The sequence below is a fragment of the Mytilus galloprovincialis genome, chromosome 5 (genome assembly GCF_965363235.1).
Source record: "Mytilus galloprovincialis chromosome 5, xbMytGall1.hap1.1, whole genome shotgun sequence".
In the NCBI taxonomy this organism is placed as follows: domain Eukaryota; kingdom Metazoa; phylum Mollusca; class Bivalvia; order Mytilida; family Mytilidae; genus Mytilus; species Mytilus galloprovincialis.
The window spans coordinates 6,790,808-6,847,420 of NC_134842.1; the positions used below are offsets into that span (position 1 = coordinate 6,790,808).

Consider the following 56,613-nt stretch of genomic DNA (forward strand, 5'->3'; position numbering starts at 1 on the left):
TTCCCGTCGATATGCACAACTACATAGTATGTCCTTATTAGCTGAAAAGGTTTCGTGAAATTCTGTTGTGTGGTTTGAGAGGAGTTGCGATGACTAACTGTTGCAGTAGTACATTAAAGTAAATAAGTTAAAAGGGGCGTAACTCATAGAAAAAAATTGAATTGCAATTTCCTGTCGATATGCACAACTACATAGTATGTCCTTATTACCTAAAAATGTTTCGTGAAATTCTGTTGTGTGGTTTGAGAGGAGTTGCGATGACAAACTGTTGCAGTAGTACATTTAAAGTAAATAAGTTCAAAGGGGGGTAACTCCTAGAAAAAAAATTGAATCGCAATTTCCCGTCGATATGCACAACTACATAGTATGTCCTTATTAGCTGAAAAGGTTTCGTGAAATTCTGTTGTGTGGTTTGAGAGGAGTTGCGATGACTAACTGTTGCAGTAGTACATTAAAGTAAATAAGTTAAAAGGGGCGTAACTCATAGAAAAAAATTGAATTGCAATTTCCTGTCTATATGCACAATTACATAGTATGTCCTTATTACCTAAAAATGTTTCGTGAAATTCTGTTGTGTGGTTTGAGAGGAGTTGCGATGACAAACTGTTGCAGTAGTACATTTAAAGTAAATAAGTTCAAAGGGGGGTAACTCCTAGAAAAAAAATTGAATCGCAATTTCCCGTCGATATGCACAACTACATAGTATGTCCTTATTAGCTGAAAAGGTTTCGTGAAATTCTGTTGTGTGGTTTGAGAGGAGTTGCGATGACTAACTGTTGCAGTAGTACATTAAAGTAAATAAGTTCAAAGGGGCGTATCTCCTAGAAAAACAATTGAATCGCAATTTCCCGTCGATATGCACAACTACATAGTATGTCCTTAGTATCTGAAAAGGTTTCGTGAAATTCTGTTGTGTGGTTTGAGAGGAGCTGCGATGACAAGAAACAGGACTGACGGACGGACGGACAGACAGACTGATGGACGGGTCAAAAACATTATATTCTCCGCAACTTTGTTGCGTGGGGTATAACAACAATCGTTGCTGTGGTTCCAAAGGAAAATATTGCATCATATATGGTCGAACGTAGAACTATCCTGCCAAAATGAGTAGGTCTAAACACACTCATCTCCAACAATACGAGGTAGTTGGTTCTGACTTATAATAAAGCTGATAAATTAGAAAATACTACAAGATTTGTTTACTCTAAACTAAGACTAAAGCTCCATCCCCATTGTTCAAGAAAGCACCATTACCTTTGTCTGTCATATGTCAGGAATGAACAAATATCTTTCTCGAGCCGTTATATTTGAATCGCAAATAACATGGCCATGATTTATTTTGACTTTTATAAGAAAACGACCATCTAAATTAACTCTTTTGAATTATATTAATAAGCATGCACCTGATTATCTGCTAGTGTCAATAGTTAAGGGGAAATGACACTATAAACTCAGGAGAAATTTGGTGAACCCTGATAGACTGACATGTACACCTTACAATCATAACATGCTTTATATAAAGTTGACCTGTTACAGTTTCTAAGAGACAAACTTAACCAGGAAAACTAAAGATTGACCATTATGAACCATGAAAATGAAGTCATGGTCAGATGATGATTTCCAGACAGACATACACACCTTACAATCAAGCCATACATCAAATATAGTTGACCTTCTGCTAAAAGTGTAAGGAAAACAGACAAAAAATCAATTAAAAACTAACAATGAGCAGTGCATCGTAAAGATGAGATCAAAGTAAGAAAAAAAAACTCGCCAGACTTGCATTTATATTGAACAAGAATGTGTCCCTATTACACGGATGCCCCACTCGCGTTTAGTGGAGCGTTAAATAAGGTCAAAACTAATTTGGCATTAGAATTAGAAAAATCATATCAGAGGGAACATGTGTACTAAATTTAAAGTTGATTGGACTTCAACTTCATCAAACAAAAACTACCTTGACCAAAAACTTTAACCTGAAGTTGGACAGACGAACGAACTGAGGCACAGACCGGAACACATAATGCCCCTCTACTATCGTCGGTGGGGCATACAAAATTTCATACACCAAATATAGTTGATCTATTGCATTTAGAATAAGAACAGCTCAAGACACAAAAACGTAACTTTAACTGAACCATGAAAATAAGGTCAAAATCAGCTGACATCTGCCAGATTGACATGTTCAACTTACAATCATTCCATATACAAAATATAGTAGACTTATTTATTGCTTTAAGTATCAGAGGTAAGGACTTAACCACAAAAACTGAACCTTGTTCACTGCATGCTGATCAATGAGATATGATCCAGGTCAATGAAAACTGCCAGACAGGCATGATAACCTTGCAAGATATACACATACCAAATAAAGTTATCATATTACTCTTAATTAGAGAGAACTATTTTTATGTCCCATTTATGGGCATGATGTTTTCTGGTCTGTGCATCCGTTTGTCCGTCCGTCTGTCCCGATCGATGTAGTTTTTGATGAAGTTGAAGTTCAATCAACTTGAAACTTAGTACTCATGCTCCCTATGATATTATCTTTCTTATTTAATGCCAAATTAGTGATTTTACCTTATTTTCATGGTTCACTGAACATAGAAAATGATGGTGCAGATGGGGCATCCGTGTACTAGGGAAACATTCTTGTTTATCAAGTAGTCACTTAACTATGAAAATGATGTCAAGGACAATAGACATATGACAGATGGAAACTTCGTAACATAAGGTATCTATATACAAAATTTCAATGTTGTGATGTTACACTATTGTTTCAGATAAGGGTGAAGGTTTGGTACCATTAAAACGTTTAAACCTGCTGCATTTGGTTGCAACTGTCCCAAGTCAGGAATCTGAAGTACAGTAGTTGTCCTTTGTTGATTTTATTATAAGTGTTTCTCATTTCTCCTTTTTAATATAGATTAGATCGTTGGTTTACCAGTTTGAATAGTTTTACACTAGTCATTGTTTGGGCCCTTTATAGTTTTCTGTTTGGTGCAAACCTAGATTCAATGTTGAAGACAATACCTTGACCTATTATTGTTTACTTTTATAAATTGTGACTTGGATGGAGAATTATCTCATTGGCACTCATGTCACATGTCCCTACATCTATTGGAAGATCCAGGCCTTCTACGTTCTGAAATATTAAGCTTTTTTAAAAGAAGTTAACTTAGCTAATGCCACCGACAGATCACTATCCCTATGTCAAAGGAATCAACTGTATAATGTTTCAATATATGATATTCATATGAAATGCATCTAAATCTACTTTATTTCTTTATGAACATAATATAAATGTATCAGTGGGACAAATATTTAGAGTCGTTTGATTATTATGTATCTTTATCTTTCCTAGTTCAATATTATCAAGCAATATACAAGTCTTCAGTGGTTAGTTACCATCTGATGGTTTGTTTGCTCCCTTCCTGGAACTAATTTCTATAGCTTGGTCACTTTTGGTTGGCATATTTGAAGGAACTTTAAGAGGCGGGAGCATCTCAATTTGCCCATATTTCTCATGACTGCTGTCAACGAGATATCTAGAGAATCCATAGTTTGGTTGTGTGTCCCTATCATTTTCACCATTCTTCATTAATAACGGCTTGTGGTGTGGTGCCTTTTCACCAATTGTTGAAGTCAAGGCAGAGATAGGCTCCAGTGTTTTAGTAAATCTGTCCATGGTTTTCTCAGACATCAACAAAATTCTGTCTGCATTTTTAGGGCTGTTCTTTGTCTGGCCGTCTGCTTTCTCATCAATTGATTCACCAATGCCAACATTAATTTCTCGAGCAGCACTTTGTGGGATATGATCTCTATCAATGCCAACATTAATCTCTCGAGCGGTACATAGGGATATAAGATCTTTTCCAAAGCCACCATTAATATCTTTGACAGTATGTGAGGGGACAAGGTCTTCAGTTGAACTTGCAGATGATGGTCTTATAAATCTCCCTTTCTTTTGACCAAGGACCTCACTACCAAAACTCCTGAAAATAAATTAGAATCATGAATAAACTGCAAGTGATGTATTCCTTAGAAATTAAAAATAGTCAGGTATAGAACTAGAGGCTCTAAAGAGCCTGTGTCGCTCACCTTGGTCTTATATTAAACAATGGACACGGATAAATTCATGACATAATTGTGTTTTGGTGATAGTGATGTGTTTGTAGATCCTACTTTACTGAACATTCTTGTTGCTACAATTATCTCTATCTATAAAGAACTTGGCCTAGTAATTATAGTGGAAAATATTTTCTAAAAATTTATGAAAAAAGTTTAAAATTAACTATAAAGGGCAATAACTCCTTAAGGGGTCAACTGACCATTTTGGTCATGCTGACTTATTTGTAAATCTTACTTTGCTGAACATTATTGCTGTTTACAGTTTATCGCTATCTATAATAATATTCAAGATAATAACCAAAAACGGCAAAATTTCCTTAAAATTACCAATTCAGGGGCAGCAACCCAACAACGGATTGTCAAATTCATCTGAAAACATCAGGGCAAATAGATCTTGACCTGATAAACAATTAAATCCTGTCAGATTTTCTCTTAATGCTTCGGTTTTTGAGTTATAAGCCAAAGACTGTATTTCACCCCTATGTTCTATTATTAGCCGTGGCAGCCATTTTGGTTGATTGGCCAGGTCACGCCACACATTTGTTAAAAAAGTTACCCCAATGATGATTGTGGCCAAGTTTAGTTTAATTTGGCCCAGTAGTTTCAGAGAAAAAGATTTTTGTAAAAGATTACTAAGATTTACGAAAAAATGGTTAAAAATTTACTATAAAGGGCAATAACTCCTTCAGGGGTCAACTGACCATTTTGGTCATGTTGACTTATTTGTAAATCTTACTTTGCTGAACATTATTGCTGTTTACAGTTTATCTCTATCTATAATAATATTCAAGATAATAGCCAAAAACAGCAAAAAATTCCCTAAAATTACTAGTTCAGGGGCAGCAAACCAATAACGGGTTGTATGATTCATCTGAAAATTTAAGGGCAGATAGATCTTGACCTGATAAACAATTTTACCCCTGTCAGATTTGCTCTAAATGCTTTGGTTTTTGAGTTATAAGCCAAAAACTGCATTTTACCCCTATGTTCTATTTTTAGCCATGGAGGCCATCTTGGGCTGGTTGGCCAGGTCACGCCACACTTTTTTTAAACTAGATACCCCAATGATGATTGTGGCCAAGTTTGGTTTAATTTGGCCCAGTAGTTTCAGAGGAGAATATTTTTGTAAAAGTTAACGACGACGGACGCCGGACGCCAAGTGATGGGAAAAGCTCACTTGGCCCTTTGGGCCAGGTGAGCTAAAAAAGGAGATGGCTGTGCGGCAACTAAAAGCTAAATTAAAGGATTTAAACATTGTGCATTTTTCTAGCCTATGCAATTGCTATCTTGACCTATAATTTTAATACCTCATTCTTTTAAATATTTGAATGAACTTCAACTTCGTCTGGCATATTAAATTATAATCCTGGTACCTTTGATAACAAGTTATACCATTATCTACACTTGCTTCTGAATTGAACTTTAATTGTACTTTTCTCATATCTGAATGGATAATAAAACAATATTTATACAGATGAGAGAAGGGATGTGAGGTAGACCATGTTCCAAGCAATAAACATTTTCAAAAAATTGGTTAAAGTTTAAATGACAAAAGGCCTGACTATTTAAAAAATATATGTTATCATATTTAAAAAAGAGAGGCAACAACATCAAAAACCAAAAATGTACTCCTCTTAGTAAAAGTGGTGGTTCATGATTATAATTTGAGGAATGATTAGAAATTTCCTCTCACAGCCACATTATTTTTGTCTCATGAAAATTACAATTATTATAACAGTTCTAACTCATGTGATGCCACAGTGATGGCACCTCATTTACCAGTCCCTTGGAACCTCCAGACCTAAACTCAATACCTCTTACCTACAGACTAAAACATACCATGTATTATATCCAGGATCTATTTTGTTTGGTCGTTTCTTCTTGTAGTACCGTCTGATTAACATGAAACACATCACCAGAGTCAGTAAAACTGCAAAGGTCAACAAGATTGTCTTGACAACATTCAAGTTACATTTCTGGTACCCAATCAAATCCTCACAATCATAGAATACAGAACAGGGATTAGGATCACATTCATTTATATCTGTCTGACACCACTCATCAGTATAACCACGGTCACATTTACAGGAATATTTCTCAAAACTGGAAGCTCGTTCAACTTCATTACATTCAGTCGAGGTTCTGTTCAGGCAGTTGCCATGGACGCAGGGTGCAATTAATATGTAAACCTTGACCTCTAGGTTTTTGGTTGTGAATCTGGCTTGATCATATCCTCTGGCTGTAAAAACTGTTCTCCCATAAAATGTTCTGTCAACTGAAAGACTCAGTTTTAATTTTTTTTTAAGTATGCCATGAAACTGAACAGGTTCAAAAGTAAAGTTACTGAGCAAAGTATTGTTTATTCTCATTGTGTAGTTTATTTCATTAATTGAAGGGTCAACAAAGTCAACATCTAAGAAAGTCACATGTCCCAATTCATACTTCTTTGTAACATTTCCATCCAATAAAATTTGAACTGATTTCAAACCTTTGCCAGGAATTTCTATTTCTTCAAATTTTAAAGCTGATTCAAACGGCAAAAGCACTGGAGCATCATTTATAGGAGCAATGTTAATTGTTATATTTCTGGTAGCAGACAGTGGATGGAATGGGGGCAATAGTCCTGTTTCTACTACTTTAACAATAATAAAGTCTATTCCATTATAATTACTATCTGGAAGATAATAAATTGTCCCATCTGTTGTAATATTGGCTTGTCCATGGATTGGTTGCTGAAGAACTGTGAATTCTACATCATCTGATTCACTGTCTACATACTGTATAACCCTCTGTCCATTCTTATCCTGGAGGTCATCCATGTCTTCACTCACAAATAGTTTTGGTGTAGTGATACGAGGTGGTGTGTTGGGTGCTTTCCTCGACATCACCATTAATGACCACATTCTGGGTAATGGTATACTGGTGTGGGAAGATCTTTTCTTTCTCATTGAAGGTCCAGTTGTTGTCTTTGAGAATACTTCTTTACATGCCTATATTAACAAGAAGAAAAAAAACCAGGTTGTAATGAGAAGGCTATTCTTTCAATTCATTGCACTAAGGATTTTGAGATAACTGATGGATTTCATAAATAAAGCATATATAGATATAAGAAGATGTGGCATGAGTGCCAATGAGACAACTCTCCATCCAAGTCATACTTTGTAAAAGTAAACCATTATAGGTCTTCAACACAGAGCCCTAAAATATGACCAGTGTAAAACCATTCAAACAGGAAAACCAATGGTCTATTAAATATATAATTTTTTTTTATATAAAGTCAGTATTTACTAAAGAAAGAAAATAATTTTGTGTTTGAAGGATAATGCATTGGTATGTGAAATCTAATGTGTGAGGAAATTAGTTTTCAAGATAGACAAAACAAGTGAAACTGCGAGCTGCTGCTCACTGATGATACCCCCGTCGCAAGTGGATAATATTAATAGTGTAAAAATATGCAAGTGTTCGGTAAACAGGAAGTTGTCGAGTGATGAATCTGAAAACGCATCACACGGTATAGCTGACTTATATAAATCCTGAAACCAAATTTCAGAAATCCTTATATTGTAGTTCCTGAGAAAAATGTGATGAAAATTTTCAACTTGGCTATCATTTGTAAAATCATACAAGTGTTCGGTAAACAGGAAGTTGTCGAGTGATCAATCTGAAAACGCATCACACGGTATAGCTGACTTAGATAAACCCTGAAACCAAATTTCAGAAATCCTTCTATTGTAGTTCCTGAGAAAAATGCGACGAAAAATATTCATGGGACGGACGGACTGACTGACTGACGGACTGACGGACGGACAGACAGAGGTAAAACAGTATACCCCCCCTTTTTTAAAGCGGGGGTTTAATAAAAACGCAGATCTACTAACCTGTGTAGTGAAAACTTTGTTGACGAAGTCTGTTTTATCTTCTACATCATTACAAGTGTCAGTAGGGTGCTTCCATAATTGATCATCTATCAAATATACAAAATATAAGGTCTTAAAAATGCAAATAATGTTGTATTCTCCCAAATCATATGAAACATCTTTTAAGTACATCAAAAGATCATAAAAATGGTTTGATATCCTAACTTTCATAAACATATGTACCAAGGAACAAATTTTCTATATTGAAAAAATGTACACACACGCTACTTGTTGTTGTCAGTCAATTGATTACTTTATTGTTGTTTGCTTAAAGTCTAGTGGAATTAAGTATTTCATAAAGTTCCAAACTCAAAACCATGTCAAAAATTAACAATTTATAATTGTGACTTACAGTTATCCCAATAAACAAGGACAGGAATCTCTGTGTTTGAATCGAATAAACTGCTGTCAAACTTTACATTGATACTGATTTCTGTCAAGCTTTCTACTGAAGTTGATGGTGATAAGTAAAACATCAATCCAGCATACTGCTTCAGTCTGGAATTAAAAAAGCAGATTTTATGTTAGTCAGTTTTGATTCTCATAACCAACATTCTAATGCAGATGATGTAACACCATTTGTAACATTCATTTTGAATGGATTATGTCACATATATTCATGGCATCAATTCACAACTTTCACGCCAGTGCAGACAACATATGACAGATTTTAATTGTATGATCTGTTAGTTTCATTAGACTGGAGATAACTATATTATGTTTTAAGCTCTGATTTGTTGGTCCTTAATACTAGTTACTTGTACCAAGTCAGGAAGTTCACAGTATAACATGTTTGCCTTCATTTTATGTGTTAGAGCTTTGTATTCGATAAGGTATTTTCTGTTTTGAATTTTGGAGTTTGGTATTTTTTTATTTTACTTGTAAAGTAGTATTTAGGTAAAAACAAGAATGTGTCCACAGTACACGGATTCCCCACCGTCACTATCATTTTCTATGTTCAATGGACCGTGAAAAGGGGATAAAAATCTAATTTGGCATTTAAATTAGAAAGATCATATCATAAGGAACATGTGTAATAAGTTTCAAGTTGATTGGACTTCAACTTCCTCAAAAACTACCTTGACCAAAAACTTTAACCTGAAACTTGCACTTTCATTTTCTATGTTCAGTGGACCGTGAAATTGGGGTCAAAAGTCTAATTTGGCTTTACAATCAGAAAGATCATATCATAGGGAACATGTGTACTAAGTTTCAAGTTGATTGGATTTCAACTTCATCAAAAACTAATAAACTACCTTGACCAAAAACTTTAACCTGAAACGGGACAGACGAACGGACGAACAAACAGATGGACGCACAGACCAGGAAACATAATGCCCCTCTACTATCATAGGTGGGGCATAAAAAAAACCAGATAACTAACCTATGTCTAAGAAATCTAGAGGTATCATTTTGTCTAGAAAGAGGGTCTATAAGATATCTAGTATATTTAGCTGAGGCTGCAGTTCCATAATCAGCTGTTACATCTGTTTGGTTCAATATTCCTGCCAATAGTGTCACATTTATACCTAAAAACAATATACAATTTTTTTTTCTAATTCAATAAAATAAACATCATCAATAATTGACTAAAACAAAATTATATTTATATGTTATTCAGAGGAAGTAGTGATATATGTGCCAACCAGGAAGACTTTGAAAGTCTTCAATAGTTTGATAAGTTAAGAATAAATGTTGGAATGTGCCAAATCATATTCAAATTATAGGAGAATGTATGTTACTTTTTTTTTTGGCAATGTTTAAAGTTAGTTAAACAAATATAATTCAAACAACATTTCCACCATACCTTTGATAATAATGTCAGCAGATACTTTGGTTGTAGCATCTAGTAATTTTATTTCTCCATGAAGCTTGCTACTTTTACGTTTCCTTTTGTCTGGTGTTCCCAATTCCAAATCAGAATCTTCAGTGCCTAAAAAAAGCAAATGAATTCAGATTTAACAAGTGAAACTGCGAGCTACTGCTCACTGATGATACCACGCCACAAGTGGATAATATTAATAGTGTAAAAATATGCAAGTGCTCGGTAAACAGGAAGTTGTCGAGTGATGAATCTGAAAACAAATCACACGGTATAACTGACTCATATAAACCCTGAAACCAAATTTCAGAAATCCTTGCATTGTAGTTCCTGAGAAACATGTGACAAAAATTTTCAAATTGGCTATCATGTGTAAAATCATACAAGTGTTCGGTAAACAGGAAGTTGTCGAGTGATGGATCTGAAAACACATCACATGGTATAAGTTGACTTATATAAACCCCGAATCCAAATTTCAGAAATCCTTGTATTGTAGTTCCTGAGATTAAATTAGATGAAAAATATTCATGGGATGGACAGACTGATGGAAGGATGGATGGATGGATGGACAGACAGAGGTATGACAGTATAACCCCCTCTTTTAAAGCAGGGGTATAATAAAGCAGGGGTATAATTATAGATTTATCAATGTTAATTTCAAATTTCATTAAAAAGATTTTCAAAATAATAGACAAAACTTGCATTTTACCCTTATGTTGTATTTTTAGCCATGTTAGCCAGCTTGAATTGTTTAGCAGGAGGGGTTGAACTAGATACTATATATGTCGAGATCGAGGTTATGGCGGAATGTTGTTGTTTTAGTCAGGTCAAAAAAAAATAAGTGAAAATAGTATCAAAAAGGTATCTCAAAAGAACTGTAATACTATATATTGTGAAATTATCAACCAATACACCATCCGCTTGAGATTAACGGGTAATGAAGTCACAAACAACACCACAAACCCCACATAGACGTCCAAGAGTATCTTCTTCGGGTTCAGAAACAGACACCCCCTTCGCAAGAGACAAAATATTGAGAAACTTGAAAACATGGCAAATTTAACATTAAAAGAAGTAAATCTTACAGATCTGTATTCACTTATGTTAGATATGAAAACAGCCCAAGATGAAATGAAAAAAAACCAAGAACATTTTCAAATTACGGTGCAGACTCAAATAACCGCTTTGGAATCCAAAATAGACACTAAAATGGATTCGGTACATCGCCACATCGAGAAGGAAATAAATGAGGTGAAACTGGAAATGATGCAAGAGAAAGAAAAACACGATGAACAAATGAGAAATCTACAAAGCCAAGTAAGTCGAGCAGAAACCGAGGTGAAAAAAATCCCGAAAAAAAGTTCCGATGAATACAAGTTGATATTTAAGAATATAAAACAAGAAGATATCAGTGACATAGAGGATCTAGATAGTGTGAAATTATTTATTGATAATATCATCAAAGAAATTGAAGTTGACACTGAATCAATAGTTATAGAAATATTAAACAGAAACGCCTACTCCGATAATTCCAAATCGAATGGACCCCAAAGAAGGGCAAGGTCAGTAATCTCTGTTTACTTTCCAAACGATGAAGATAGAAAACAGGTGTTGAAGAATAAGAGGAAATTGAAGAATATAGAGAAACTTTCCCATATATATATAGAGGTAGATAAAACTAGATATGAACGTCAAACAGAGGCAAACTTAAGAAAGATCATTAAAACTGTCCCAACACTTAGAATGAGAGGCGGAAAAATCATCAACGTACCTAATGAAAACAATGAACATATTTTTGAACATGGCTCCGATCCAAACGAAACTAAAGCATCATAGCAATCACAACCCACCCCTGATCAATCAGTATTAACTTTTAGTATATGGAATTTAAATGGTTGGTACAATAACAAAACTGAAAGTAAACAATTGCGAAAAGAGATAATAGAAGGTATTAATGCAGATGTTTTTGGAATTTGTGAAACACATTTAAAAGATGATGATGAAATTTATATACCGGGATATACATGGTTTGGTCACAATAGGAGTACTTTGTGTAACAGAGCAGTCAGAGGGTCAGGGGGCGTGGGCGTATTGATACGAAATGAGCTATTAAAGGAATACAATGTGATAGTATTGGATAGAAGTTTCGAGGGAATATCTGGCTTAAACTTGGGGCACAAAATGATAACTCTTATTACATAAACTTATGCGTTGCATATCTTACACCAGAAAGGTCAAGTAGAGGTAATTTGGCTCAAGAATTTTACGATATGCTTCTTTCACAGGTTTACACATACTTCGATGAGAACCCGATGTTGATTATGGGAGACCTGAATGGCAGAATTGGAGATAAACAGGATTTCAATGAACTTATAGATGTAGGTGATATACAGAAAAGATTAAGTATAGACAATGTCAGTAATAAATTTGGTGATTACTTACTTGATTTTTTGTCAGACTCTAAAACTTGTATTTTAAATGGGAGATTCAAGCAAAACAAAGATAACTTCACTTGTGTAGCACCTCGTGGCAAGTCAGTGGTAGACTATATAATTGTTCCGCACACACAATTTAAACAAATTCAAGATTTTGAAACCACTTTAGTAACAGACTGTATCAAAAATTACAATTTAAATGTGGGAACAGCAACAATACCAGACCATTCAATACTTAGTTGCAAGTTAAAAATATCAAGATATGAAACAATACAAATTGATAAAAATAAAAACACTATTTCAAGAGAGATACCAACCAATAATGTTGACTTACAAAATAGAAGATACTTAACAAATGTTATTCCAATAGACATGTTTTCAAACCAACGCACAGCTCATGCTATTGAAAACGTTATTGATAGACTACAAAATTCTCATGTCATTCAAACTGAAATTGATGAAATATACTCCGAATTTGTTGATATAGTGCAAAGTGAGATGAATGAAAAACTAAACTATAAAGTAACTAGTAAAAAATCTAGCAGGAAAAATGGTCGTCGAAAACAAAAACATTGGTGGAACAATGAACTTTCTGATCTGTGGCAACAGGTGAAAAATAATGAAAACTTGTATTTACAGTGTAAAGGCACCAAATGCAAACAAGAACAGAACAGTCTTAGGAAAAAATTTAAAGAGAGCCGAAAAGACTTTGATAAAAAAGCACGTCAAGCCGAACGACAGTACAATGCTAAACAAAGAGACAAAATAACCAGCTTAAAAACAAATGATCCAAAAACTTTTTGGGATGAAATCAATAAACTAGGACCTACTACTACCAAACAGGAAATAGACTGTGTAAACTTAGAAAATGGTAGTGTTTCATATAACCCAGATGACATCTTGAAAAAATGGAAGGAGGACTTTTCAGGGTTATTTAATGATACAGAATCAAATCAGGTTAGTGATGAATTTCTAGAAAGCACACGTAAACTAATACAGGAATGGGAAGAACAAATGGACAGTTTAAAACCAGAATCAAACAATATACAAAATGAGCAAACACGAAATGAGAGTGAACTTATACTGAATTCTGATATAACTCTTAAGGAAGTCACAGATGCATTAAAAGATGCAAAGACAAATAAAGCAACGGGTATAGAAAACATACCAAATGAAGTTTTAAAATGTGAAAAGTTGCACAAATTATTATTGAAACTATTCCAGTTGTGCTTTGATCAAAACATTTTGCCAACTAAATGGGATTACAGTATTATCCATCCTATACTTAAAAAATGAAAAGACTATAGAGTGCGCTCCTTAATCATAGGTCAATTAGTTTAATGTCAACAGTAGCAAAACTCTTTAACTCTATTCTTAGTAAAAGGATAACAGAATATCTAGACTCAAACGAGTTACTCTGTGAGGAACAAAACGGCTTCCGAAAGCTAAGATCATGCATAGATCATATATATACTTTATATTCAATCTTACGAAGAAGAAAAGATGAAAAGTTGTCAACATTTCTATGTTTCATAGATTTTGCTAAGGCATTTGACTCTGTGAATCATGAGCTACTTTTTGCAAAGATCTTGAGCATTGGTATAACTGGAAAAATATACAAAGTCATAAAAACAATGTATAAAAACCTTCACAGTTGTGTAAAAGTTGAAAATATGGCTACTTATTGGTTTGCAGTGGAAAGAGGAGTAAGGCAAGGGGACAACTTAGCACCCGTATTGTTTGCCATCTTTATCAATGACTTGGCACTTGACATTAATAATTTAAACTTGGGAATACAAATGTGTGATAACTCAAAATTAAGTGTGCTCATGTATGCTGATGATATTATTATACTTTCAGAAACAGAAAATGATATGCAGAATATGCTTGATACCTTGCACAGCTGGTCTGAAAAGTGGCAGTTGAAAATGAACATAGACAAAACAAAAATAATGCACTGTCGCAAAGCAAGTATGAAACCAACAGACAAAACGTTCAATATAGGCCATCAAACAATTGATTTGTGTAAGTCCTACAGGTATCTTGGATTTGAAATATGTGAAACAGTTGAATTTACTAAAGGAGTTAAGCTACTACATGAAGCTAGCGGTAGAGCTCTTGGTGCTATGATTTCAAAACATTTCAGTATAAAAGGACTAAGTTTTTCAGTTTACGAAAAACTATATTATAATACAGTTGTTCCGGTGGCAGATTATGCCTCAGAAATTTGGGGATTCAAAAAATATGACTTTGCTGATAAACTGCAATCTAGAGCTGCAAGGACATTTCTAGGCGTTGGTAAAAGAGCACCCATTCCATATTTAACAGGAGAAACATGCTGGATGGAAGTTCAACTCAGACACCATATGAACATGATCAGACTATGGGCAAGAATAATTAACATGTCAAGCAATAGACTACCAAAGATTGCCTATCTAAGTGAAAAAGAAAAGAACAGGAAAAATAGTTGGGCTTTAGAAATTAAAACAATATTGGGTAAATGTGATCTTCTAAACCACTACAACATGAGTAGTTTACTCGGTATGAGTAACAAAAACTTTCTTGGTCTAGTTAAACATAGATTAACAACTATAGCAGCAGAAAACTGGAAAGCGGAATGTGCAGGAATGCCTAAATTAAGAACATATGTAAAAATAAAATCTGATTATTGCCAAGAACCAACACTTCTGAAAACATTATCAACAAATAAACGTGCTGTGCTTTCAAAACTGAGAAGTGGAACTTTTCCTATAGAAATTGAGAAAGGAAGATATAGGCAAATACCAGTAGAAAGAAGGATTTGCAAACTTTGTACCAAACAAGCAATAGAAGATGAGATTCATTTTGTAATTAAATGTCCAGCGTATGACCAAGAAAGACAAACTATGTTTAACATTGCCAATCAGAAACTTACCATTGACTTACAAGAACTAAGTGACGAAGAACAATTTAAAACCCTCTTGACATCGCCAGAATCAATATGTGCAGTTGCAAACTACCTAACAGTTTCCTTGGATGTTAGATCAGCAAAATATTAACAATATTAATTTACCTACTGCTACAGTTATTTTTTTACTATCAATAGACTGTTGGTATGAACCTTTATTTCAATTATAAATATATGTACTTCACACATTATATCTCTATTTTTTTATTTTTTTTTATAAAATATGCTTTATCACTATACTATATTTTCTATATTTATTTTATTTTTTGAAGAATAAAACCCTTTACAACTTTACATGATCATGATGATATATATTTATTCGAAAAGAAACAATAATTTTTAACAGACATAAATTCATATTACATTAATAAGATAAAAATTCTTTTCCAAGTTGAAATGTTTACTAGATGAGATAATACTTGAAAACCATCATTTTGCTTTTTTTAAATATACATGCTTTGAGCTCGTAACTAAATAGAAAACTCAACTAGCATAGTTAGAAGGATAGCTTCAGAACATATGTATGTGTGTGCTCAGATAGAATGTAATACCACTATCCGTAAAATAATTCATTATTTTATCACTTGTATGATATTTTTTTTAATATTATTAGAATTTACTATTTTGCTTTTTGTCTAAACAATAGTACTTGGGACAGGGGAGATAATTAGTGTTGATTGTCTCCCCTACACATGGACAAAAACTCACTTAAGTAAATTTCATTATTATATTTAGAACAGGAAAAGTATATCTTGAAGAATAATAACTTGCTCATGCACCTAAAAGAGAAGCATATAAGGACTCGAGTATATGAATAGTGTGGTGCACAGTGTATATAACCAAAAGAAATTTTGAAAAACATAGCAAATAATATTTATTTTTACAATATATACAATGTGTTTGTTGTGCAAACATTAAAGGTAGTGAAATAGGCATAATGATGAAATCTATTAATTTATAATATACGAGCTTAGTAGAAATGTCCTGCTATATTTATATCTTTTCTATATTAAGTATCATATTACTTGGAAATATTGTAAACAGCATTTATAAGAAAAGTATTACTGTATTTATATAATATAAGTTGATTGGCATATGATATCTATACCTTTTGTATTTCGATATTTCCTGGGCTATTTTCTATATCACTAATATGATTTTAAACATTATACACAGATGATGACAGAAAAATGCAACATAACAATAAAAAAAAAAAAAAAAAAAAAGAAGACAATATACATGTTTCAAAATAACATTTCTCTGTGGCTAAGGGAAGCAACTCATATTGATATGTTACATACACTTTCATATGAAAAACATCCACTTTTTATCCTTTCATTTATGATATATTCGGAAATTGATTTGATATTGATATTCGAAACAATATGTGCAAACAGCAGCTAGTACTGAACACATACAGAAAAATGTTATGCATACTTTAATTGAATTCATCATCTAAATTATTTTTGCAATTGATTTTAAGGGAAGCAATTCCAGCTTAAAATGTTTTCAAATTATACATATTTATATTACAGATCTATTTTAAATGAGAATTTCACAATTAACATATTAAAACCACCACTTATGCAATGATGTAAAAGAACAAACACAAAAAAAAAAGAGAGAAATATTTTTATAAAAACTTAAAACAACCTCAGATCTCAGAATGAATAATCGAGTTAATATATATTCTTTGTATGTTTATAATCTTGTATGAATATTGTTAGTGCTTCATAAGCCTCTAAAGGCTGGCTGATATGGTATACTATTGCTAATGTATTGAAATGTAATTGTAATTTCATGTATATTGTATCAGGTTGCACTTTAAATAAAATAAAATCTAAATCTAAATCTATACCAATGATGACTGTGGCCAAGTTTTGTTCAATTTGTTTTAGAGGGAAATATTTTTGTAAAAGTTACCAAAAGATGATGACCACAGGCCCCAGGTGATGAGAAAAGCTCACTTGACCAGGTGAGGTAAAAAGCCAAGAAAAGTACATTTACACATGATATTCAATACTCACGTTTCACACATAATGGGTTAGAGTAAACAGAGATCTCCCTAGAGAATACAATGTCACATAGACACATGATTTTGAATACTTACGTTTAATACATAATGGGTTAGAGTAAACAGTCGATGACAGATGAGATCTCCCTACATCATACAATGTCACATAGACACATTTACCAGGCTCCAGGTTGAAGAAGGTGTTCATTTTAGCTACCTTCATAGTCTTATTATTCCAGGTTGTGTTTGCAAATTCTCCAACTGATGCATTGAGTGGCGTCTCATTAATCCACAGTTTTCCATCTCTGATGTAGGCTTTCTTAGATTGTGCGATACCAACCATAATTCTGGGGAAGACATCATCTGTACCTGGGGAAGATCCTATCTCCCATTCTGTAAAATAAAGCTTGTAGTAAATAGGTATCTAAATAATTCTGACGAAGACATCATCTGTACCTGGGGAAGATCCTATCTCCCATTCTGTAAAATAAAGCTTGTAGTAAATAGGAATCTAAATAATTCTGGGGAAAACATCATCTGTACCTGGGGAAGATCCTATCTCCCATTCTGCAAAATAAAGTAAAAATAAGTTTGAATTGTTCCTCATTTTGCCATGGTTTATTTTAATATCCATTTAGTATACCATATTTTTATAATACAGTCTTCATTTTATAATTATGCATAATATACCTCGTCTATTACCATTTATTTATCTTAAGTATAAAAGTGTGCAGTATATTCAGCCAGTATGGTAATGTGAAACTCATTATCAAACAAATTCAGTTATATGGTATTAATGAAATTGTATTATGATTTTAGCTGTCTTAAGATAACATGCTAACCTTAAGTATAAATTATCGTTCCATAAAAAACAGAAGTCAAGCAAACTTTGATGATAATTTTCCTGGTACAATGTGTAGTAAAATGTACACAATTATACTTTTATCTACACAGTATTCATAAATTCATATTCATTATTAAGGCTACTTCATGTTTAATTTTCAGTACCTCAAACTATTTATTTAACATTACTCTTCCTAGTACCAAATGATGGTAATTTATTCAATGCAATTAACAAATCTGCACTTAAAAAAAATAATATAAATCATGAATATATTCAAAACTGAAAACAAAAGAATACAAGTACTTGTATTTAATACTATTGGAAGGATTCATAATCTGTAATACACTGACTTGATTTGATGGCGGGAGAAATGGTAAGTGTTAAAATTTACTGTTTTGCATTATAAGAGAGGTGAAAGATACCAAAGGGGCATTCACACTTTTAATATTATAAACTAACAACGCCTTGGCTAAAAAAGATATAGACAAACAGACAAACTATAGTACACAACGTAGAAAACTAAAGACTAAGCAACACGAACCCCGCCAAAAAACTTGGGGTAATCTCAGGTGCTCAGGACGGTAGGTAGATCCCGCTCCAAATGTGGCACCCTCCGTGTTGCTCATGTTAGTTCAAACCAGTATTTATCTTATTCTATAGGTCACAATTGGGTCATTGATAAAATAAATATTTTCATGAAAATTTTTCATCCGTAATTTGAGCTGATTTTGGTTGTTTGTTTCAGGCACTAAAGATTCTGATCTGGAATTGGGAACACCAGACCAAAGAAAACGTAAAAGTAGCAAGCTTCATGGAGAAATACTGTTACAAGATACTACAACCAAAGTATCTGCTGATATTATTATCAAAGGTATGGTGGAAATATTTTGATTGAATTGTATCTGATGGTTTATGCCTCATCAGCACACTTGGGCTATATCACATGTACAGATATGTGAATGATCATAAATATGCAATCAAAATATTGAATCTGTGTTTTTTAATGGGAAAAGAGAACGTATGATAAGACTTATATAGCTATTAGACTGGAACTTTATAATGTTTTCAATAAATGCGAGAGTTTTGAAGGTCTGAAGCAAACTTGGCAGACAAAATTAAAGAATATAAATACTTATTTTTTATGACGCAAGAATCTTGCAATTTGATGGGTTAATCACCCAGGTATAATAACACCCCACCTTATATCACTGGGGAATACAAAATAAAAATTGAATTTAAAAAAAAGTATATAATCAATGTTAATTGTGAAAAAATAAAAACAAGATAAACAAAGAATCAAATTTTCCAAAACTCTCAAAAATTAAAAAGTTCGAAAAAAATAATATTTGACAATGCACAGCAAAGTCAGTGTTGAAAAAAATGTGTTGTGAATTTTCATAAGATTTTTTTTTTAATTGATTCCCAGGTGTAGAAATAAGTAGAAGATAGCTTCATCAAAAATAATTTGTTGTCTTGGTGCAATCCTGGGTGTAAAGAATTTTACAGCAGTATTTAAAATTCATACACCCTCTTGCCTCCTCCTCTAAAGGTGTATAAATTTTCAACACAGTGTAAAATTATGTTTACCCCTGATTACACCAAAATAACTAATATTATATCTTATTAAATAAGGTCTTGAACATAATATGTTTATGGGGCATAAGCTGTAAAGTTAATCTTTTACCAATTTGAATCAAATTCTCAAATTTAATTTACAACACACTTATGTATTTTAAATATTCTTAGCTAATGCCCATTTGAAGACTTTAATTAAGAAATTAATTACACTTCAAGTTCAAGGGGACAAAACTTATCTTCTCCTTATTACTTGCTAAACGCATTGACAATTCAATTAATTCTGAAATTAAAATAGAAAATCAGTCTTTTTGTTAAACATGTCAACGGTATCATTGCTACCTCTGTAGATAATGTGGTGCCATTGAAATGATATTTTAATGTCGTGTAGCTATATATAGCCACATAATGATTTTTTGAATTATAAAGATTTGTATATTGTTGTAGGTATAAATGTGACGAAATTGGCAGGAATATTGAACCAGACAGATGTAACAGCTGATTATGGAACTGCAGCCTCCGCTAAATATACTAGATACCTTATAGACCCCCATACTATATATATTGTATATTGTTTTAGGTATAAATGTGACAATATTGGCAGGAATATTGAACCAGACAGATGTAACAGCTGATAATGGAACTGCAGCCTCAGCTAAATATACTAGATATCTTATAGACCCTCGTACTATATATATTGTATATTGTTTTAGATATAAATGTGACGATATTGGCAGGAATATTAAACCAGACAGATGTAACAGCTGATTATGGAACTGCAGCCTCCACTAAATATACTAGATACCTTATAGACCCCCATACTATATATATTGTATATTGTTTTAGGTATAAGTGTGACAATATTGGCAGGAATATTGAACCAGACAGATGTAACAGCTGAGGCTTAAATTAAAATATTGTTTGTTTGCCCTTTACCGACTGACCCTATAATTTTGTTCCGACTGAAAATCTTTTATTTGTATTTACCAGCAATATTTTATTTTTAACTTTTTTTTGTTGCTACTGAAAATCTGATATTTGTATTTTCTGCTCAAAACTTAATTACCAGAATCCTCAGGTTCTATCTTCCCCGTATAAGGTTTAGTCCATTTGGTATCATGTGAGCATTTGTCCTGAACACTTGCATTTAGAGATTCAAAGCATTTGATTGAAATCAATGTTAAAAGTTTTAAAATCATAATATGACGAACGTTGCCCTTTGTCTTTATACTTGAAGAGCAGGGTTCATTTAAAAAAGTTCGTCCAATACAAAATCATCTACATGTGTTCAAAATATTTTGTTAACGGATGTTGTTTCCTATGTAGGGATGTCCTTTGGTGATCCGTAGATCAGGATGATTATGTTCATGCTGCCTTCGAACTTTGACATTTTATTCTTATCTGACATGAACCAAAGTGAGTAATACCTGTAAATTGGAGAATGAATGGCAGTAAAATCGCCAAGTTTTCCTTACAAACCATTTTTAAATGGGATGTAAAATATCTGACAATTGAGTTTCAAGTCTTGTAGATTTTTATTGTAAACACCTGGACACACAAAAACTTAAACACTCAGTCTCTAGGGTTGTAAATAATAAGACAAATGCTTACTATTAGCTCTTCTAACTGGTTGCATGAAGATGATGGTGGGATGATGCTGGGCAGTGGCTTTATTTTCTAGTCAAATATTCTTTTTCTTTCACAGATATCGTCTCTGATTTATTTAAGTTCAAATTTTGATAAAATTGGTAGAATGTCGGAATAAAACATGCTATAGATTGCACATTGTACAGCTGTTTCACAAATCATGCAAGGGAGATATATGATATTGATAAACCTTTAGGTCGTGTTAAGCGTACAAGGTACAAAATATTAGTGCAAGTTAAAACTCTAAAAAAGTTCAAGGCATATAAATGTTGAAAATATACCGCACAGCCCTATATTTTGATATTTGAAAATAGATAGTAGTGCATATGAATTAACTTCACATTCTACATGGTAATTTTTTTTCATAACTTCCTGGGACTATTATACTAATAGTCCCAGTAACTTTAATAATAGTAAAGATCAGTAAAATAATACTTAAACAAAAGAAATACAGACAAAAATGATATCATGCAGATTTTGTATCTATAACATAAAATATTATGCCTACCTACCTACCCTGTTGCAAAAACCAGGGTCGGAAAAGGGCAAACAAACAATATTTTAATTTAGGCCTGATTATGGAACTGCAGCCTCCGCTAAATATACTAGATATCTTATAGACCCCCATACTATACATATTATATATTGTTTTAGGTATAAATGTGACCATATTGGCAGGAATATTAAACCAGACAGATGTAACAGCTGATTATGGAACTGCAGCCTCAGCTAAATATACTAGATACCTTATAGACCCCCATACTATATATATTGTATATTGTTTTAGGTATAAATGTGACCATATTGGCAGGAATATTAAACCAGACAGATGTAACAGCTGATTATGGAACTGCAGCCTCAGCTAAATATACTAGATATCTTATAGACCCTTGTACTAGGTGGGAGGATACATCTAGATTTCTTAGACATAGGTTAGTTATATGATCAAGTGTAAGATATCTTATAGACCCTTGTACTAGATGGGAGGATACATCTAGATTTCTTAGACATAGGTTAGTTATATGGTCAAGTGTAAGATATCTTATAGACCCTCGTACTAGGTGGGAGGATACATATTGTTTTCTTAGAAATAGGTTAGTTATATGGTCAAGTGTAAGATATATTATAGACCCTCTTACTAGGTGGGAGGATACATATAGTTTTCTTAGAAATAGTTTAGTTATATGGTCAAGTATAGATGCTTATTCATGATGTGTTGAAGGCTAGTATGGTTTTAAAAGAAAATGGATTGAAATATTCCATGGATATTCACAAATGTTACCTTAACATATACTGATTCTGTAATAATGATCGAAATTAAACAGGGTTTAAATAAATCTAACCAAATCAGGAACACAATAAAATAAAAAGAGAATTTATTTCAGTAAAAATGTAATTAATTGTCTTTTAATTGCAAACAAGTCTTTCAGAAATTGTCCATGAATGTTTACACCATATAGAATGTTTATATGTACTAATGTGGTGTAATCAAGGTGTAACACTTCTAATCACTTACTAACAATAAAAATATTAAGCGTTTAATAATGAATACTGTTGCTATAAATATATGATCAACTTGATTTTCTGTGGAGAAAAAAAGAATTGATAAAATGGCCATGTTTGACACTGACAGAACTACAAATAAGAGCGTCCTGAAATTTGTTATCAGTCTGTATGTAAACATGCTATACCATATTATGCTTTTTCAAATGTACTGCTTTTAAACCTATTACAAAATGCTTCAGGCTAAGGTGTCATTAGTGAGCAATAGCTAACAGTTATACATAGTGCATTGTCTGTAGTTTGTAAATAAGATATCCATTAATTGGTAGTTTAGGTTAAATTAGTATCTAATTTTCAATGTAAAGTGAATTTTTATACCAATGTTTTATTTCATTAATCTTGAAATCCATCAATCACTCTGACAAATGAATAAGGGGAACTCTTCTTGATATGGCTCTAATCTTCTTTTTTTTAATATTTTATGATTAGATCAATGAACATATGAGTTGGAAGGATAATTTAATTTACAAGTTTCATGTACATCTTTATGATCATTTATGTTTAGATAAGGGGGGGGATGCAATTTTTTTTTTTATAAATTTTCATATTTAAACGGATTGACAATCCAAGCTTTTATTTATTCCAGACTGAAGCAGTATGCTGGATTGATGTTTTACTTATCACCATCAACTTCAGTCGAAAGCTTGACAGAAATCAGGATCAATGTAAAGTTCGACAGCAGTTTATTTGATACAAACACAGAAATTCCTGTCCTTGTTTATTGGGATAATTGTAAGTCATATATATATTGAGTAGGAGTATTTTTGCAATAAGAAATTGTCTCTTTTCATGGTTTAGTGATTAAAATTTAGGTTTTTGCCTTCATGGTAAATATATAGGTTCTTTTTGGTGTCAATACTACACTGACTTTTACACTTTGTTTAAGATGCTAATAATATAGACCAAATATAACTGTTATAAAACTTAAGATGTACCAAAAAGGCAAAAACTACCAGCAGTAGTTACTTGATATTGAACTCAAAAGCATTGGTGATGATGCATAACATTATGCATCAGTTTTTCAATGACTATCAATATTAGTTCAAACGTATTTTATAAAATCTTTAGAATGAGTCGCACTAATTTGATGTCTTTTCAAAGTTTATTGATAAATTACAAATGTTTCATACTCGTGTTATTTTCTCAAATTATCTTTTAAAACATGTTTTATATGACTTCCCTTTTGTAATGCCTGATATTTTGTATTTCGACAGTTCAGGAATCATGGAAGCACCCATCTGACACTTGTAATGATGTAACAGATAAAACAGACTTCATCAACAAAGTTTTCACTACACAGGTTAGTAGATGTTTCATAGGTCTCTTGGTATTTATCATTCCTTTGACTTAAATCATTCAGGATGAACCTTTTAATTAATAAATTTATTTAAAAAATAATAATGTAAAAATATTATTTGGAAAATATAGCTTGCTGTTAGGTGTGACCCAGGTCCCTGTGTTGAAGATCGTACTTTGACCTATAATGAATTACTTGTACAAATTGTGACTTGGATGGAGAGTTGTGTCATTTGCACATCTTTGTATATCTATTTGAATTATTTGTGAATGAAATCCATCAATTCTGTAGAAATCTTAGTGGAATAAAATTGTAGGAACTTGACTTGCCTCTTCTAAACAGTGTTTGATAAACAAATGTTCTTATCAATTTAGGCATGCAAAGAAGTATTCTCAAAGACAACTTCAACAAGAAAGAAAAGATCTGCCCCCACCAGTGTACCATTACCAACCAGTGTACCTTTACCCAGAATGTGGTCATTAATGGTGATGTCTAGGAGAGCACCAAACACACCACCTCGTATCACTACATCAGAACTATTTGTGAGTGAAGACATGGCTGACCTCCAGGATAAGAATGGACAGAAGGTTGTACAGTATGAAGATAGTGAATCTGATGATGTTGAATTCACAATTCTCCAGCCACCATTCCATGGACAAGCCAACATTACATCAGATGGAACAGTTTATTATCTTCCAGATAGTAATTATAATGGAGCTGACTTTATAATTGTTAAAGTAGTAGAAACAGGACTACTGCCCCCATTCCATCCACTGTCTGCTACCAGAAATATAACAATTAACATTGCCCCTATAAATGATGCTCCACTGCTTTTGCCGTTTGAATCAGATTCAAAATTTGAAGAAGTAGAAGTTCCTGGTAAAGGTTTGAATTCAGTTCAAATTTTATTGGATGGAAATGTTACAAAGAAGTATGAATTAGGACATGTGACTTTCTTAGATGTTGACTTTGTTGACCCTTCAATTAATGAAATAAACTACACAATGAGAATTAACAATACTTTACTCAGTAACTTTACCTTTGAACCTGTTCAGTTTCATGGCATACTTAAAAAGAAGTTAAAACTGAGTCTCTCAGTTGACAAAACATTCTATGGGAGAACAGTTTTTACAGCCAGAGGATACGATCAAGCCAGATTCACAACCAAAAATATAGAGGTCAATGTTTACATCTTAATTGCCCCCTGTGTCCATGGCAACTGCCTGAACAGAACCTCGACTGAATGTAATGAAGTTGAACGAGCTTCCAGTTTTGAGAAATATTCCTGTAAATGTGACCGTGGTTATACTGATGAGTGGTGTCAGACAGATATAAATGAATGTGATCCTAATCCCTGTTCTGTGTTCTATGATTGTGAGGATTTGATTGGGTACCAGAAATGTAACTTGAATGTGGTCAAGACGATCTTGCTGACTCTGGCAGTTTTACTGACTCTGGTTATGTGTTTCATGTTAATCAGACGATTCTACAAGAAGAAACGACCAAACAAAATAGACCCTGGATCTAATACATGGTATGTTCGAGTCTTTATGTATCAGGTATTATGCTTTGCCTACATGGTCTCAAAGGATAGGTGGATGATGTGCCATCACATTTACCGGTAGTAGAATTGTTATTGTCATTTTCTGTGTTTTCATTATAAAAAAAAATGATGGCTTAGAAAATACCTCACCATCCTGAAAATATCCTTTAAATAGCTATTAAAGAAACCATTTTTTTCATTAAGAGTGGAACAGTTTACTGTTCTCCTCCATATGGGTTTTGGTTTGTCCTGCGGTATTGCTTCTGTTTTTAACATAACATATACTTTGTGATTGATAGTTGTTAGCTTTATGACCTATACCTTTTTTGAAAGACAGCGTTATACTCCCCCCTTTTTTATGCCCCATTTATTTATGGGCATTATGTTTTCTGGTCTGTGCGTCCTTCCGTCTGTACGTTCATCCGTTCATTAGTACGTCCGTTCGTCACGCTTCAGGTTAAAGTTTTTGGTCGATGTAGTTTTTGATGAAGTTGAAGTCCAATCAATTTGAAACTTAGTAAACATGTTCCCTATGATATGATCTTTCTAATTTTAATGCCAAATTAGAGATTTTATCCCCTTTTCATGGTACACTGAACATAGAAAATGATAGTGCAGATGGGGCATCCTTGTACTTGGGACACATTCTTGTTATCATTATAATCATGATCATCAGTCAAACCTGTATGAATATTTATAGTATTAGTCTTAAAATGTTCCTTTTTAAATATTGTATACAATTCATTAACAAAGATTGCTACTATTTCCAAAAACCAAAAATTTCATACATAATTAAGAAATGACATTCAATGAATCATATTGAGATGAGATCACATCCAACCAAGTTTCGATTAGCTGTTTTTTTTATATCAATATCTAAACAAAGTTACAAGTTTGTAATCCTGACAATAAAAATGATAGAAACTCAACACAATCACAACTTTCATAATAAAAAAGTACAGAAAACTTAATAAAAAACGATATCTATTAAGCCTTTTATTGTGTAGTTCTATCAAAAAGTAGTTTAAATTTTTTATAAGTAATCCTTTGACACTTGTGATCACTGCTGTTTAAAAATAAATGAAATTGGTTAAAATGCTACCAGACTTTGAGTAAATGATAAGCATGATCAATATACATGTAAATTTTGTCTCTGTTAATTTCTTGTTCAATATAATTGCTTTGCTATTTAGGAAAAGCAAATTTCAGGAATATCTGTGTAATACCTCACTTTGCAATACCTTTGTTTCATGATTCTAATTTATTCTCAGGAGTTTTGGGAGTGAGGACTTAGGTCAGAAGAAAGGAAGATTTATCAGACCAACATCAGCAAGTTCAACTGAAGATCTTGTTCCCTCCTGTACAGTTAGAGACATTAATGTTGACATTGGAAAACATCTTATTCTCATATGTACAGATAGAGAAACTAATGTTGGCAATCGTCAATCATTTGAGGAGAAAGTAGATACCCACACAGAGAACACCTCTGAGACTGGAGATAGAAATGTGTTGTTATCCGAGAAAACCATCGATAGTCTTACCAAAACACTGGAGCCTATCTCTACCTTGACTGCAACGATTGGTCTTAAGGCGCCACACCATAAGCCATTAAGAATGAAGACTGGTGAAAACCATACCGACACAAAACCAAACTATAGGTTTTCCAGATATCTTGTTGACAGCAGTCTTGATAAATCTGGACAATTGAAAATTATTGTTCCTCCCAAAATTTCTTCAAAAAACCAAACCAAAAATGACCAAACTTAAGAAATTGATTCCAGGAAGGGAGCTAACAAACTATAAGATGTAACCTAATTACTGAAAGCTAGTGTAATGTGTGTAAAAGATTTTTGAACAAAGAAAGATAAATGTAAATAAACATGACAAAGACACTGAAGATTCAAAAGTATTTTTTGTATCCCTCTTACTGTTATTTTCATATAGAATAAAGTAGATTTAGATGTATTGAATAGATATAATGTATTGATGAATTTGCCTTATTTCATTGGCACCATGAATTGATTGAATTTTTTATACGCCCGTCAAAATTTTGACGGGACGTATTATGGTATACAAATGTCGAGTGTCTGTCTGTCTGTCTGTCCGTCTGTCCTTCTGTCTGTCTGTCTGTCCGGCGTAAACATGTCGCACAGTAACTTGAGAAAAACTTATCCAAATTTAATGAAACTTAATATAGGTGTTTCTTATGATGGTCAAATGATCTGTGTACTTTTTGGTGAAAATTTGATTAAAACTTTTGAGTTACGGCACTTTGTAACTAAAACAGGGGTGTTTTTTTTCTCATGTCGCACCATAACTCAAAAACCATTCTTGATTATTGCTTAAAACTTTACACACTTCTTAGTTATATTAATCTTAATATTTGTATACTTTTTGGTGATGATTCAAAATTCCGTTTTTGAGTAATGGAGTATTTTGTAAAAAAAGGGGGAAGTTTTTTTTACATGTGGCGCTGTATCTGAAAAATGATTTATGATTATTGCTTGAAACTTTACACACTTCTTTGTTATATTAATCTAAAGATCTGTATACTTTTTGGTTTTGATTCAAAATTTTATTTAAAGTCATAAGAAACCTCAAATCAAAAAAAATTAATGCATATGATTTTTATAACTCAATGGATAGTTTTCATTATAAAACTTATGTACATATACTTTTTTCTGAAGAAAATTTTTTAATTTATTCATATTTAGAAGAAGTTTACTTTATTTGAATAGCTTCCTCCCAGCAAGCTATTCCCCCGACATATTTTCCGTATGCAAGGTGACCTCAGTGTGACCCATCTCGTAAAAATCTGGTGACCACAATACGCATGGATGTCCTTAAAATAAACTATTATCTGAATTTACATGTTAAACACGTGCTCAATTTCCATGCTTTTTTGTTTATTTTTCGTCAATTGTTGACAAACAGGTGACAATCGTTAAACTTCGGCTTCAAAACACAAACTTTAATTACGTGCCATATTTTCACAACACTGACCGATTGAGAAAAAAAATTGACAATTATACGAAATTTACACGAAAAAAATGATAAATTCGAGCACAGAAGACGAAGTTTAGGATGTTTGTATGCATTAGTTCAAGAATTGGAAGAACATTATTTTTCACCGGTCACTCGTTTCTTATGACTTTAAGTGATATTTAGTTTTTTGTAAAAAAAAAACAAAAACGGGGGGGGGGTTTACATATCCCGCCGTATCTCAAAAACAATATATGGTTATTGCTTAAAACAATACGTCGTGCATATTATGCGCTCATGGCGCAGCTGTTTATTACCTTTACTTGGGATCTAGACTTATAATGGACCATTCATGATTGTATTTATACTAACGTCACGGTACCCAAATTGCACCAAGTACCCAAATTGCACCTATTTAGCAAAAAAAGCAGTGGAAATCTTACAAGATTTGCTAGAGACTAAACCATTTGTATTTTTATGATTTGATTCTATGCACTTCTTTCAACATAGGTAAAAATATTTAGATATACACAAAACGTTTACAGTATTTATCAACAGATGAAGTGTTTACTGAAAAAGCAAAATGTACGAAAACGTCATCTTTTTTAAAATTAGCAAATACAATATGTTACAAGTATCCATTTCTTAAAAATTGAAGAATAAGCATGGACTAATATCCAATTGTTCAAAATACTTGAAGAAATTAAACAAATGCTCTGTTACTTGACTTTTGACGATGCAAATTTAAGCATAGATGCAATTTGGGTACTCCTCATTACAGAATCATTGATAGTTTGGTTTGGGGGTCAGTAAAGACTAATTCTCTATGATTCCATATGGATTCAAAAATAAATTGGTGAAACCATATAGTAAGTAATGATACATCTACAAAATAAACGCATAATGAAAACTTTTATCTAAAGCATAAATAAATGTAGGTTAAAATACTGTCAATAGAGGTGCAATTTAGGTACCCTCACGTTATATATGATGAGGCGTTTGCCAATACACCTTAATTTAATATAAAAAAATATAGATCATGCATTTACCAGTGCTGCAAACCTAAAATTACCTCACCAGAGACAAAATGACCGAGAAGTTTTCAACTAAAGGTCACCATATGGCCTTCAACAATGAGCAAAAGAAGTATCACATAGTCCGCAATAAAAGGTTTCAAAAAGACAAAATGTAAAACATGTTCAAACGAGAAAACTAACAGCCTGATTTATGTACAAAACAAAGAACAATAAAACAAATACGATAAACTGTCATGAATGTTTAGGTTTTTTAGCTCAACTGAGCTTTATTTATCACTTGGTGTCCGTCGTTGTCTGTTGTCAGTAATTAACTTTTACAAAAATGTTCTCCGTAAACTACTTGGCATATTTTAAACAAACTTGGCCACAATCATCATTAGGGTATCTAGTTTAGAATATGTGTCTGATGATACGACTTGCTAACCAAAATGACCGACATGGCTAAAAATTGAACATATTGGTAAATTGCAAGTTATGTCTATTTTGGAAATCTTTATGAATACTGGCGAGGATCCTGAGCTTAAAGCAGGGCGTGGGGTGGGGTTGTGAGAAATGTTTTTGAACACTAGAGAAGTTTTCTTGTTATACCAAACCATATGTTTTTCAATAAATGGCACACTTTTTGTTCATCCGGCATATGGTTACTCTAAATAAACTTTTGATTAGTTTAATTATTTAATTACAGATCGTATCTACCCGTTTTGCAATTGCTGTATCACCCTTGCATCAAATAGAGAAAATCTGACTGAGCTGAAATGTTTAAAATGTTGAGCACTACCAATTGTCTATAAGTCAAAACTATCAGACGAATTTTAATATGAGCTATTGCCCTTAAATGATATATTTTACTACTAGTATTTGTTTTCTTTTTTGCCTATTTTTTAAACTGTAATAGATAAAGAGAAACTTTGATTCGCAAAACTGATCAGCAAGACAATTTCTACGAAGAAGTCTGCATCATCAAAATCGTTAGTTGGCTCCTTGTTTATCATGTTTATAGAGTTATGGCCTTTGTAGATGATTTTACCAATTTTATTGGCGTTTTTGCCTTATGTCTTAAACATTATAATAGAAAGAAAGAAACTTAAACAAACAAAAACGTTCAGCAAGACAAGTTCTATAAATTAGTCATCATAGTCTTGTGACTCCTTATTCAGTAGAGTTATTGCTCTTTGAAGATGATTTTTACCCTATCAACTTCACAAATAATACACAATTAAAGCTAGCTATAAAACCAGGTTTAAACCACCATTATCTACATAAGTAAATTTCTGTTCCATGTCAGTAATATAACAGTTGTTTTCCATTCTTTTTATGTATTTGCGCTTTTGATTTTTTGATTTAATAAAGAACTTTCAAATTTTCTTAGGAGTTCGTTTTTAGCTCACCTGACCTGAAAGGTCAAGTGAGCTTTTCTCATCACTTGGCGTCCGTCGTCCGTAAACTTTTACAAAAATCTTCTCCTCTGAAACTACTTGGCTAAATTCTACCAAACTTGGCCACAATCATCCTTGGGGTATCTAGTTTAAAAAATGTGTGGCGTGACCCGTCAAACCTACCAAGATGGCCGCCATGGCTAAAAATAGAACATAGGGGTAAAATGCAGTTTTTGGCTTATAACTCAAAAACCAAAGCATTTAGAGCAAATCTGACAAGGGGTAAAATTGTTGATCAGGTCAAGATCTATCTGCCCTGAAATTTTCAGACGAATTGGACAAACCTGTTGTTGGGTTGCTGCCTGTGAAATGGTTATTTTAAGGAAATTTTGCAGTTTTTGGTTATTATCTTGAATACTATTATAGATAGAGATAAACTGTAAACAGCATTAATGTTCAGCAAAGTAAGACCTACAAATAAGTCAACATGACCAAAATGGTCAGTCGACCCCTTAAGGAGTTATTGCCCTTTATAGTAAATTTTTAACAACTTTTCGTCATTTTTTGTTACTTTTCTAAAAATCTTCTTCTCTGAAACTACTTTGCCAAATTTAACCAAACTCGGTCACAATTATCATTGTGGTTTACAGTTTATAAAATGTGTCCGATGACCCAGCCTACCAAACAAAATGGCCGACATGGCTAAAATTAGAACATAGTGGTAAAATGCAGTTTTTGCTTTATATCTTTGAAACTAAGACATTTAGGGCAAATCTTTCAAGATTTTAATGTCCATCAGAATAAGATATATCCCCTCACAAATTTTCAATTGAATCGGACAACCTGTTGTCGGGTTGCTGCCCTAAAATTGGTGACTTTAAGGAAATTTTGCAGTTTTTGGTTATTATCTTGAATACTATTATAGATAAAGATAAACTGTAAACAGCAATAATGTTCAGCAAAGTAAGATCTACAAATAAGTCAGGATGATCAAAATTGTTAGAGGACCCCTTAAGGAGTTATTGCCCTTTATAGTCAATATTGAACAACTTTTCGTCATTTTTGTAACTTGTATAAAAATCATTTCTAAAACTACTTGGCCAAATTTAACCAAACTTGGCCACAATCATAATACTAGGGTATCTTTTTTTTAAAAAAGTGTCTAATGACCCCGCCTACCAACGAAGATGGCCAACATCTGTAAACACATTAACAGGTGAGCGACACAGGCTCTTGAGAGCCTCTAGTTTTGTTTGCTATTTTACTTTCTGCTACCTGGACCATGTAATGTTGTTCATTTTTTGCCTGTATTTGTAGTTCTAATGCAACAACGTTTGTAACGTTCATTTTGATTGGATAACGTCACTTTCTTACATGGCATCAATTGACAATTGATGCTATGGGACGTACACGCAAGCGCAGACGGCATATGACAGTTTTTAAATACATGTTTTAACGTTGTTTTCTGTCAGTTTCATTAGAATGGAGATAACAATATTGTATTTTAAGCTCCGACGGCATCAATTGGGGATTTGATGGTCGCAAATTAAGTTTACTGGCGACGCGTTATCTCCTAAATCAATTTTCATCGGATGAGACGGGTGTTTTTGAGATCTATGATACTGTCCAATAGTTTTGGTTATTGCAGTTATCATTTTTATGTATATGTAAAATTCCATCACCAACTAAGAAGGCCACCATTTTGAAAACTGATTTTTTTTTTAATGTAATTTCTCACAAAATAAACATGAAAAAAAAGTAAAATCACAAAAATACTGAACTTCGAGGAAAATCCAATCGGAAAGTCCATAATCACATGACAAAACACATCAAAAACGAATGGACAAGAACTGTCATATTCCTGACTTGGTACAGGCATTTTCAAATGTAGAAAATGGTGGATTAAACCTGGTTTTAAAGCGCTAAACCTCTCACTTTGATGACAGTCTCATCAAATTCCGTTATATTTACAATGATGCGTGACCTAAACAGACATAATAAATAAAATAGTCAAAACATGGGTACAGCAGTCATCATCGTGTAACAATTTTAACAGAACACAAAACACATCTATCTACAAACACATTCATTGATTCGCGTGTCTGACGTCAGAAAATTTTATACGTCACATAAATTTGTCGTTCAATGTATAAATACAAACAATTTAAAAATTTCATAAGGGCAATGTAAGCATACAGGGTTAAAAAATCAAAGTATGTAAGAATTAATTTCAGAAATAGACCGAGATTTAGAATAGTCCAAAAGTTATATAGAATTTATAAGAATCCACAAATAGTTCATTCCACTACGCGATTGAATAATTTTGACGTTTGTGGTTCAACGTATTTTCTAATTCATAATAGAAATATATCACAATGACATATACTGGAACAATATCATATTGACGAGATCTTTTAAAGTACACAGTCACGTTATAAGAACCAAAGAAACACAAAAAGTCGCATATACAAAACACACCAGCGAAAAATGAAAGATAATACAAACACATTGACGGGATGTTTAAGTACCGAGCCACGTTAAATGGATATCACATAAAACAATCCAACAGTAAAAGAAATATTAATAATAGAACAAAGACAAATGAAAGAACAATATAACACGTTGTTAAGATGATAAACAACATCAGTACGCAGAATCTATACATCAAGACCATCATGTATTATTTGCGAAGTTGATACGGAATATTTATCAACAAAGTCTTGGTACCTTCCGATGAACTTTTTTAGAAAAAGGACAAGACGTTCTTTGACATACCCCTTGTTCATCAACTTTCTACTCAGACACTGATGACGTTTTTCAATATCTGAGTAGGAACTGCAAGCTTTTGAATATTGATTTTGTCTCGAAAGTCATATTTTGAGACTTGATATGTAGTATACGAATGACTGGTGATAAAAACCGTTGTGTTGATTGTATACTGTTTATTTTCGACTTGTGCATTTGAATGTCTATTTGGTATCCTTCGTCTCTCTGTTAGAAGTATATGTAATGGAGTTTTGTGGAATCTTATGACTCCTCACATTTATTGCTCAACACATAGCTTTATTGTCGAGCCTTCCACTTTAGTCGAAAAAGCAAGACTAAGCAATCCTACATTCCGTCGGTGTCGTCGGCGGCGTCCACAAATATTCACTCTGTGGTTAAAGTTTTTGAAATTTTTATAACTTTCTTAAACTATACTGGATTTCTACCAAACTTGGACAGAAGCTTGTTTATGATCATAAGATAGTATACAGAAGTAAATTTTGTGAAAAAATAAATCCATTTTTTCCGTATTTTACTTTTAAATGGACTTAGTTTTTCTGCGGGGAAACATTACATTCACTCTGTGGTTAAAGTTTTTAAAATTTTAATAACTTTCTTAAACTATCCTGGGTTTGTACCAAACTTGGACAGAAGCTTATTTATGATCATAAGATAGTATCCAGAAGTAAATTTTGTAAAAAGATAACTCCATTTTTTTCTGTATTTTACCTCAAATGGACTTACTAGTAGATTTTCTTCCAGTTAACATTACATAAAGTCTGCAGTTAAAGTTTTCAAAACATTTATTAGATTCATTTACTATCCTAAATTTTTACCAAACTTGGACAGAAGCTTCTTACAATCATAAGATAGTATCAAGAGGAATATTAATTTTAATTTTTTTCCTCATTTTTGTTAAGCCTGCGATTTACAGCAAAAGTAGGCGAGACACTGGGTTCCGCGGAACCCTTACAAATTTTTATTTGATGTACTAATTTGATCGTGTGCTAATTTTATTATTGTCCGTTTAAAAATTTTGAAATTATTAAGAAACTAAGGTTTCAACTTCCTCAGGCAAAGTTGGCTTTAGATGAATTTGGCTATTTAATTTTTTTACATATAGCTCTCCAATGGTTTCGGTACTTATCCATCTTCGGATTTCAAATGTTTAGCTTTGAGCGTTCCTGATGAGGGTAAGTCCAGAAAAGCGCTTCGGACGCAAGAAATTTTTAAACGTGGTGTTTTCAATTCTTTTATCACCCTTCTTTAGACTAAAACGTTTATGCTGCAATAGCTATTTATTGTATGAAATAACATTAAAAAAAAATGGACGGAACTATATTCTACTGTAACATCAATTGTTAAAGTGACAATTAATGATTGTGTCTCGTAACAAATTTACTTCTATGGCTCTTTAAAGTATTATAGTTTGTCGATACGTGGTTGATAGTCCGGTGATCGATGTGGCAATCACGACAGCTCTTATTTCATGATATTCTTGCGGTATATCAATAGCGACTCTTGTTCCTGTCGTTATTATGGGCATCATAATATCTGTCATTCCTTTTGTAGAGCCTATTGCCACCTGGTACGAACCAATATATGTAGGTTTAAACACGTCCTTCCAGTCTATATAGTTTGTGCCATGGTCAAACCCTTTCCCTAAAATTAAACATTGCATTATATAAATGACACAGTAGATCCACACTGAACAGGGTGATATAACAAAGATATTTTTGATGAGAAAGTTTACTGTATATTGACAAAAACACATACAAAAGTAAAACACAACTTTTACGCATAACACGTGTGTATGAAATCAAACAGGTAAAGTTGGGACCAACAATATATTGGAAATGTGATTATATAGACGTACACAATCCTCAAAACTATCATAGATTGTGTTTGTCATATAAAAGAGTTGCCCAGGGGCGGATCCAGCCATTTTAAAAAGGGGGGGTCCTTACTCAGGACAAAAAAAGGGGGGGGTCCAACTTCATGTCCCATTCAAATGCATTGATCGTCAAAGAGAGGGTTTTAACCCCCGGTACACCCACCTCTGAATCCGCGCCTGAACTTGCCCCTAAATTATCAAATTAAAATTAGAGACAAGTATATAATTTTAATTAAAGTAATACAAAAGCATGGACTTCTTGGTGGTTAGTAACCTCTTAGTTACATGTAACTAATAATGAACCATTCATCATGATATCAAACGATCCGTGATGCTGCATGAAGATTTGAATGATTGAAATATTTTAATACACTTTTCTGAACTTATTTGTATGGCTCACCTGTTAACAATGGTTTAGTATGTTCACATTCAATAAGTGCGTGATTGGCGGTACTAGAGATATTTCCAATATTTGTTCCTTTGACATCAACAATGTATGCCTCCTTGTTTTCCATGTGAATATTTTTAATTCGAATGTAATTTTTATTAGGAATTTCAATGTTCGAGAGCAGAGTTTTGTTTTTAGACACCCGAGGGAAATACGATTGGATCCCGGAAGGATCATTGAAATTATCCCAGCGGAATGTTAGTGCCATCAGGTCCCCGGTGACATTACTTATTCCAGTGTCTGTTATAAATTCTATTTTTGAACCAATGTTTTCTGGTGGAATGTACGATACAACTGAAGGCCCACTATACGCATATCCAGATAATTGGACCCCATTTATACAGCGCAGTTTAAGGAATATTCTGCTTCCATGTTGGACCTTGAAATTTGTTGACCGAGATATAGATAACGACGAGGTAGCTGTCCAACCGATGATATCACACGATGATTCTGAAAATCCTGAAATAAAAATAACTCGATACAAAATGTCAAAATTAACTCTGACATTTGCAAAAACGTTTGACCTAATACAAAAGTGATGAAAATATAATTTGATAAACATTCTATGAATTGTTCCTGACATGTAGATAGAATATCAGATTACATATAAATATGTAAATGTATGCCTTCGTTTACGGTTTGTTATGTACTACTGCAATGAAAAACTATACCTATTCAAAATATTCTTTTGGGTTGTCAATCATGCCACATCTAATTATTTTTATATTGGTATTGTTTTCAAAGTGTTATATAGTTACGTACCAATGCAATAATCACAAAACTAAACTCGTCGTCAATAATAATTTGTTGTTGATATTTTATCTAAAAGATACACTGCTCACTGAATTATGAATCATACTTTTGTAATATTTACCAAAAAGTGATGAAAATATATATCTTTCGAAACAAGATTATATAAATCCTTTTTGGTATGTAGAATATTTTAAAACTAGTAGCTTATTCAAAGGTTATAAAACTTCCCATTTTGTTAACGGTTTATTTTGTGATAGAAAATTGTACAGTGAAATCTGAATCGTCTGGAAATTTCAAAAATATCAGTTAATTACGTACCAATACAATATTCACAAAACTTAACATCACTTTCGTCGTCAATAACATGCCATCTGGTATGTACACTGGTGGTTGTGTCATTCTGGACATCATGTCGGTACTCAAGTGATGATTTAATATGCTGAATTATGGGAGGAGTGTGATCAATAATAAATGGATGCGACTCGAATTCAGTTTGTAACCCTGCATGATTTATAACGACAGCTTGAACATAAACACGCTCACCATGTGTCAGGTTGGCCTCTACCATGTCATGCATACGATGAGATGATGATATTGCTGACTTTATCGTTTGTTGTTCGAACCCACCGTAGGCGCTTCCAATTCCAATGTTGACTTGCTTTATGCCACTGTCTAGATCAATCGCTCGTACACAAATGGAAATGCTGTCAGATGAAATTTGTTGTGTAGTAATGGTTTCAATGTCCTTAGTTTCGGTAATTATTGAGGAGCATTTTAAGACACGTATTACCATTTCTATTGATTTCAAACCCCCATATACATCCAATGAAAAATATTTCGGGGCCGTTTCAAATGCAAAGAAGTTGTATTCCGTTATCAACGAACCATCTGAATTACGAGCAAAAGGTAGAACCATTGAGACATCGTCAACTGCCAAAACAGCTTTCAATTCAAACGTGACTTCTGTAACAGAGACTGTTATCTTATAAACATTGTTTTTATGACATGTTATTTGGTCTAACCACCTATTTTTTCCAGTGATCTGTTTTTCATATATCTTATTAAAATGTTTACAATCAAACGATTGAGGTGGTGTATTGTCTATTGACAATTGCAGTGACGTCACAATGGGACTTTCATGGCCAGCCTTGTCAATAGCCTTGACCATGGCTGAAATCGTGTCTCCATGTTTCAGATTCCCATCGTAAACGGTGTGGTCGTGAATATCTAACTTTTGAAAACTAGATGATTCATTTGCCAATGGACCTTTGCCATTAACAATAAATCCTATGTAATATGAATCAATAAATGAATGTTCGTCCTCAAATCCATGCCAGGAAAATTGAACTAGTTGATTATTAGACTGGTAGATGGCATCGCTGTGATGTCCAGTATTGTAAACTATTCCAGCCATTGGCGCGATGTCGTCGATCGCAAAGCCATCGGAGCTTAGTTCAGTTTGTAGACCAATTTTATTGATGGCTCTAACAGTCGTGAAATATCTAGTCCCTGGTTCTAAAGAAAGGCCTGTCCAGTCTGCTCTTGTCTTGTGACCAACATCATGCATACGTACTATGTCATCAGCTGAAAAATAAATATCTTTGTTATTAAATTTCTGTTTTTCTTCAGTACTGCTTGGTAAAAAGGAAATAAGCACACAGTTATCACAAACACAAAATATAATTTCTAAATACAAAGTGATAGAAATAATTTTCTGTTAATTTGTAAATGAATTGAACATACCATACGGCGAAGTTCCGAGCGATACCATCAAGTTCATTATTCCACTTTCGTCATCGTAAAAGACACCATCCCAACAGGATAATACAGAATGTGTTGATAGAATATAATCCGCATCCTCCTCACAGTTTGAAATGGAATCGATAACAAAATATCTCTTGTGTATATCAGGTGGCGTGTGATCGACTTGGACTGGTTCTGATTGGAATATTTTATTCGATGTAAACGAGTACCAAGCTTTAACGTATGCAACATAGTTCGTCTTATGTTCCAGTTTTTTCTGTGGAGACAAACAGAAGATGGCTTCTGTCTCTTTTCCGACATCACGCCACGGGTTCTCATTTGCTATATCAAAAATACCAGTACCTGGCTTCTCGTTCTGTATACCAAATGTATATTCAAAACGCCATATTGATTCGTTTAAGTTGTCTGTCCATTCAGACTTTAGGCATGACGACGATCCACTTATACCTATATCGGTGTTTGACACAATCATTCTTACCATTTCTGAAGTTTTACCATTATTATCGGTTTTGCTATTACACATCGATTGTGAATCGGTTTTACATTTATGTCCAACAACAGCACACGTGCAGTCGTTATTGCAATATTCTGCCACACAAGAATGTTTCTGTATAACGAGGTTTCCTTTGGTATGATTCCGGTTAAAACTTACTACATCAGTTGTTATTTTGCTCTGAGAACTTGAAATACCAGCATAATTTTCTGCCCAGATAGTAAAAACTAGCTTTTCAGGTAATTTGTTGGTACTATCGATGTCTATGGTTGTGCGTTGCATGCCTCCCGGATCTTGTTGATTTGGTCTGACCTTATAGGCGGCAATAATATCAGTACTACTGTAATCATAACCAATTGATATATAATATAATTTAATGTCAGACTCAACATCACTAAATCCATACCATGTCAAATCAAATCTTAAAGACTTAAAGGTTCCAGGAATCACTTCCCAATTTAATGGCGGCATAAATCCCCCGACTTGGGGAGGAGAATAATCGAGCAAGACTTCAGAACTATATGCAGAGTTACAAAGTAAGGCAGCGTTACAAGCTGTCACCTGTACTACATAAACGTCTCCTAGACGAAGTTTATCGTCTTTTCCCAATTTGACGGTAAAAGTATTTTCGTTCGATAGGACTGTGTCCGCCATTGGAATATGAGAGTCTAACTTGCTATGGATCGAGATAGTGGTTCTTACAATAGGACTCCTATCATCGTCAAATTTCCATCTTAGTTTGAAAAAAGAAGGGTCTGATATCATTTGAAGGATATGAGACTGATTCCCATTTACACTTTCTATAAACGGTCGGTTTATTAAAACCGGCGGAGTGTCATCTATTATAAAACTCTGCGAAGATCTTTCCACACATAGTTCCACTTTATTACACGCTCTCACAGTCACAAACATAGGCACATCATCCTTAAGTTCAAGCTGAGTTTTAACAAATGATGATGATAAAGATACATTCCAACGATCCATAATGTCACAAAACAATGGCGTAGTACCAATGCATACTTCAAAATGGTCGATTCCGGATTGTGGGTCTTCAAATCCAATCCAAGTGGCATGTAGTGATGAGCTTAAATGATATCAAACATTTACTTTCTGTAATCGTAAAATATGAAAAATGTGCTTTTAGATAATCGACAAAAAAAGTTTCACCTGAAATATTTGAACGATATATGTTTAAGATGTCGAGTACAGTATTTCTTCACAATTATAGGTCACCGTACGGCCTTCAAAAATGAGAAAACCCCATGACGCATTTTCAGCTATTTGTTTGCTTGTCGTTAACCTTTCTTTTGTCTTTATTTTGCGGTCCTCGCTGAATGATATATTTTTTTTCTAATTCTTATTTCATACAGTCAGGACATTCAGAACCTGACATATGGTATCAACACTTGTAAATTAAATGCTCACTAAATTTGTTTTACGACAACATGTTGCACTAATACTTACTTATCAGACTGGTACCCTGAGTGAAATCCTGCTGCTCCAACAACTACTAAGCCAGGAATGGGATCAGAGTTGTCAATTAATACACCATTGGATGAACCATAACTACAAATACCTGCTCCATTACATGCTTTCAATATACAGTAATGTCTAACTCCTAGTACAAAGTTTGATGACCATGTCTTCACTGAAAATCGAAGTGATATTAAAATTAAAAGACGTGGTAAAATTGCAAATGAGACATCTCTCCATCAGATACCAATTTACACAGATATAGAATATAAAGATCAACATCATCAATGAGCAAATTCCATACCGCATAGTCAGTTATACAAGGTAAAATATATGTTTATACTATTATAACTTTATTTCAGTATTATTGATATCTAACATGACGAACATAGATATAGGAAGATGTGGTGTGAGTGCCAATGAGACAACTCTCCATACAAATAACAATTTAAAAAGTAAACCATTATAGGTTAAAGTACGGCCTTCAACACGGAGCCTTGGCTCACACCGAACAACAAGCTATAAAGGGCCCCAAAATTACTAGTGTAAAACCATTCAAACGGGAAAACCAACGGTCTAATCTATATAAACAAAACGAGAAACGAGAAACACGTATATATTACATAAACAAACGACAACTACTGTACATCAGATTCCTGACTTAGGACATATTCACTTTTTTTAATTAATTATAATTCAATAATGCCAGAATTAAACTTCAAATAAATACAAAATAAATATCCGCTGTAAAGTGATTTGTTGTTGAAGATAAAATGAGTTAAATCAGTTCTTACCAGTTTTTAAACCAACGTTTGTCAGTGTTTCTATATCGTCATTTCCAGCTGTTAAACCAAGTCCAACATAATAACTGTCAATCTGTGAATGTGGATCATGAAATCCTCTCCACTTACAGGATATACTTGTTGTATTCCTATGGTAGTCTATATCCGTCTACAATGTATTTTAAATTACTCTGTTGAAATATCAAATAGTACCTCTACACTCTTAAAAACAATAGAAACAAAGGCTGGTCTAACCGCATGCAAAAGTTTAAACAAAAAATGTCGAATTGAAAAAATAAATCTGAAAGGTAATATTTAGAAGAATATATATGTCTTATTCAATTAGTGTTTTGAGTAATTCAGTATTTAATAACTGTATATAATTTAATTTTGGATGTAACGCGTTTTCTGATTGGCTGACGTTATTTTGTTATGAGCCCATAGACATAATTTAGTCATGTGACCGTGACGTCATCAACGTTTTTTTCATGGTTTTCTACGGAGTAAAATAGAATTTAGAATTAAATTATAAGAAATGACTGTAATATTTTCGAAATAACATTAAAAATGTGGTGCACACTGTTAAATAACCCGCTCCGTGCGTTATTCAGTGTGCACCAAATTTTTAATGTTATTTCTTCATAGACAGAAAAAATATTACAGTCATTCCTTAAATATCAAATGTAAACAACACAAATTAATCATTAATTTATAAACTAAAATCTAGAATGATAAATGATAACGTTAAAGGATGGCAACAATTACATCGAATAGAATACCGCTTAACTTAATTTTAGAGATCTGTGTGAGGTCGCCTAGGAAGGCATGCTTTCAATTTATGTGGTATTAGACTTTTATTACGATTGATATATATTGATATTGATTGGTGATTGTTATTTCAGAATATTTGTTAGTAGCAATGATATCTATAAATTTTGTAGACTTACAACATCTGTTTCAACTTGCATGTTAGAAAGAGAAATATCCATAATGTGGCCAATCACTGGAGCTGTACTATCAACTATAAACGGCGTCGATACAGAAAATGAGGAAAGACCAGCTCCGTTGGTTGCCTAATGAAAAAATAGGAATTATTTTAACGGTGCAAAACTTTTGTTTTTCATCATGTATTACTAATATTATTGAATATCAAGAAAAGAATGCTCTTAATCTGTAGATATTAATGTATCAAAAAACAAGAATGTGTCCCCAGTACACGGATGCCCCATAAGTTCTATCAGTTTTTATGTTCAGTGGACGTGAAATCGGGATAAAAACTCTAATTTGGCATTAAAACCAGAAAGATCATGTCATAGGGGATATGTGTACTAAGTTTGAAGTTGATGGGACTTCAACTTCATCAAAACTACCTTGACCAAAAACTTTAACCTGAATTTGGACAGACGGACGAACGAACGAACGTACAAACGACCGAACGGACGAACGGAAGCACAGAACAGAACAAATATTGCCCTTCTACTGTCGTAGTTGGGGCATAAAAAAGACAAAACGACTCTATGGAATGAATATATATGCAGAGAGATTGCTTATTTATAAACATTTATGAAAAAGGAATATTCATAGCTCATATGTCAAAACTTATTGACAATGTCAAGGCCAAAAAATCAAAGATAAACTCTGACAAACAAAAGTATAAAAAAAACACAAAGAGATCACTAATGATTGGGAAAAAAATAAACTAACAAAATCTGTGGTTAGGTGCACGTGAAGGGTTTGATTATAACATTAACGGTACCAATTTTCCTGCACCAGATGCGAATTTCGGAAATACATGTCTCTTCAGTGATGCTCGTGGCTTAAATATTTGAAAAACCAAAGCTTATATAAAAGATGAAGAGCTGTAATCCAAAAGGTCCAAAAAGTATAGCCAAATCCGTGAAAGGAATCAGAGTTTTGCATGAGGGACATACAATCCTTAATTTATAATAATTTCTATCATTTTGTAACAGCAAATTTTAATAACACACAACATCCGTATTTTCATGCCAGTACCGAAGTACTGGCTTATGGTTTATTTGTACCCTCGGCGACTAACAGTCTACCAGCAGAGGCACATGTCGTGGTTTACAAATGTTATTACAAATGAAGTGATGCGTATTATTCGGTTTCTTTCAAGGAATATCAAACAAAATATGTATCCTATCAAAAAGCACTTATAAATATATGCGTTTAAAGATAATGGCCTTAATTTTCATACAACTAAAATACATTTCTTATTTTTAAACTGACTAATTTCTATGTCATTCGACTCTTTTTACAGTTGTTTGATTATCACACCACATATACTGACTTTTGAATTGAGTGAGTTATACATAATTATGATTTACATATAGTTTTCAGTCTTTCATCAAATAATATACCTTAACGATAGCATAATACTGATGTCCATCAGTTAATCGACTATCTCCATTTATTTCTGGAAACATTTCAGTATTTTGGAAAAGCACAATATCTGCAGAGTTGTTTGTAGAACCTATTCCAATTTCAAACTGTACTATGCCGCTCTCTTTGTCTTCAATTCCAAACCACTGGACCGAAATGTGATGATTTTTTACGAAATGACCAATTCCTCTTTCAACTTGTGTTGTACCAGTTGAAGGTGGAGTGTTGTCATAAATAACGCCTTCTGAGTGTCTTTCAACAGATCGATTCAAATAGTCAAAGGCTACAATTGTTTTTAAAAATTCTGAAAAGGCTCAAATACATTTACACTTTGAAAACAGAACATCATCAAAATAACTGTTTGTTTTGCTCATATGAATTTATCTGATGTATTGCCGATTCTTGATACAACCAAGTTGTGTGTAAGGTTCTTCAAAAATCTTGTAAAAAGTGTAAACTTGGCTATATATCTAATTTGTAAACAGATATTACATAACCTATAAAATGTAATACCAAGAACTTGTTGTAAGCTACATGAAATGTCAAATACAACCATATGTGAACAAACGACAACTTGAATACACTCTGACAAAATACATGTTTACACTCTGTATTTGTCAAACCATTGGTGGCCAACTTCATCATGTTGTAACATATAGTAAGCATCTAACACTCGGTGATGCTCATACTGATGTTTGATAGTATATAATGGTCCTTTTATTCAATGGCTTTTTCCAACGTCCGTATAAGAGTTTTGATTTTCAAAAAGTGTGGCCTCGAGCATCAATGCAGATATATTGATTATCGAAATGCGCATCTAGTGCAATCCAGTTGGTATCGTTTATATCATTATGGTAAATTTTAATGTTTATTTGTTGCAAATTTGACACTATTCAAAATAATCTTAGTTGTTACCTCGTACAGTAGCATGATATACTTGTCCTGGTTGTAAGTGCAAGTCTGTAACAACAACAAAGTCTGTCAAACCAGCTATTGTAAAGGGTACAACATCAGTTCCATCTATACTGGTACCTGTGTGTTAACATAACCACACATTTATTTATAAATATTGATAAAATGATGATTGACATTCAATACTTAGATGATAAGGCGTGTTGCCAGGGTTCATCTACATGTTTTTATATAATTAATATTTTTGAAGATGTTTAACATTTCATAGATTGCGTAGGTAAAGTGTATATTATTTGGATTTGGGAAATCGAAAATATATCACCTCTGATCGGGTTGTAGATTTCTAATGTAATGTTTACTTATGGCGAGACGTTCGACTTAGAAAATAACTTGTAATGGGAACTTCATCATATATTTTTGATACTTTTCACATATTTTCAAGATGGAAAAGGTGACCTATTCCAGCGGCACGTCCTATCATCTTGTATATAGAAAGTGATTACAACTATGATGATTATTATTATACCTATTGTTATTCTTTAACAAATTATTTATTTGTTCCTATTTTTCTATTTTTATCTTTATTCAAAAATTTCGTTTCATTCTAATATGCATTTTAGGAGGTACAGAACGTTTTTTATGTTCAGCTTTTATCAAATTACGTCCCTCGTAACGATATCTTTAAATTTAATAATCATGTTCTTACCTATTGCGTATTGATAAAATGATACTGCATCTTGGTATCCCATGTCGACTGCTTTAACATTTCCAGTAAAACCTGACCACTGAATTTTCATAGCTGAGCCTTCAATTATATAGCCATTTCTCGATGGTATATAAACATTGCCACCCTTAGGAACGCCATCATCAAAAAGGAATCCATCACTACAACCTTGAAACTCACCACTCACAGCGCAAATATACAACATTCCAATTTCGGTAAGATACGGATTATTAAAATTAACAAACCCGTTTGTTGTATGTTTTGTAAATAAGCAAGAAAAATCAAGTGAACAGTCTGTTATTGGAATATTGTTATGTTTCGTAAGAAACCATTTTACTGAAACGTCGGATTTTCCGAGGAGAAAACCTCCAATCTTTATATTTCGTTCAGCAAAATCTATTTCGTTGTCATGAAGAAGAGACATATACTTTCCAATGTGAGCACTGTATTTCAATTCTTTTATTTGCCTTATAACAGGGTTCTGAAGATTTAAATCATAAATTACCATTTTATCAAATGTATTTGGGTCATCTATCACATCTGATTTGGTGCAAGCACGTTTGATATTCCCCGAGGGACAAAATGCTTCTATACAAAGGTACATAGTATGATGCAGGTATACTGGAATCTTTAGACAGTTAGAGTCCTGTAATGTATTAAAACATGTCAGTTACGAAATATCGTCAGGAAAGATAGAAATTCTTTAAATGAAGCATTCTTCTGATTAGACAGTTATTTGAAAAAATAAAATTAAGCCAGAACGATATTTATGTAGAAAAAAATAAAATCACAAAATTACTGAACTCAGAGGAAAATCTAATCGGAAAGTCCATAATCACATGGCAAAAATAATGTGTCATATAAAAAGAAGATGTGGTATGATTGCCAATGAGATATAAGCCCATACCGCATAGTCAGCTATAAAAGGCCCCGAAATGACGATGTAAAACAATTCAAACGAGAAAACTAACGGCCTTATTTATATCAAAAATAAATCATAATTCGTTTAAATTGATTCATGGGTTAAATATATGTATTAAATAGTAAAGGAATGCATTTAAAACATTCATGCATTTTGTTTTAGCACTGATTACACTTTTGAAGTATTAGTATATCAAATATCAGGTTTGGAGACATCTGCATTCACTTCGACACTATTTTATTTGGTGTTATGTCTGTTAAGTCAAGATCACAATCATTGTGAAACGGAAATAGCAGTATATCTTATGAAATAAGATGGTTTACTAGAAAAGAAATAATGGGATAACTTAACTGATAAGATTCACATCTAATGTTTCTCTAATCAAATTTGTATTAATATTGAAACCTTCAGGACGTGATTATTCTTTCAGAATGTCCATCAGTAAAAGAATTAGGGATTTTTACGTGCATTTTTGTATTTAAATTAACAAAAAGCGCATTAAAGTACGTCATATAATTTCCTCATTACAAACACTAAATGAAAGTTAATTTTACCGTATAAGTTTGTGTTGTTTCATTGACTTCATTTACTGTAACGATTTTACAATCTGTAATCCTTGTATTTCCTTCGTCTTTAAACAAGGACCACCTATATCCTAATGGGAAAGTTTCGATATAGTCTTTAGTGCAGTGTGATTTCTGCCATCTTACGGTTGTTTTTGTGCAATTGTCAGCAAACTGAATTGAAGCCTGAGCTTTCATATCCATTGATTTTACTTGTTGAACTATAATGAGATTCGAAACGGACGGCAATAGGCATTTCAACCCCACACAAGCCTTTACAAACACCGTATAAGGTCCCTCCTTAAAATTACCATGAAAATACTTAGAGTTGTCTGTCCCAACAGATTCATACAGTACTTTATTTTGACAAGTATTATTGTTTGACATTTGACATAATCCTATCTCATAATTTGATAAATATTGTACGTATTTGTCATCAATTGACCAGTACACAGGTAATAATGATGTTGAAGATTGTATTCCCATATCTGGATCGCACTGATGAAGGTGTAATGTTATGTTGGGAGAGAGATTCGAATGGTTACTTTGTACATCGATGAAAATACTTGAGACGGAAACTATTGCCATGAATGTTACTATCAGCTGATCGGAATGTTTACTTTGATATTTAATAAGCACATTAGTATTTGTAATTACAAACGAGGCAGAATCTGCCAGTAAAGAATAAGTGACACCATGTTGAAGAGATTTAAAAAGTGAAAGTACTGACTTCTTGGACAAAACATTCCAGCTTCCCAATTCGTTTTCTTTGCCACAACGAATACCATGATAAATCTTCATAGACGAGGTCACCGTGGTACTGTTTAAAAATATAAACCCATCGGAGGATACTCTGTAGATTTCCTGACTTTTATAAGATGCCCTGATAGTCACATAATATTGTTTCTCTGTTTTAAGTTTGCCTATATATTTGCAAACCCTTTCATCATCGGTTGCATTAAACACGTGGAAAGCTATTGCATCATCGGACTTGTTAAGGGTACCGACTCCTACTTCGAATTGTATCTCCTCATTTGTAAAACCTTTCATTACAAAACAGTAAACCTTAGCGTCATATATAGCGTCTACATCTTGATAGGGTCGTGTACTTCCAGGGTCAACATCTAAAACTATCCCATGTCTAGGTGGAACTATATTTGGTAGTTTGAACGAAGGTGTATCTTTACTGCAATAATGTCCAGCATAGTTATACACGTGCATTTGAATATGGAAGTCTAAACTTTTCACGGAATCATACACTTGTAACTTTTTAATTGGGTATTTGATGCATTGGTGATGGCGACCACACTGCCCACCGTGTGATTTGACATTCCACTCTAGAAAAGGTGTGATGTACGTATTATCCATGCCTGAAATTATAGTGAAAACTATAAGAAATTAAAAAAAAAAATAAACATTTCTGACTTTTAGACTTTGAACGAATGATTTAAAATACTTTTGAAAACATTTTATCTTTAATTTTCACGTTTAAATTTCACGTTAATTGCGTTTGATGATTTAAAGTGTCCGGTGTTTGGATTTAAGAACTATGTAAATTAAGTAGGAGTAAGTTTGAAATACGTTTTGTGTATCATATGAATTATGGTATCACGTTAACAATATTAATATGATTTAATTGAAAAGCACGTTATATCTTAGATAAACACAGTGGCCATTGTCACTGTATTGTAAGTTAGGTAGTAAGCACGTCTATGCTGACATGAATTATCATTGATTTATAGATGGTTTATGAAACTTTGCATTTTTTAAACACTAAGGATAAACTACCCCTGAAATATATTACCTTAGCTATATCTAACAAGAAGTATAGAGGAAGTGGTACTGACATATTTGACTTTAATAACAGAAATATCAATAAACAAAGTGTCACTGCCTTGAAAAATAATTGATAGAAAGCCCCTTTATCTTAGTGTTTATTGCTCTGTTTTGATGGATACGTTTGGTAATTCCTTTGATGGTAGAAAAAAAATAATTGTAAAATTAATTACGATGATATAATTTTGTTTGTTTGTTTGTATATGTTATAAAATATTATTTTTCTTCTTCGACTTACCTATATGGAACATTCCTTATTTCATTTCGGCTGTTTGTTTGTTATAAAAAAAAATATGCATTTCCAACTTACCTACACGAAACATTACTGATCCTATGTCTTCTTTTTGTTCAGTGTCATAAAAGTTTCCCTTGTCCCACTTAGCAATCACATAACCATTATCAATCACGGGCTTTGGAATATCCTGACAGACTGGTGGTGTTTCATCGGCTAATATTGGTCCGAACCATATCTTCTGGTCTAAACCAGCTCTGTTTTGCACTTTGATGAATATGTATATTTGTTCCTCTCCTATAAGGCCTGGGTGATGCTGGATATAGCTTTCTATATGATGCGTTTTGGTGTAGTCCATTAACTCTGGACTATCAATTGATGATTTGTCTCTCCCAAAACCCACATAGGCATGGGCAATCTGACTATGATCTTCACTGATGTTCCATGTGATATGAAAGAGATCCGTTGGAGTATAGATAAAGTTTTGTTTATAATGACTTAGGCTGCGACACATGAATGTTGATACGGCATTATCTTCGTTTTTAGTTTCTAATGTAATCGGCAGTAAAGTAAAAACGTCATCATTGCTGTAGTTTGCACATACTTTACTACATTCATCCCCAGATAATCTAACTCGCCTCAAATTTTGCTTCATTTGCCATGGAATGCCGTCATAACAACCAATAGATTCTTCTGTCTTTGCATGTTTGATGCTAACGTTCACAATATCCGGAACACTTTCATCGAATATTATTCCGTCTGAACAAGCAATCTCTGAGGGACTCATTGCGTTATTAAAGGCTATAACAGTCACGTGATATTTACCATGACCATCTGGAAATACCATTTTTGTAGATACGTGAGAGATTTCCTGTACAAAAGAACCGTTTATATTACCAGTTGTCATGTCTTTCAAATTATGGATGCAGTCTCTACCAATGGCTACTCTGTATAACTTAATACCACTCTCATGGTCAATAAATCCATGCCAGTGTACAGTGAATTCATTTATACTTGTATAGTCTATATCAGGACTGCCTACTGGACCTTCTAAAACCACGCCTACCTCAGGCGGAGATTCGTCAACTAATATGTCAATATGATCGTATGCGACAAGATGAGCGTTGTTTGTTGCTGTAACGGTGAAGAAATATCTCCTGTTATGATTTCCTGTATGTTTGTTTAAAGTTTTCAGCTTTTTAAGTTCTGCCACATATGTTGTTGTGGTACATTCACCAAGAATGGGACAATAACAAGACGTAGTATTTGCACATGAAATCTTAAAAAAAAATAAGATTAGTGATCATTTTTATACAGTTACAAGTACATATTATTAAACCAGTTTCAGTCTAAATGTTATTATTCATTTAGGTTTTCATGTTGTTGTGATATAGCATTGTCTAAGGGATATCATTGTTGTTTCTACTGATGACGACCGTGTGCGTTATCTGCTCGTTGTTTTATACCGCTAAGATACTTAAGAGAATTTACATTCGGTCAATGTTTTGGAAATAAAACATTTACTTTATCAGAAATACCGGGCTTATAATTCAATAACGAAACATACATTTGCCTAACATAAGATTAGCTAGAGGTGCCTTATTCAAAGCTGTTAAAGAAGTCATATCAATTAAGAAGATACTTTTGAAAAGGTAGTATGTTGTAATAAATAAATTACGTTCCAATCTTATCACTAATAATTGTTTCTAGTTATATCATATTTTTTTAATTGTCCGTTAAGAGATTCGTGTTGAGTGGTATTCAAATGTCTATGTTTTATCTGTTCACAGGGATGTTGGTAAACTCTATTCAATTAAGATCCCGTCTCATCATATAAAAATATACAATTCTTTTCAAATCTGTAATTTGGTACAACTATTTTGATGTATATTAAAAATGTATTGATCTAATTTTGTTTTACATTTTTGAAACACTTAGGCTTTTCTACCTCAGGAAAAGATAACCTAAGCTGTATTTTGTAAAACATTTAGGAAGTTTTGGTCCTCAATGCTCTTCAACTTCGTACTTTGTTTGGCTTTTTAACTGTTTTATTTTTAGCACCACTGATGAGTTTTTTTGTAGAAGAAACGCGCGTTTGACGCAAATACAAAATTTCAATCCGGCATCAGGTATCTATGATGAGTTTATTTATTAATATATTGTCCTTATTGTAACATATAATTTTTTAAATAACTTTTCTATTTCGATAATATGTGTGATAATAGCGTAATATTAATACAGCAAAACGAAATTATAGGCGTTAAGTTGAAAAAGCAGCTAACGTGGTTTATATTTTAGTAGTATCTTGTCACAGTAAGTCTTTTCATCGATTGAATAATCGAAAACAGGTTGGTGAAGTATTGAATCGCTACAGTATTCTTTATATATCTCCAGTTGGTGTTCTTATCTACTGTACTTGTACTCCATTTATTATTATGCCTTTCTACTCCTCCGTAGAAAAGACATATTGATTTTTTTTCTGATTTTTTTTTATATTTGTTTCTTCCGCTACTTCTAATTTTTGCGTGGAGAGTTTGATTTGCAAACTGTCCATTTTGTATATGATCGAACAGTGTTTACGCTTTTTAGTGAAACCGTTCAACCGAACACGTTTCCATGCTAGAGTTATCTCCCCAAACACTGTTTCCGTTTTATTACTACTCCTTCCTAACCGTAACAAAGACCGCACAATTCTTTTACCAAATGTCTCATTGCTTCCTATTGCATCCTCAGGAAATGTATATTCAGTGACCAATAGCTACTTCTAGTTATTATTGATTATCTTTTTTTTTAAATCTGATATTGAACAATTGGATTTTAATTATTATTATTATTATTATTATTATTATTATTATTATTATTATTATTATTATTATTATTATTATTATTATTAATATTATTATTATTATTATTATTATTATTGTTATTGTTGTCATTTGTTGATAATGTTAAAATCAGTGACTTACCGAATTGTTTGTCGCTGTCACTGCTATTGCTTTGTCGATCAGGACCGTTTTGTTTTCATAAATACCAAACTCCCATTTGATTTCCCGAACTCCACTATGTAAATCAAATGCCTTAAACTCTAAATGCATAGTAGATAAGTCCGAACTATGATGGACATACAGCTGTTTCTTTTCATTTCGAATTAACCATATGTCAGCTATTTCCGGTACAGATCGGTCGATATGAACTTGTATACTATCATCGAGTGTATGGTTCATGATATCTCTGGCTTGGAGACGGAGTAAAAATGTGTCACCATCGTTCATACTAGGATTGAGACATAGTGATTGTGACGTAATATTTTGCACTTTTCCAGAAAATATAATTCTTTCGTTGCGCAAAAGAGAATAAAAAAAATTTGTCAAACCATTTACATTTTTTGTACCTGTGACGGATAAAACGCCAGTTATCTGGTCATATATTCCTTTGATTGCATTATTTGCCTCTGCTTTGATTGGACGAAGTGGATTGTTCTTTTTGTAATTGTTATTGAAAAATCTATTTTCCCATGTATAACAAATACTTTTATGGTGTATTTGCCATACAAATTTTGTGTGGTTTGATGCTGAAACAACTCTTAAAGGTATTAAATCATTCTTTACAATATTTGATGTATTGTCATACAGAACAAATCGCCTAGTCTGTTTAACATTGTTTGCTCTATCTTTGACTTCCATTAAAACCGCATATAACATTGGATTTTTCTCTGGTAATTGAATTTCAACTTCTGTTTCATCTTTCGAACAGTTGTATGGGCCAGCAACAAAAGCTCTATCCCTCATTAATGATTCGTTCGTTGCATCAGTCATCTCATATACACTTATTTCATAAGATTCTATACCAGATGCCAGCGTTGCAGTTCCAAGTCTAGGATACGGGTCAGACCAACCCCTAAACGACACTTTTAAACCACGTGAAGTTGTTATTGTTTTTGAAAGTTTCAGTGGTTCGGCTTGACAGCTTACACCATCAGGACAAAACACGGGTGGTTCGTTGTCATAAATATAACATAACTGCCGAGAGTTTTCTGTTTTCGTATACGGTACTGTTGTAGTGTCGTGGTCTTCTGTTTCAAGGTTTATTGACACAAGATAGCCACCGCCTTTAACATGGAATGTGAGGCAAAAACTGCAAAGTATACATTTAGATTTTATCTCTGCTTGAGTGATATTCAGAATCAAACTTTAATCCCATGTTTATTATGAAAAGGTGCAGGAATAATAATAGTAAAACAACTTAAAGTGGGTCTACTGGCAGTCGTTAACAAATACGTCTGAATTTGTTTTTGTTGCACTTCAGATTTTCAGTTCCTTTGTTTTCCTCTTATAGTTGGTGTGTTTCCCTCAATTAATGTTTTGTTTGGCTTTATGAATATTTTGATATGAGCGTCACTGCTGAGTCTTATGTAGACGAAACACGCGTCTGGCGTACTAAATTATAATCCTGGTACCTTTGATAACTATTTAACCCGTATATTTTTTCTCTCAATCGATTAATGACTTTTGAACAGCGATATGCTACTGGTGTCTTTGTTTACAATGAACTGTGTTCTCTTATGTTTCTTTTTCGGAAAATGTCCAAACAAGGTCAGGAATATGGCAGGTAATTTCGCCGTTTCCGTCGATGGATAGCGTTTTATTTTTTCCTCTTTTTGACTTTACCTTGTAATTCGAAAAGTTGGTTATAAAGGCGTTCAATAAACTGTTCGCATCTACATTGGTTCATAGCGTAATATATTATAATTTCAGATTTCACTAGTTGAATGTGACGTCTTACATGCTTTTTTATATATTGAACACGTTGAATAATATTCTTTGACATTATTTACGTTTATTTAAAACATGATTTGTTTCATGGATTGTTTTTCTTATTCTTAAAAATACATCAGGAAAAAGGTAAGATAACAAAAAACCGAACTCAGAGCAAAATTCAAAACGGAAAACCCTAATCAACATTTCAAACACATCAATCGATTGGATAAAACCTGTCATATTCTTGACTTGAAACATTTGTTTGAAGAAAATGGTGGATTTAACCTGTTCATGTAGCTAGAAGAACCTCTCACTGTTATGACAGTTGCACAACTTTCAATTATATTGATAAAAATGTTTAAAAAAAACAAGAAGGCATAACAAAAACATCAAAAATAGGGTACAGCAGTCAACATTGTGTAATAATGACTATCTCAAATTAGTCTGAACTTAAATTTCTAGCTTTTTTACTAATTGATTAAAACTATCACTCATTCGCCCTTCAATCCTTTAGTTATGGTTATTCCATTTTCTGCAAGTAAAACTGTTATTTAATATGGTACTTGTAGAGGTAGAACATTTTTTCATGTTTGACATTGATTCAATTTAATTTGTTGGATACTTTTTTTATAGAATACACAGTGATACTCTATGCTATTTTGGTATTTGTTGTAGTGTAATTGATGGGGTTTTTTTCGTTGGATTCTTTTGATCAATCTACAATTTTCTAACCTTTCTCCATTCTTCAGATCATCGATGACTGAAAGTTGTGGTTTTGTCGCATAATTTGACACCGGGTTTAAAGACAAACTGTCCTGTTTTAATGACGTTAAACTAACTGTATTTCTTACCCCTAAAACCAAAATAAATGTATATTAATTCTAAAAGCTTATGATAGTAACTTAAAGGTTTTTTTAAGTGCTGTTCCAAGCAAAAATCAGTGCAGACTTGTGGTATCATTTAATGTTTGTATGGGTTTATGAATATAATTTAGAAGATTTTTTATGAGTGTCAATGAGACAAATCTCCATTTAAGTCACAATGCATCAAAAGTCTACAATAAAATTTCTAAGTACGGACGTTAACATGGATGCTTGGCTCATACCGAACACCAAACTATAAAGAGCCACAAAATAGCTAGTGTTAAACAATTTAAACAGGAAAACCAACATTCAAATCTATAAAAAGAACAAGAATAGTCGGCTAGCGTTTCAGAAATAATATGATAACCATAGAAAAGAATACTTTATTCGACATGAATTCAGTTATGATTGGTCTTCCCATATAATACTCTCTGCCAGTGCGGCTTATGTGATGGTCTCCTGAGATGGTCACTCCACCGACATAGAAAATGCCATGCATAAATCTGTATGTCAATATTTGTAGACTAACGATCTTATAATTAGGATCTTCTTATTCGTCCGGGTCACATGAGATCACCGTCAATATTGGATGGGGTTCGTGGTGCTTAGTCTTAAGTTTTCTATGTTGTGTCTCTGTACTTTTATTTGTCTGTTTGCCTGTTTGTCTTTTTTATTTTTTATCCAAACCGTTGTCAGTTTATTTTCTCTATGCGTTGGACTGTACCTCTGGTATCTTTCGTCCTTCTTTTACGACACGTCATAATCTTATTAAGGATGTACTTAGGTGAGGTTTTGGAATTTGTGTCAAATGTTCAGACTCTTTGGTGTTTTTCCATACATTACAATGTAAAATATTTTGCCCCATAACACCCATTTATTTTTTTCAAATAAGACTTGATAGTTGATGAAAGATCATTTACCAAAATTTTTGAAAATTCTTGATTTTCTTTCTTTTGTTTTGAGACCCAATATTACCAATGCAAATATAAGGTAAAAGTCCGAGTCAACATTTTCCCGCCATATTTTAAATCTCAAAAATCTCGAAAAGGAGGTTCATGACCTATCAATATTTTTAGCTTATCTTTTTCCTTAATTGATGCTCTACCAGTATGAATTATCATTTCTCAATTTATTATACCTTACCTAACCTCACCTAAGTACATCCTTAAGGCGAAGTGTACGTAATTAACTACTCCACAATTTGAAAAAATACATGTGGAATCTGTTTGTAAAATTCATCAGTATATAAAATAAAAAAGGGGTTAACCGTTTCCGTTTTTCAGATACAAGCTGTTAAAACAAATAACATGATACGCAAGAAATACAAAGGATATATTGGGAAAAATCATAAAAAAACAGCAAATATTTTTACTTTATCATGATTTTCTAATTTGTGGTCAATGGAATTTTTGTAAAATGAGATTCCAAAATAAACGACTTGAGAAGAAAAAAATTGTATTCTCTACTTCTGAATGATATACAAAAGCACAACAAAACAATAAACTTTTCGCAAACCTTTCGAAATTGGAAATTGATCAAGAAAAAAATACAAGGGTTTTTTTTCTCATACATGTGTAGTTTCAGTTTCAATCATGGTTCTAAATTTAGATTCTACTTTCCGGAAAAGTTGCAGACAGAATAGAAGACACCTGTTTATATTCTGCTACTTAAGAACTGAGATATGGAAGAGATAGAATTTACTTATTCTGAGATAAATGTCATAGTGCTCAATACTTAGATTCTGGTTAATGTTTTGTAAACGAAATTTTAAGATAGCACAGCAATATTATTTGGGTTCATGATAGAGCGCACAAAGTCATTAAACTGATTATGTCTCATTCATGTGCCTATTTAGTATGGGAGAAATATCGCGAAACTAACGACGCACGGTTTTTTTT

The 56,613-nt window shown here is 32.9% G+C and overlaps 4 protein-coding genes across 6 annotated transcripts; 2 read left to right on the plus strand and 2 right to left on the minus strand.

The window, feature by feature from the left end:
* Positions 1-3,260: 3,260 nt before the first annotated feature.
* LOC143075041 (uncharacterized) lies at positions 3,261-17,670 on the minus strand. Its single transcript, XM_076250279.1, has 7 exons — positions 17,363-17,670; positions 9,856-9,981; positions 9,433-9,577; positions 8,401-8,546; positions 8,010-8,095; positions 5,971-7,121; positions 3,261-3,995 (listed from the first exon to the last, which is right to left on the minus strand). Exons 1-7 carry the CDS (start codon positions 17,607-17,609, stop codon positions 3,401-3,403), a joined length of 2,496 nt encoding a protein of 831 aa, XP_076106394.1. The 5' UTR covers positions 17,610-17,670; the 3' UTR covers positions 3,261-3,400.
* LOC143075036 (uncharacterized) lies at positions 11,357-15,675 on the plus strand. Of its 3 annotated transcripts, none has more exons than XM_076250272.1 (4): positions 11,357-11,538; positions 12,156-12,284; positions 12,945-13,262; positions 14,166-15,675. In XM_076250272.1, exon 4 carries the CDS (start codon positions 14,180-14,182, stop codon positions 15,341-15,343), a length of 1,164 nt encoding a protein of 387 aa, XP_076106387.1. In that variant the 5' UTR covers positions 11,357-11,538; positions 12,156-12,284; positions 12,945-13,262; positions 14,166-14,179; the 3' UTR covers positions 15,344-15,675. The 3 variants fall into 3 exon arrangements, with proteins under 3 accessions (XP_076106387.1, XP_076106386.1, XP_076106388.1); XM_076250271.1 differs by having other exon boundaries at positions 12,156-12,248; XM_076250273.1 differs by lacking the exon at positions 11,357-11,538 and having other exon boundaries at positions 12,067-12,284.
* Positions 17,671-22,292: 4,622 nt separating the features above from the next.
* Positions 22,293-27,726, plus strand: LOC143075037 (uncharacterized). Its single transcript, XM_076250274.1, has 5 exons — positions 22,293-22,345; positions 23,482-23,627; positions 24,110-24,195; positions 24,567-25,726; positions 27,007-27,726. Exons 2-5 carry the CDS (start codon positions 23,504-23,506, stop codon positions 27,500-27,502), a joined length of 1,866 nt encoding a protein of 621 aa, XP_076106389.1. The 5' UTR covers positions 22,293-22,345; positions 23,482-23,503; the 3' UTR covers positions 27,503-27,726.
* A 7,449-nt stretch (positions 27,727-35,175) lies between these two features.
* Positions 35,176-52,424, minus strand: LOC143075040 (uncharacterized). Its single transcript, XM_076250277.1, has 13 exons — positions 52,062-52,424; positions 49,174-50,374; positions 47,019-48,397; positions 45,525-46,188; positions 44,822-44,938; positions 43,885-44,189; positions 42,451-42,576; positions 41,516-41,672; positions 40,713-40,896; positions 38,735-40,332; positions 37,310-38,575; positions 36,191-36,697; positions 35,176-35,558 (listed from the first exon to the last, which is right to left on the minus strand). Exons 1-13 carry the CDS (start codon positions 52,365-52,367, stop codon positions 35,311-35,313), a joined length of 8,058 nt encoding a protein of 2,685 aa, XP_076106392.1. The 5' UTR covers positions 52,368-52,424; the 3' UTR covers positions 35,176-35,310.
* Between the last annotated feature and the right edge of the window lie 4,189 nt (positions 52,425-56,613).

What these genes read in the sequence shown, in the direction of transcription:
- LOC143075036 (XM_076250272.1), top strand. Translation starts at nt 14,180, where the DNA reads ATGCAGAATATGCTTGATACCTTGCACAGCTGGTCTGAAAAGTGGCAG.
- LOC143075041 (XM_076250279.1), bottom strand. Translation starts at nt 17,609, where the DNA reads ATGGTTGGTATCGCACAATCTAAGAAAGCCTACATCAGAGATGGAAAA. An exon ending in TGCTGACATTATTATCAAAG is followed by an intron (nt 9,578 to 9,855) that starts GTATGGTGGAAA and finishes TATTGTTTTTAG; the next exon opens with GTATAAATGTGACACTATTG. An exon ending in CCTTGTTTATTGGGATAACT is followed by an intron (nt 8,096 to 8,400) that starts GTAAGTCACAAT and finishes TATATTTGATAG; the next exon opens with ATGATCAATTATGGAAGCAC.
- LOC143075037 (XM_076250274.1), top strand. Translation starts at nt 23,504, where the DNA reads ATGTTTTACTTATCACCATCAACTTCAGTCGAAAGCTTGACAGAAATC. An exon ending in CCTTGTTTATTGGGATAATT is followed by an intron (nt 23,628 to 24,109) that starts GTAAGTCATATA and finishes GTATTTCGACAG; the next exon opens with TTCAGGAATCATGGAAGCAC. An exon ending in ACAAAGTTTTCACTACACAG is followed by an intron (nt 24,196 to 24,566) that starts GTTAGTAGATGT and finishes TTATCAATTTAG; the next exon opens with GCATGCAAAGAAGTATTCTC.
- LOC143075040 (XM_076250277.1), bottom strand. Translation starts at nt 52,367, where the DNA reads ATGAACGATGGTGACACATTTTTACTCCGTCTCCAAGCCAGAGATATC. An exon ending in ATTTTATCAATACGCAATAG is followed by an intron (nt 44,939 to 45,524) that starts GTAAGAACATGA and finishes GTTAACACACAG; the next exon opens with GTACCAGTATAGATGGAACT. An exon ending in AAACGTTGGTTTAAAAACTG is followed by an intron (nt 40,897 to 41,515) that starts GTAAGAACTGAT and finishes TTCGATTTTCAG; the next exon opens with TGAAGACATGGTCATCAAAC.